The following is a 58,663-nucleotide window of genomic DNA, read 5'->3' as shown; positions in this document are numbered from 1 at the left end:
CGCGGGGATTCGGGTAAGTACTATCCGTTGTTTTGTTTTTTTAACACATGCATCGGGTTTGTCTCGCGCCGAACGGGGAACCTATTGAATAAAAAAAAAACCTGTTTCGGCGCGGTACAACCCCTTTAATGATTCGACCATTTTTTTTTTCAGTTTTGGTTTCTCCTCCCCACTTTCAAAAAATGATAACTCTTTTATCTTCCCATTGATGTAGCTGTCGGAGGGTTTTGCTTTTGTGGGACGAGTTGTATTTTTCAGTGGTATCATTTTTCTGCCGCCATCTTCTGACCGCTATAACTTTTCTTTTTTACTTTTCTGTGGGGCTGTGCTTGATTTTTGTCTACTTTTAATATCCTTTATTTTATTCTCTACACTACACTACTTTTAATTATTTTATTTTTATTAAAGAATTTTTTCAAATAGAAAACCATCAGTAAACATAAAAGGTGTAGGTGTACAGTTCAATTTAGAATTAGCATTACATGACAGAATTCATAGCATGCCCTCACATGTGAATTATTTGCAGACTCTAATAGGGTCACAAACACCCTTCCGTATTTGTGTCCCAGCACCAGAAGCCTCCGGCTGTCCGCATGGCTACCTTCCTCATAAAACTCAGCGTTTGATACGATATAATCTACCCATGTTGCCCACGATGCCATTCAGGAAGGATTCGTAACCAACCTGTTGAAGTAAATTTCTTCCAGGTGAAATGTTAGATTAACTGAGTTTCTGACCTCTGTAATTGAAGGGACCCTCATCGATTTCCAATGTCTAGCAATCGTTAACTGTGATACTTGAATAATATGCGAAGTGAGGACTGAATAGAAAGGGGACAATTTGTTTGTATTTCAGAAAGAGAGAGCCACCGCTGGGTCCAGGGACACAAACTGACGCATTCCAAAAGGAGCGTATAGCTGGGCACAACAACCACATGTGGAGGTAAGTATCTCTCACACCGTGCCCCCTCCAACACAACTCGGGTACAGCTTTATTCATCCTAGCAAGCCTCGCCAGCGTCAGGTAGCTTCCCCCCAAAAAATATCTTCTGCTAGGGTTCCCAATGGACAATCCCATGTGATACTTAGTCCAAGCGAGGACCCACTTCCACTCCTCCAGACTGAATTGTTGCTTAAAGTTCAGTTCACCCATTGACATGTATGGGGACTTATTTTTAGAGTCCGGAGAAAAGGAGGCCTCATAGAATGTGGATATGCCTTTAGCGGTGCCCGTGGGAAGTAAGAAGAAGGTGAAAGCCATTTTAGGAAACGCAGACTTCTGCACATCTAGGGAGTGCAGTGCATCTTAATCTCAAATGGGCAAAACCTAACTTATTAGGTACTTGGAAAACTTGGCTCAACGTGGGAAAATCCATTGTGGCATTGTCCCTAGAGGTCCCTCGAAGAGAGGTAGCTCAGGGGTAGGGATGAGATCGGAACCAACAGTGATGATGTGGAGACCAAATGCTTCCAGGTAGAGACCGATACTTGTAAGTTTGGGAGGGCATGCGATGGCAAAGCGGAGGCCCAGTCCTGAGAAGGGAAATCAAGGGGGCACCTAATGCCACAACCTCTATGGAGACCCATTTTATGTGCGATGAGGCAACCCACCACTGTTGAGTTTGATCTAATATTGCAGCAGCAAAATATCTTTTGGTGTCGGGAGCCCTCATACCTCCCAACCCGTATGGTTTTGCTAGGGTAGAGAACTTGATAATGGAGTGGACTCCTCCCCAGATGAATTTATTAATGATCGATTGGACTTTAGTAAGAAAGGTTCCTAGAACGGAGATCGCTACTGTTCTAAAAATATTAAGGTTTGTGGCAGAATCATCATTTGACTGCAACTGTTCTACCAGCCCAAGATATAAAAAGCCTGGTCATTAAGGCGTAAACAGGCTTGGTCACTAAGGGGTTAAGGCTGCCTGTCCAAGGGCGTTGCGAAATCCCGCGGCGGAGCCACCGCCCGGGAGAATGGGCGGGCGAACAGATCTCCGCAGTAAGCCTATCTGACAGATAGGCTCACCGCAGAGAATCGCGGCAATTCGCTGCATGCTGAGATTTGCTGCCTGCGAGTGGAGAATCGCTATGATTCTCTGCTCATGGACAGGGGGGCTGCGCTTTCCATAGCAACACTATGGAAAGCGTGCACTGCGTTCCTAGTGGCCGGATTATCACCGCGGGGAACGCAATGCTAAAATGCCCGTGGACAGGCAGCCTAATGACCATGAAAATGAATAACAATCACGCTGTCTAAAAGCACACAAACAACAGTTGTTCGTGCGCACCTAAGGGTGTGTTCACACTTTGCTGTTGATTTTGTTGCAGAATTTAGTGCAAATCTGCAGCAGATTTCATTCCGTCAATTTAAATGTAATTAAAAGGGTGAAATTTGCTGCAGATCCGCACTGTGAAAGTATTGAAATGACCAATGTTACACTTGTTATTCAGGGTTTAATACAGTTTGGTCTGAATCTCATAGAGTGGTGTATACTGGACGGAACTGGCTTTGCGAGTGGGAGCTTGATTGCTTCCAGGAGACCATATTAAGTCATTGTATCTGTATTGGTTCCTTAAACTGCTTTAAGACCTGCATTACAGTTCAATAAAACAAATAAAAATGAATCCGTTTTTTTCCCCATCGATTTCAATGAAGTTTCTAAAAAATGAAAAGCAAGGGGAAAGGCTTCAGTTTGTTTCCATTCCGTTAGGCTTCCATTTTTTGAATGGGAAAAAAGCATGGACCAACGCACCAGTCAAAGGAGGTAATGTGTGGTGTAGTGTCTTCTGCTTGGCTTGCCCCAGGGTTCAACAATGCTGTGACCAGGTTTGTGCAGGGATGTATAACTTGTGCTTAGTACAACCCAGGGAAAGTTGCCAAAGTAACTCCTTGCTGTACTCTAGGGCCAAACTTCACGTTCCAGCGACTGCAAATCGACTGCATACAATTGCCTATGATAGCTGTGTGGGAGTTTGTGTTGGCTTGTGAAAAGTGCCAATGCCAAGACTACAGCAAAGAGGTTACTGAGAAATATGATCTGTAGATGTGGTGTACCAGAAGCCATAGAAATTGATAGAAGTACACATTTCTGGCCAAATACTTCAGGAGGTCCTACAGAGGTTAGGAATCACTCAAGCATTTCACACTCCTTATCACCCACAGAGTACCGTAGTGGTAAGGTAGAAAGATTAAATGGCACTTTGAAGTTGAAAATATAGAAAGCCATGGAGGAGGCAGGGAAACTATGGCTAGAGTGTTTTCCACTGACTCTCTACTAAGTAAGAACCATAACTATCAGGAAGACCACGCTGTCCCCATATGAAATTTGTTTGGCACAGCCCCTGTAACAGGCCTATATTTTCCTCAACAGCTCCAGGCTCAGCATAAGGACCTTATCTTCTAAGTGAGTGCTTTCCACCAGAAATTGACTACTACTCATAAACGTATATTTTCCTCAATTCCAAAAACAAAATAAAAAAGGGGTTGCTTTCGAGAGACTGGGTTGTTCTCAAAAGACATGTAAGGAACATTTGGAACCCAGATTTGATGGTCCATACCAGATCCAGCTGACAACTGCCTCTTTAGTCAAATTGGAAGGACACCTGGATACACGCCAGCCATTGGAAAAAGGTTTTGGCTCCAGTGCCTGAGAAATGCTTGGAAGGCTGTTTTTATTGTCATGAACAATCTTCAGTGTAGAAGTACTCAAGAATGCACTAAAGTAATATTGAGACAATAAGTTTGTTAAATATTTTGAGATTATTGTTAAGACTTTAGATAATTCAGAGAAACTTAAAAAATGTATGTGTGCTCTGGGCAACAGCCTCCAGTGAGCCAACCAGCTTGTTGGACAGCTCCCCTGTTGAATCATGTCCCAGTTCCTTGTTCCCGCAACCCAGTTCCTGATTAAAGCCACCCAGTTTCCTAATTGGACTTCCTATTTAAACCTGGCCCTGTACCACTCTCCCTTGTGTGACTATTGTGCTTTCAGCCCTTAGTCAAGCTCTGCTATGGTATCAACTGCTCCTTTCACTACCATTACTGCTCCTATATATTGATCTCTGCCTTCACCTGACTCTGCTACCACCTGTTCCTTTGGCTACCATTACTGCTCCTGTATACTGACCTCTGCCTTCACCTGACTATGCTACCTGTTTGCAGCGGTTGCAACAAGAGTCTCCGAACCGGCACCAGATCGTTACACATAGTCCCATAGCTGCAAAAACCATGCTATATATAGCTGTTCCTCTTAATGCATCAGGATTAAGTATCCAATACCTCACGATATACGGGGGTAAGTAGTCATCTAAGAAGGAACAAGTCTTCACTCCCAGTGGCTGTCTGGTGTCAAAATCCCTGGTTGATTCTTAACCGATTTTTGCTTGATAAGAAAGGTGAAAATAGTCACACACCTTTTAGTTCGCAAGACACGACGTCAGTGACATACTTTCCTATCGCGATAAATCGGACATGTGTCCAGATTAAGTATAGCTTCTTACCGATGCTGGGTCGGAGCCATGGGTGTAGTAACTGTGCAGATCTGGAGACATAATCAGGGACGAGCCAGGAGTCAGCAACGGGTGGTCTCAGTATGCAGTACAAAAGGATGAGGTAGGTAAGGTAGTCAAATGGAAAGTCAAAAGGCAGCAATGGGTGGTCTTGGTATGGAGTACAGAAGGATGAATTGGGAAGCGTTGTCAGGAGGGAGGCCAAGAGTCATTATGGGGAAGTCACTTGTAGTGGAGGAGGATAGGAGCTAAAGCAAGCCTGTGGAGCACAATAATCACATAAGTAGATGGTGGAAGGGCCAGGCTTATATAGGAAGTGCTAATTAGCAGCAGGGCAGGGCCAGAACAGAGAGGCAGGAACCAGCAAGCTGGATATCTCACTGGGGAGAGAAACCGTCTGGAGAACAGGAGGTTCCAGGTTCGTTCCCTGACATTAGGGATGATAATTTAGTCAGCCCACTTTTTACACACATAAAACTTGTTTGAGAAAAGATGAGTCCAAAACTGAGTGCAAAGGGATATCAGCGATAAGTGGAGGGATAGGATTACGTTGTGTTTGTGACACCCTCCAACTGGCCCTCATAGTACCTAAGAAACTTACTATAAAGCAATAGATGCCACCTTGGCTCAGTGGTTAGCTGGTGTCCTCAACCATACTGTCCTTGCTCTTCCTCCAAGTATCTATATTATGTGCAGACATATAAATGGCTTCTGTTTTCATCTGCGACCTTTGTACTCTCACATGGTGGTCACTCATATACGAGTATTCCCAAACACACCCTTTTCAAAAGAGCAGCAGATAATAAACCAAGGCCGAGCAGTAAACCTCATGTGGTTTATGCTGCATTTAGAATCTTAATGGCTTGTATAGCTTATTTGCTTACAACACGTAAGAAACAAATCAAATGAGTTTCCAAAGTTGTGCACCCTAGGGAACACCCACAGAGGAGTTCTCAAATTGGGGAATAGAGTGAAGACAAGTCCTCCTTGGAGGTTAGCTCCAAGGAGGCAAAGCAGCACCAAAGTCTTTTCCATGGAATTAGCCTATTGGATATACCCAGTTTGAGAATAAAAGTAGGGAAGATATGAAAGTATTGATTGGCTGGAATCGGCACACGTGACGGGGCGCAGCTACGCGATGACGTGTAGAAGGGGGCCGCTCGTGCCCGGACCGACCAGAAGGGAGAAGACCCTTCTGCGCAAGTGCGTCTAATTGGGCGATTAGACGCTGAAATTAGACGGCACCATGGAGACGGGGACGCCAGCGCAGGGAAGGTGAGTATATAACTTTTGTATGGCTCATATTTAATGCACGATGTATATTACAAAGTGCATTAATATGGCCATACAGAAGTGTATAACCCCACTTGCTGCCGCGGGACAACCACTTTAAAGCAAGAATGTCTGAAGAAAATCATGATATAATAGGAATAACTGAAACATGGCTTGATGATAAGTGCGATTAGGTGGTGAATTTACAGGGTTTACAGAAGAGACCATAGAAATCAGAAAGGGAGAGGGGTATGTCTGTATGTTAAACCCTACTTAATGCAGAGGCTATGAGAAGATATAGGTGTAGGAGACGATCACGTGGAATCTCTGTGGGTAAAAATACAGTGAGGGAAAAATAACAAAATCCTGATAGGTGTTTTCTATAAGCCACCACAAATACCAGAAGAAACTAAAAACTTATTACTACGACAAATAGAATAGGCTGCAAACCGCAATGAAGTAATTATTATGGGAGACTTTAATTATCCAGATATAATATGAGAAGAGAAAACCTGTGAATCTCACAAGAGTGATAAGTTCTTGAGAACAATTAAAGATAACTACCTTACCCAATTTGTGCGAGAGCCAACTAGAGGGAGGGCCACTCTGGACTTATTATTAACTAACAAACCGGACAGAATCATGGGGGTGCAGGTTGAGGGACACTTGGAAAATAGTGACCACAATATAATTAATTTCCAGCTGTCATTCAATAAGAAGCCCTATCAGGGAGTAAGAAAAAAACTAAACTTTAGTAAAGCTAAATTTGATCAGCTCAGAATTACTCTTGTCAACATTAAATGGGACAATGTCCTCAAATATAACAGTACAGGTGACAAATAGGAGAAGTTTAAAAACATCCTAATTACCTCAGGTGAGCAGTTCATATCCTTTAACAATAAAAGAACTACAAGTAGAAAGAAGCCAATGCGGCTTGACAAGACTGTAAGGGGGGGCAGGAAGTAAAAGAAAGTGTTTACATTATTAAAACAAGAAGACACTGAAGAAGCGCTAGAAACATACAGGCAAAAAACCAAATTATTTAAGGAAAGGATCAAAACTGCCAAGGAGGAGGCAGAGAGACTGATTGCCAAAGAGAGCAAAAATAACCCTAAACTATTTTTCAATACCATGGGCGTAGCTAAAGGCTCATGGGCCTGATTGCAAAAATTTATTTTGGGGCCCCCAACTTCTCTTAACCCCTTAACGCAGAGGCGTAACGTGAGGTTCCTGGGCCCCAATGTAAAACCGATAACAGGGCCCCCAACTATAAAACTTTATTCATAGTACTGGGCTCCCTATATGGAGAAGAGAGGCGTTATGGGCCCCCTAAGGCTCCAGAGCCTGGGTGAAACAGCACCCCCTATAGTTACGCCAGTGCCTTTAACAAATAATGTAGGAGAAATTATAGATGATCATGGGGGGAGGGTGAATCTATTAAATAGTTTCTTCTAAGATACATTCACGAAGGAAAAAGAAATGTCACGAGATGCAAAAAAATAAAAGGAACCCCCACTCCGCTAAATATCATCTACGCAGCGTAGGAGGAGGTGCAGAGTCGGTTAAAAAAAGATTAAAATCGACAAATCGCAGGGCAAAGATGAAATACACCCAAGGGTTCTAAGTGACATTATAGATAGCCTGCTCTTTCTTATATTCTACTGAGACCGGGGTCGTACCACCAGATTGGTGTATTGCCAATGTGGTTCCAATATACAAAAAGGGATCTAAAAGAGAACCTAGTAACTACAGGGTGGTAAGTCTCATTTCAATTGGAAACATATTTGAGGGGTTTCTGAGACTCCATCCTGGAATACCTCAAGGAAAACAACGGCATAACCCCTCATCAGCACGGGTTCGTGAAGAGTCAATTATGTAGGACCAATTTGATTAGCTTCTACAATTAAGCAAGTTCTAGGCTGGACCTGGGTAAGTCTATTGATCTCATGTATCTGGCTTTTTCTAAAGCATTTCACACCGTGCGGCATAATAGGTTGATATATGAAATGAGACAGCTCAGTCTGGGCGAAAATGTGTGTAGCTGGATAAAGAACTGGCTCAGAGATGGAAAACAGAGGGTGGTAATAAATGGTTCATACTCTGATTGGGCCACCATTGCTAGTGGGGTTCAACGGGGTTCAGTATTAGCCCCCATTCTGTTCAATATATTTATTAATGACCTGATAGAGGGACTGCACAGTAAATAGCGATATTTGTAGACAATACAAAATTATACAAGATAATTAATACAACTGAGGATAATACATGGCTGCAAAAGGACATACATTAACTCTCTCTCTCGCTCTACCCCTCCCTGCATTTGCTCGGACAAGTAATCAGTTACTCGAGAAAACCGATGCTCGCTCGAGTATCTGCCTTAAACGAGCGTGCTTGCTCATCTCTAATAGGGACCATGACATTATCCTCCCACTATATAAGGCACTTGTCAGGCCCCACATGGAATACTGCGTACAGTTCTGGACACCGGTGCTCAGGAAAGATGTTACAGTGCTTCAGGGGGTTCAAAGAAGGGCAACGAAACTTATAAACGAAATGAGAGAACTGAAATACCCAGTGAGCCTATCAAAATTGGGATTATTCATTCTGGAAAAAAGACGGTTAAGGGGCGATCAAATAACTATATACAAATACATAAGGGGACGATACAAGAATCTCTCCCATGATCTGTTTATACCCAGGACTGCAACGGTAACAACAGGACATCCTCTACGTCTAGTGGAAGGAAGGTTTCATCACCAACACAGAAGGGGGTTCTTTACTGTAAGAGCAGTGAGACTGTGGAACTCTGTCTGAAGAAGTGATGATGGCAAACTCGATAAGAGGAGTTTAGGAGGGGACTAGATGTCTTTTTAGAGCGCTATGATATTACAGGATATAGACATTAAATAACCAGCGGGGTTGTTGATCCGGATCTTGGAGTCAGGTAAAAACTTTCAAATGTTTATTCAGGGATTATTCTGACTGCCATTATGGAGGAGTCGACAAGGAACTTCCTCCCCCTTTCCCCCCCAAAAAGGGCCAAATTGGCTTCTGCCTCAGTGGGTTTTTTTTTGCCTTCCTCTGGATCAACAAGGGGGTTGGAAGCAGACTGAACTATATGTCTATATACATTGTCTTCTTTCAGCCTAACATATTAGATTTCTTGGAGACCATATTCAGTCATTATATCCGTTTGTCTTACTCTTTATCAATGTAGTACACGATTGGGTGGCATGCGCAGCCAGCACCCTTTTGTCATCGAGTGATTTGCTCTAACATAGTTATGCTTTGTAGTACGCATTTTTTAACTTTTGTAATAAAACCTTTCAGTGGGAGCTACTTGCCCTTCAAAAGAGCTCTAGAACAAGACCTAATTGCTCCATGTTCTGTTCTTCTCCAGTGCAACATACAGACAATTAGGAATACCTGGTTGATGAGGCTTTAATACCCCTTATGTAACACCTAAATTGCGGCACTACTCCAACAGCACCAAAATCTGCAACAAATCAGCGACAAGTGAAGAGAACTTTTAAGGCTGGATTCACACAGAGCAGATTTGCCGCGGAAATTCCGTCCGGAATTTTGCCACGGCTGCTAATCCCGGGATTAGTCAGCCATGTGGACGAGATTTCTCAGAAATCTCGTCCACATGGAACGCCGAATCCGTCGTGGCAAAGCCGGTGCTGCGGCACGGACTTGCCGGCCGCAGCATGTTCATTCTTTTTTTTCCCGTTGTGGCAGTGCTCTCCTCAACGGAAAAGCGTGTGGCCAGGCCGCTTCAAAACCCGTGGCCAAGTGCCACGGGTCTTGAAGCAGCGCTTTCCTGGCGAAAATCTCACGGTCTTCACTGCGGCCAAACCGTGAGATTTCCACCAGGAATACGCCGTGTGGGAACCCAGCCGAAGAGTGCCGTCACACATGCTGTAAATGTTGCAGAATTTCCGCAGATTTTTATATGCAAATTCCACAGCATTTATAGTACAAGCCATATGGACGTGATTTCAAAAATTTCCCCAAAGAATCCAAAGCTTGTACTATGCTGCGGATTCTGAATCTGCAACATGTCTATTTATGCTGCAGATTTCTACCTTAGTAATACATAAAAGTATGGCCAAAGTCACTTACCAAAATAGTAGTAGGACACAGATAGGGAGGCAGATGCATAACCTCCACTAGATGCAGAAAGACCAAATGCTAAACGGAGTAGCTTAAAAAGGTGCAAAGTACTAATGAACATTGGCATTGACACCCCAGCACCAAACCGCTTGTTGCAGACAATAGAATATTGATAAAAACAAGGTCAGGGCTTGTCATGTTTCAGCTTGTTCTATCCTTATGGTAGGTTTTGGATCTGCATTGAGTGGTACATGCTTGGCCTGGCACTCTTTGTATCCTGTATCTATATGTAGGTGTAGCACTGGGTGGCCACTTCCCTCTCTGTAGCTCATGTGAGCGATTGTTCATTTCTATTGGACAAACCATCAGGAGTTTTGGCTTTCAGTATCATCTCTATGCTAATGACACCCAGTTATACACCTCTTCCCGTGACATCACAGCAACATTCCTCCAGAACGGCACCGACTGTCTGTACGCTGTCTCTAATACCATGTCCTCTCTCTTCCTAAAACTGAAGCTGTCAAAACCCGACCTACTGGTGTTTTCGCCCTCTACTAACCAACCTCATCCTGACATCTCCATCTCAGTGTGTGGCACCACAACTCCCAGACAGCACACCCGCTGTCTTGGGTTATATTCGACTCCGATCTCTCCTTTACTCCCTACATCCAATCTCTTGCCCGAACAGGTCACCAGCATCTCAAGAACATCGCAAGAATCCGCCTTTTTTACCATGGACACACTAAAATGCTCACTATTGCCCTCACCCACTCTCGGCTTGATTAAGGCAATTTGCTGATGATCGGCCTTCCCCGCGCCAGACTCTCCCCTCTCCAATCCATCCCGATTAGGGCAGCCAGGCTCATTTTCTTGTCCAGCCGCTACTCAAACACCTCTGCCTTGTGCCAGTCACTGCACTGGCTGCACATCAAATACAGAATTCACTGTCCTAATCCACAAAGCTCTCCACAGCACCGTCCTACATTGCTTCCCTCATCTCAATCCACCACCTAGCCCAGGCCTTCCGCTCACGAAATCAGATTAAGTGCCCCTTTAACTTGAACCCCTCAAATCCTGCCTCCAAGATTTCTCCAGAGCAGCACCAGTCCTTTGGAACGCTCTACTTAAGACTATCCGGGCAATCCCTGACACACAAAACTTCACAAAGCTCTAAAAACGCACCTCTTCAGTGAGGCATACCTCATCTCCTAAACCAAACCCTTCTGTACTCCGCCTGATAACATGCTCCCTGTCCTACCGACTGCAATCCCTGCTAACCGCAATCAACCACCCCCTGCGGTCATACCGATTCAGCCACTATATAGCTAAAGGCCCTTTTAAACACAACGGTTTTCGCTCAAAGTCATCTTTTGAGCGATAATCGTTGTGTCTAACTGCAGTGACATTGTGCAGTTTTCGTTTAGGAATCGCTGATCAGCAATCGGTTATCAGGAATTTACAGCGGTAAACAGCCGATACTATTGTTTCAGCTGTATTCTGCTTCCTGAAGACAGGCGGGGTATAAAGATGAAGCCGTGTTCTTCATCCCCTGCTCGGAGCGCTCTGAACAGAGAACAGCTGGATGGAAAAGACAAGCGGCCCCACTTGTCTTCTGCATCCCCCGCTCGGAGCGCAAAGTGATCGCTCAACATTTGAGCGATCACCTTGCACTGTAAAAGCACACAACGATTATCGCTCAAAAGATTTGTTGAGCGATAATCGTTGTGTCTAAACCTGGCTTTAGGTCTGACTGTTGTCTATGTGTATAGCATCCACACCTCCAGCCTCTTTACCTTCTGTATCACCCCATTATTTGTAGCATGCAAGCTCGTTGGAGCAGGACCCTCACCCCTACAGTTTCCTTCAATTGATTACTACATGTAACTGTGGTTTTGTTTTCGTTTCCCCGTGTTGTAAGCGCTGCGGAATATCTTGGCGCTATATAAAGATTATTATTACTACTTTGCACTTTTTTAGCTATTTAGCATTTGGTCTATCTGGATCTAGTGGGAGGTTATATATCCTGCCTCCCTATCTGTGTCCTACTAATATTTTGGCAAGTGAATTTGGCCACACGTTTCTGTGATTTTGTAAATTTTTCCCTTTTCCTGTGATTTAGTAATACAAAGTTTGAAATCTGCATCACAATCCGCAGCATTTAGGTGAGTATTTAGTCAATGCGGATTTTCTACAATATATAACCCAAACATAGGGTGTGTAAAGGCACCCTCAGGTTATATTGATTTTTTCAGCATGGAATTTACCTGTAAAAAACAGAATTCTCAAGGCAGTTTCTGTGTAAAGTGATATATCACTTTTTTCCTAAAAGAGGATTTGAAATCCACGTGTTGAAAAAACCCACGCCGTATAGAGTACACTGCATATTTCCGTTAAATGCAATAGGATGCAGGTTTTCCATGGAACCTGCGTCAAATATCTGCCATGCTCATGCAGCTCAGGGATCATTACAATGTACCTGCGACGCTCCTGTTCTTCTGCAGGTGACTATGTTTTTAGAATTAACAAAGAGAAGACAATCTCAGATCTCGAGTAGAAGCATGGGCCCCTAGGGGAAATGCAAATCACACAAATGATTTCTAATGTATTCAAAGTTGCTTGTTGTTTATATATCATAAGTGACATCACTGGAAAAGTATATTCCTCCAAAACTAACAAGAATACATGATAGGCTAAAACCAAAATGTTTAACATAAGTTCACACCTTTTAAGGTGTGACTATGGCGGCCTGCAGAGGTGCGGAAATTCCGCAGCGGAATTTCCCGCGGAATTTCCACCCCTGGAAGCTGCCATAGTATTGCGTTAACAAACGCAATCCTATGCAGACAGCCGTGCAAAATCCCGCGCGGCAAACAAATCGTAGCATGCTCTATTTCTGTGCGGGGCGGCACGTGAAAGAGCCGGGGGCCGCGGGAGCAGGTGAGTGTCACGCTGCTCTCTGCAGACGCTCGGGTCAAGTCCCGCTGCAAGAATTCTCGCAGCCGGATCCGACCCGGCCATCTGCAGGCGGCCTATAACAGAAAAAGAAAACGTTATTATTTCTTTAGGAAGGAATGCAAGGGAGGGGGTCTGCAGGACTAGTTTATCTCTGTTCCATACACTCACTGGTATATAGAAATTATATTTAACCCCTTCACTACTTAGCAGGATGCTATATCTTTCTAATGTACAATCTAATAGCAAAAACAATTAACTGATATACTGATCTACAATTTTCTTTACATATGTGACCAAAAGGAAGCAGACACAAGGAAAACTGAGACAAGGTGATGGAAATCACAGAAAATTTACTCAGAAAAACTATTTCTCCCAACAATAAAAAATTTCAGGGTGTAAACATCATCTCTGCAAATCATTCTCCGCTCATTTCCTGCATTTTGGTGCATAATGTTTTCAGACACTGGCGGACATCCTCCAAGCCACGGTAAACGCACTTTAGGCCCCGAGGGATGTTCCGACACGAGGTGAGGTCCACATGTGTAAGTGCTGGACAGCTGGACAGTATGTGCCTGTGCAAAGAACACAGTGTAAGCGCAGGATATGGCGGTACTGTATAAAACACAACAGGACAGTCATCACCTGACGGCAGCGGCTGTGACTTTAGTTCCCGAGAGGTTGAGAGACTGCAACGTGTCATTGGTTCCATTTCTTGAAAGGATTTCTAGGCCTTGGCTCATGTCACTCTCACTGTAGCGCTGCGCAGTCAGGTCCAGCTCCTGCAGGCTGTGCTGCCATCGTCTAGTCAATAAACTGCAGCCATTGGAGGGCAGGGAAACCCCGTAGCAGTGTATACCCAGGTAAAGGCGCTCGAGATCTGCATGGATATAAGAAGAGATGCCATGGTTGGCTGCAGTGAATGTGGAATATACCGCGCCCACTGTCACTAGTGGGTACGTGTGCCTGTATTCAACATAAGCATACAGCTTGTGGAGCAAAAATATTAACCTCAGGCTATGAAGATGAGTGTCATGGGATTGCCACCAACACAGTGCCCATGGGGGTAGTTTGGTGGTGGGTGGCAATGAATGCATTAACTATTTAATAACCAATCAGTTCTAAGGCAGTGTGGGTAATTATTGTAATCTATTCACAGTGCCACTTTACAGTCATCTTGCAGCTTTCCTTCCTGAGACTGTAAGCTCTTTGAGGCAATGGTAAGGCCCATTTACACACACAGATAATCTTTCAAAAGATTGAAAGATCAGAGATCGTTTTGGATAAAGTACTAATAGGCACTAATTGCTATTAGTACTTTATCAGCTTTATTTGCATGCAAATGAGCTTCTGTGAGCTGTTGTAGAACTCAGTAGGAGATCTGAGCTCTGTAATTAGCTCCATTGTTCAGCCAGGGGCTGCTAAGAGAAAACAATGTAATCTCTAGCTCCCCATGGACAATTCAGTACCATAGATAGCAGACACGGGGTGTGGTCCTGCTTATCAGCTGTTCTGCCAAAGGCCGCCTGCACACGGGCGGAAATCCCGCGGGATTTTCGCCACTGAAAGTTTGCATAGGAGTGCATTATAATACGCACTCCTATGCAGACGGCCGCGGTTTGGCCGCGCGACATCTGGGGCGGCAAACAAACCGCGGCATGTCCTATTTTTGTGCGGGGCTCGCACTCAGCCGGCTGCCGGCTCCGGTCTGCGCATGCGCCGGCTGCGCGGTAGCCGGCACATGAAAGAGCCGGGGCCGCCAGGCGCGGGTGAGTACGCGCTCGTCCCTGCAGGCTCTCGGGTCGGGTCCCGCGGCGAGAATTCTCGCTGCCGGATCCGACCCGCTCGTCTGCAGGCGGCCAAAGGATGGTTTTCAAGTAGAACTGAAAACTGTTGTTCGGCAGAAAACTGAAAGATGGTAAACACAACAATTATCGCTCAATAGATTGGTTTTGAGCAAATTTTGAGTGATATCATTGTGTCTAAATGGGCCTTTACTCCGTCCTGACATCTAAGTGTAGTATAATAATGATGGGTATAGAGCAAAGACCCCCGTAGATAATATAGAAGCCCCCCTTACCTGGGCACGGTAAGACACTGATACACTCTGGGGTGACCATGTAGCAGCCACGCAGGTCCAGTATTTTCAGCTGGGTGCAGTCTCTCAACAGCCTCTTACAGTTGCTGTCATCAACATCGGAATCGGTGGAGGTGGCTATACACAGCTCCTGGAGACATCTAAATCCAAGACCACCCGTAGATGAGGAGAACTTGGAGGTCAGAGAGAAGTCGACATTGAGCAGCCGCAACACCTGAGAGCAGAGAGGACACAGAGGTGAGGAGGGGGAAGACTGTTACGATTTGTAGGATACACCCTGTTCTCATTCACCTCCAACTTTGGACATGCCGCCTGGAGACCCTCGACAGGCAGATGCATCTTTGTCCCTCTCTCCTTTATCGAGATATTCACCTCCAGGACCCGCAATTCAGGGCAGGAGCCACCCTGAGAAATTGGAGAAACTTCATCAATGATACAGATGGCCCAGGGGATGAGGATGGGAGTGATGGTTCTCTAGATAACTGGTCTCACCGCAAGCAGGTTTATGATGTTATTGGTCTGCGAGCTGTAAGATAGGTATAAGCATCGAAGACTGGCACCACGCACCCGCAAGAAAAGTGATACAGCGTTACCGCACACCTGTGGAGACAGTCACATGTCACAACCGCTAGGGCAGAGTGCCACACACCCCACAGCACCAACCTGAGAGTCTTGTAGATTGAGGGTGGTCAGTTGTGGGCAGCACTCGCCCACAGACACCAGCGCGTCCGCTGTCACTTTACTACAGTGAGACAGTGTCAGAGAAGTCAGCAACGGGCAGAAGGAGGAGAGACTCTGCAAGAGACAGACAATAAGAGTGAGAGACATGTGGCGGCGGTAAGAGACAGAGTGAGAGATAGAGCACAGGTAAAAGAGTAATAGACAGAAAGAGAGAGAGAGAGACAGGTGATGTGTATAAGGGCTCACTCACACGGGTGTATGTGGCATACATATTTCTTAAGCATGTAGCAAGCAGTATACACAGAAAATATGCATGTAACTTGTGTATCTGCTGCACATGTTAAATCCCCATAGCCAATACTGACGCAGAATATGCACCAAAATAGGACAAGCTGCATTTTTCCCCCCAAGTGCGTGAAAAGAAAATGCAGGTGTGAGTGGCCCAATAGAAATCACTGGGCTTTTAGAAGTGCCTAATATATGGGCCACATACGCCCATGTGAGTGAGCGCTAAGAGACATACAGTAACATATATAGAATTAGTGACGGCATGTGGTGTGCCAGTGATGGGGGCCGCAGTCATTACCTCAAGAACTAGTGGGACGTTATCATTCCAGTGATGCAGGGAGAAGTCCAAGACCTGAGAGAGTCTGAAAGAGGAGAATCATTATCAGGACACAACATATCCTCTGTGCTGCTGTGAGCAAGAGCCATAATGATGAGGTCCTTCTCATTCCAGTATATCATTATTATAGGAAAGCCATACCAATTATATTATGTATTACGCACACATAAGTTGGGACCACTGATATCTATGGTGAGCCCTATTCATCCATATACACCCCATCTGCTGACACCTGGAACATTACAGGATAGCTCTATGTATGGCTATAGGAGAAAGTAAGTGAACCCTTGGAATTTTCTGGATTTCTTTTTTTTTTTAATTAATTTTTATTAGCTTTTATTATTAGTTCCATACATTGAAAAATTGTATAAAATGAGCAAAAAAGACAATGTTGTCTTTACTAACATAAATTCTAGAACATATCAAAGTACGTGACTACAATTTCAGGGGATGTGTTTCTGGATAAGGCTAGAGTTGTCTAAAGATCCCTACAGATAGTCTTACAATTAATGAACTACTTAGAACTATGAGATTCTCTACCTCTAGTAATAATCGCATTCCCACTTAACTTAAGGTACAGCGAGTTGGGTACAGGCATTAACTAACACTTATAACACATGGTATAGAGACAAGGGAGGGGGGGAGTTGGGGGGGGGGGAAATCGCGGGTAAACGAACATGTGGGGGGGGGGGGGGAGGGATTGAGGCAGGAAAGGGCGAGTTAAATTAGAGGCGGTATATCTTATGATACTTGCTCCGCATTTCCCATCCTTTTCACCGATTCACCGCCCGGGGTCTCACCGTGTTGATACCTGTACGAGAATACATTAGCATCTGCTCCCAATCCCCACAGGAGACTCAGACCAAGGCCTTCCAGGGGGTCCACATCTCCACAAACCCATCATGTCTATTGTTTGCCCAGCTCGCTAGTTCCTCTAGATTGCAAATTAGGTCTACTTTTTTTTTCCCACTGATTTAAAGTAGGGGGGATTTTCTGGAGCCAGAGAAGAGGAATCAAGGCTTTTGCTGCATCTATCAGTAGTGCTGTTAGTTTATTTTTAAATGGGTGAAAGTTAGCTGTTGGTCTCCAGAGGAAGATGTCAGCTGTGAGGACAAGGTTAGGTGTAATGTTTTTGAGGACTCTCTCTACTTCTTTCCAGAAGGAGGTGATGACTGGGCATTCCCACCAGATGTGTATATAAGGCGTCGCATCTCCAGCATTTATTGTGGGGTGTCAATTTGTATTCATATAACCATTGGGGGGTCCTGTACCATCTTACTAATAGTTTATAATGGCTTTCCTGAATTAGCACACAGGGGAAGAAGCCGAATGCCGTTTTCATAATAACTCTCGTTTCTTCTGGAGTTAGGGTAATATTCAGCTCTCTTTCCCATGATAGGAGAAAGGCTGTTTTAATGGGGGTGACTGGGGCAATAAAACATTTCTTTATTTTAGCTAACTTCCTCTGATCCGCTTCCTTCTCCCCCAGGGCTCCCTCGAAACTGGTCCTGGGTGTACTTGATTTGAATGTTCTTTGAAATTTCTCTATAGTTTTCGTGAAATGAGCTTTCTGTACAATAGAGAGGGTGCTGGGAGAGGAGAGCCTCCAGTATCTGAGCGTTTTTTATGAGCATGGGCTTGTAGATCCCCCACTATTGTCCCCTTAAATTTTTTCCATACATTGGATGACATCGGATCTGAAGGAGTATTTATTGATTTACATAGTGCGCTCAGGGGCATTGCTGGGAATTTTCTGGAATTCTGCACAGATTATTAATAAAATGTGGTCCGATTGTGTTTGTCTAACTGTCACTTGGATAAAATATAACATACAGATAATTGTACCGTTCATCACCCACAGTGCGGGAATAAAGTGAACCTTTGAACTTATAGGGAACTTGTCATGGTGCTGATAGGGGATGTGACAAGAAGATGGGTGTTTTTTTTTTTTTTATACTAACCCCCAGCTCTCTGGTTCCTGTTATGTTACCTGCCAAATATTGCGTGCCACACGGAAATCTCTTTACGGATGACCGGGCGCATGCTCTCACATAGGCTTGTATGGGAGAGTGCCTGCACAGCAATCTGAAAGGAGTCAGATATCTGCGCTGTGCAGCAAATACAAGAAAGGGTTTGCCAGCAGCACAACCTAGAAGCTGCTTACAGCGAGGCAGCTATAATGTTCAGCCACAACGGTGCATGATTCTTGGCGGGTGACAGCTCAGGACCAGGGACCGGGCAAGTACTTAAAATACATCACCCACCTTCCTGCCACCTCCTCTAACAAAACCATAACTTAGTTTATGGTGCTGTAGGAAAGGGTTAAGGTCAGGACTCTAACTTGGGCATTCCAGAACAAACAAAATCTTTTTCATCACTCCTTAGTGTGATTATTTCTGTGCTTTGGGTGATTGTTTTGTTTCATCACCCAAAGCCTCTTCAGCTTCAGGTCATAGACTTCTCCCTTACATTTACCTGTAAGATGTTCTGATCCACCTTAGAGGTCATTGTTCCCTCAGTGAACACAAGGGGTCCAAGGTCCTAAGGAGCAAAGCAGACCCAAACTTTGATGTCCACTGACTGACCAAAGCTAAAACCCTGATAGCTCCATCACCACGCTTCACAGTTGGATGTGGTTTTGGTCTGCAGTGTTCTCTTTCCTCCAGACACGGTGTTGTGTATTTGTACTATAAACTTCCACTACTGCCTCGTCAGTCCGTAGGACATTTTCCAGAAGCATTGTGTGAAATCCAGGTGGTGTTGGGTAAACCTGATATGAGCCACAACGTTATTTTTGCCAGCAGTGGCTTCTTTCGTGGTGTCTTTCCATAAACACCATTCTTAATCAGTGTTTCTTTAAAAGTGGACACAAAAACAGAGCTTTCTGCAATCTGTATATAGTCTTCTGTAGGTCTTGTGTCATTACCCTCAAGTGCTTTCTTACATTTTTCTGGATTGCCTGTAGTGTTCTTGGAGTGACAACAGTATGCTCCTGAGAAGAGTAGAATAGTCCTAAAAGTTCTCCAGCTGTTGATAACCACCATGGATTGCTGTTCACCCAGCTCTTTAGGTTCTGTAGCCTTTTACAGCTTCATCTATCGCTATAACACGTCTTTTGAAAGTAGCTTACATCAAAGCACGGTTCACACTAATTAGTCATTGAGAAGATCACATCTGTCAATAACCAGGCCTTTATTTAATAGGTAAAATACCTGTGAACTCATACTTCCAATCTCATCTCTTTTAAAGTTTTGGTCATCGGTACTTAAGGACATATCGAAGCTTGAGTGGATTTAAAGACAGGCAACTAATAAATGGAATGGGTGGATTACAATACCCAGAGGGGGTTATCAAAATTTGGGTTAATCAGTTTAGAAAAAAAAAGAAGAAAAGACGGCTGAGTGGTCACCCAATATCTACGTATCTGTAGATCTATTAGGGGACAATACAAAGATCTATCCCAAAGATTATGACTGTAAGAAGGGGGCGTCCTCTACATTTAGAGGAAGGAAGGTTTCCACAACAACATAGAAGGGGGTTCTTTACTGTAAGAGTAGCAAGACTATGGAACTCTGAAGACGTTGTGATGCCGAACTCACTAAAACAGTACAAGAGGGGCCTGGACAGCTTTCTTGAGTGTAACAATATTACATGTTATAGTCACTGATTACTTCAGAGGGGTCGGTGATCCTGGGATTATTCTGATTGTTGGATTTGTAGTCGGAAAGGAATTTTCCCCCTAAAACGAGGAAAATTGGCTTCTATCTCTTTTTTGGCTTCCTCTGGGTCAACATTGTGGGATAATAGGTTTTCTTTTCAGCCTTACACACCATGTTACTAAATTGAAGTACCTTTACCAATTAGCTCTCAGAGAAGTCATTAACACAGCCCTGCACTGTGGCTGATGAAAGGTACAAATATGTGTGTGTTATTACTTACATTGTGTCTGTCTATAATTGTGACTTAACATACAATCAGACACATTTTATTAGTAATCAATGCAGAAATACAGGTAATGCCAGAGGGCTCACTTACTTTTTCTTGTAACTATCTATATACATACCCCATGTACTGTATTGGGACCACTGACCCCTGTGATAACTTTAGAGGATAGCCGTATATAACCCACCTCTCTTGTATTACTGCCTTTATGGTCTTCTTGATCTTGTCTTTGATTTGGGGTGGGCACTTCTTGTTTGGGATCTTCCAGCAGTGGCTCACTGAAACTCGCTGCCACAGGTCCGGGCTAGAGGCCACTTGACGCCAGAGACGACACACCTGTGCCAGCCTGGTAATGATATCGGACAGTAAACTATAGAAGGGATTATTATGGGTTGGAAGGTGATACTAGGAATACGTATAGTGCCGTATGCATGGGGGTTCTACACATGGAAGGGACGCAGCATAATCATCTCATCTTGAGAAGACATACAAAACCAAAAATATAGACAGATTAGGATAGAAATATAATTAGCCTCAGATGAGGTGATGGGATCCTTATAAATGGCCACTCTTTTCTCTAATAGGTGGTAACAGGCTGTTTTTTCAGTATCTCTGTTTGCTGTCAGTGATGGGAACACTCTGCAGGCCAGAAAACTGCTTGGACTGGAACACTGTAGCCATCAGCTGTGAGACTTATTACGTCAGGACTGCTTATTGGCCTGTGTTCTCATTCTCTGACAGAAACCAGAGGCTTTCAGAATACCAAGGACCCTAAAGACCCCCTCCACCATCAACCATGAACTCACCTGCAGAGGGTGGGCACTGCTCCCTCACTATCCACCACCAGCTGGAAGATCTTGTGGATGATCTCGTGTGGCATCGCGCTGCCCCAGCCCCAGTCTGTGGTGTTGGAGGGATGGGTGACCATTGTTTTGCGCACTCGCTTCACCACGGTGTTGGTTTCCTCCGTGTCGGTTTCCTCCGTGTCAGTGACAACGAGGAATAGCATGTCCTTATATCTGTGCTGGATATAATTTTCTCGCCCCCACTGGGAACTGCGCCTCCTACCCGTTTTCTTGGCTCGCTTGCCTGTGCAGCGTCCTCGAGAGCTGCATGATGCCATCTGTGGAGAATAAACATGAGGTGAGAAGAATGGGCACAGACGCCACTTATAAGTGTCCTCTACAGATCACCTGCAGCACGATTACACTGCAAGTTATCAGGCCCCACCTGTAGTGTCAGTACAACCAGCTGCCCCTACAGCAACACAGGAAGTCCTGGAGGAAAGAGCACAAATGGCTCTAGGAGAGGCAGTGGGGGCTCAGTTATATCGTTTTCCTCCATAAAATCCCCACTAGGAGACAGGGCTCACCACAAACTGCTGTCCCCCTTCAGTGCTTCTCCTGATGTATGGACCTGGAAGACCAGCGCCCAAATACCCTGCATTGCTATACAAATCAGAGAGGACATCAACATGAAATAGGAGTTCTGTACATAATACCTTACAATCTATAAAGCTGGAGTGAGGGTCCTGCTACAAGTGAGGGCAGGGTATTGGGGAAGGGGGATAACCTAAAAAGTACAACTTGAAGAAAGAAGAATGTTAACTCCCCTTTTGTGCATGTGATGTAGGAGTCAAGGGCCAGGAGAGAGGAGGGATGTGGATAGAGTGCTCCACGGCCAGGAGAAAGGAGTAATGTTAACAGACTGCTTCGGAATCAGGAGAGAGGAGGGATGTGGACAGAGCGCTCTGGGGGTCAGGAGAGAGGAGGGATGTGGACAGAGCGCTCTGGGGGTCAGGAGAGAGGAGGGATGTGGACGGAGCGCTCTGGGGGTCAGGAGAGAGGAGGGATGTGGACGGAGCGCTCTGGGGGTCAGGAGAGAGGAGGGATGTGGACAGAGCGCTCTGGGGGTCAGGAGAGAGGAGGAATGTGGACAGAGCACTCTGGGGGTCAGGAGAGAGGAGGGATGTGGACAGAGCGCTCTGGGGGTCAGGAGAGAGGAGGGATGTGGACAGAGCGCTCTGGGGGTCAGGAGAGAGGAGGGATGTGGACAAAGCGCTCTGGGGGTCAGGAGAGAGGAGGGATGTGGACAAAGCGCTCTGGGGGGCAGGAGAGAGGAGGGATGTGGACAAAGCGCTCTGGGGGGCAGGAGATAGGAGGGATGTGGACAAAGCGCTCTGGGGGGCAGGAGAGAGGAGGGATGTGGACAAAGCGCTCTGGGGGGCAGGAGAGAGGAGGGATGTGGACAAAGCGCTCCGGGGGGGGGGGGGCAGGAGAGAGGAGGGATGTGGACAAAGCGCTCCGGGGGGTCAGGAGAGAGGAGGGATGTGGACAAAGCGCTCCGGGGGGTCAGGAGAGAGGAGGGATGTGGACAAAGCGCTCCGGGGGGTCAGGAGAGAGGAGGGATGTGGACAAAGCGCTCCGGGGGGTCAGGAGAGAGGAGGGATGTGGACAAAGCGCTCCGGGGGGTCAGGAGAGAGGAGGGATGTGGACAAAGCGCTCCGGGGGGGCAGGAGAGAGGAGGGATGTGGACAAAGCGCTCTGGGGGGCAGGAGAGAGGAGGGATGTGGACAAAGCGCTCTGGGGGTCAGGAGAGAGGAGGAATGTGGAGAGAGTTCTCCTGGGTTGGGAGAGATGGGGGATGTGGATCAAGTGTATCATACACAGGAGAGTGCAGCAGCGCTTTGTCTGGTGGTTAGGAGGGAAGGGGGATGTGGATAGACTGCTTCTGGCGGCAGGAGAGAAAGGCATGTAGATAGAGTGCTCTGAGGAGCAAAAAAGTGGGGAATATGGATAGTGTCTGTAGGCAGGAGATAGAGGAACACAGATTAAACGATTTGTGGGTAGGAGAGAGGAAGAATGTAGACAGCGTTCTGGGGTAAGGGGAGTGCTGCCAGGGCAGGAGAGAAGAGCTGATGTGGATAAATGATGGGTTTGACAGCAGCTGAAATATAGAAAGAAGCAGAGCAGTAGAATGACTGGAAACAGTGAGGGGTACAGAGGATTAATAGTCAGTTAACTGCTCGGATCATTTACATTGAGAGACAAGAGGGATCAGTGGGGATTGCTGGAGAATGCTGAGACTTGTGGTGCTGCTGAGGGTTAGAAAACAGATGATCAGGTGCTCCTGCTGCGAGTTCCCCCCATTGCCTATAAAAGGCTCTCGGAGGCTTCTTGTGTGTAGTGACCTCATCTTCTGCTTGTGTAGAGCTTGTTGACCACTAGACACCTCTACGACGCAGAGAAGAGATGTCACCTGTTACCAGAGTCTGAGGGGGGCGCATTATTGGGATGTAAGAAGCTGGATGGTCGTATCCATGAATTGTTCCCCACCGGCCGTTCTGATCAGACTGGTAGGAGGTGTTGGGACCAGCGCATATGTGAGGGCACACAAGGTGACTGGGCTCGAGACGCCCGACAGTCCACCAGTAGAGAGGACTGTCTGATTGTCTGACAAGCACAGGCAGCTCCAACTGGTGAGTTCTCCGCCATCCAGAGACAGGTGGCGCCATCGTTACAAGCCTCTGTGTCTGTCAGAGCCATTTCCAAGCCTGGCTGTAAGAATATTTGATCTCAGGACTCCCATTACATGTACGGCCTCTGACACCCACCGTCACCTCCGTTTGCAATGATGTTGTGAACGATGAAACCAGACGCTACGGAGTGGATGACAAATCCAGGTTTAGTTTGGGTGCTGACGACGGCAGGGTTTGTGTCCAGAGACCTTGGGGTGATCTCCTCAATCCTGGCTTTGCTGTAGAGCAGCACACTGCCCCCTACTGGTGTGATGGTCTGGGGGCCGGGCCCATCGCATACGACAGTCAGTCACCCCAGTAGTGGTACGAGGGACAATGACAGCTCAGCGATATGTTCAGGACATCCTGCAGCCGCATGTGTTCCTCTCATGGCGGCTTCTAGCAGGATAATGCTCGGCTGTACATACAAGGGGGTCACAGGAAGCCCCCACAACATTGTCATACTTCTGTGGCTGCCTGGTCATCCGATTTACTGTCAATAGAACATGTTTGGGACCATCTGGGACACCAACTTGCACAGCCTACAAGTTTACACGATTTAGAGGCTCAGTTACAGTAAATGTGGACCAATATGTTGCAGGATACCATACAGAACCTGTATGCCTCCAAGCCCGCCAGTATCACATCTTGTATCTAAGCTAGAGGTGGTACAACACGGTACTGGAGCCTCCCTTAAAGTGGTCAGTTCTCCACAATAAATGACCTTTTTGCTCTGATAGTGTAATCACTTACTTATATCAACGTTACAACCACACAAAGAACGTTTCATTCGATTTTGACAACTTCTTCTGAGGCCGGTTTTACATCTGCGTTGTGGACTCAGCCTTTGGGAGGAAGATAAAGGGCTACATGCAGCCTTTCTTTCTGGCATTTTGAGCCGCATCTGCGACTGAACCTCAGAGAGGGATTTTTTGATGGCTTTGAGTTTAGTATCCAGAGGTGATATGATATGTTTATATATAGTATGTAAGTTATGTCTCAGAGCTGGTTCAGTTTGTGTATATGTACTTTTGGATGTATATAGTGTCTCAGAGGGATGTATGGTATAGATTCACTACTGTAAGGCCATTCTCTCTCACACACACCGCTTTTTACAGCATTTAGTGCAGTGTTTTCAACGCCGCGCTAAATGCTGTAAAAGGTCTTCATTGATTTCAATGGGTCTTCTTAGACTAGCCCTCAAACACGGCGTTTCTAATGTTACTATTTTCAAGTGCTGTCCGCTCTATTTTAGTGTGTTTCAGCGCTTTGTAACGCACATCATGACCCATTATAATGATGGGGTGCATACAAAATACTGTCAAACACATTTGAAAACACCGTTCGAAAATACTTTAAAACACAGCGTTTCAACAGACTTCTGCGAGAGAGCAGCCTAAATACATAGTACTTCTGAGGTGGTAGTGTGTGTATATATATCTTCAGAGGTGCTATAGTTTATATGTACTTATGTATACATACCACTGTATGTAGATAGTGTCCATCGGAGGTGGTACTGTGTGTATATAGAACCTCAGAGATGGTATGATGTGTGTGTAGATGCATTTTATGTATATCAGACATTCATAACAGGATTGTCACAACACCAGAAACATCCCCACAGAGGCACAAGCAGGGGGCCGCCATCACCTTTGCCGTGTATGCAGTCCTTAAACAGCCATGCGAGGGTGCATACTGTTGTACGAGATGTGAGTGTGCTGCATATTTGGAAGCCCAGATCCTGGATCTACATTAGCAGCTTGCAACACTGAGATCCACTGGCACCATGGAAAGGAGTTTGCTTCTCATTAAGCGGGCATTTGCTGGGGTAGATGTTAGTTTGGGAGAGCAGGATGAGCAGGCAGCTAGCTGGGTGACAGGAGGAGGGGTAGAGGGAGGAGATGCAGGGAGGCTAGTCCTGAACTGGCACACCTCAACAACTGTGTAAAGTTGGCAGATGAGGGGGGTGCCATTACATGGTTAGCACTGCTTCACTACGACGTGCCCTCTGACCGCCAGGGAAATGACTGCTCCAGTAAGAAGGGGAATAGGAGCGCAGGGCAGGCTAGACGGGTACTGGGAGACAGAGTTCCTGGCGCTCGAGTTCAACACATCACGGATCGGGTTGACATATTACTGGGAGGACCCAGCGCTGCCTGTGATTGGCTGAGCACTCAGCTAATCTAATACAGCCGTTCCAGCAGGCAGGGATTTAAAATTCCCGCCTCCTAAAAGAACTTCACTACACTGCCGGAGGACCAAGCGCTGGACGTGCCTGCGCCCCGACAGCGGTGGAGAGGTGAGTATTTTTTTTTACACATTAGGGGTGATTTTTAAGGAAAGGGCTTATATTTAAAGCCTTTCCCCAAAAATCACTGCACACAGCCCATTGCAGGAGTGGTGGCCCCATTGAAAGCAATGGTGCACGGACCTCACTCAAGTATAAACCAACCCTAGGCTTATACTCAAGTCAACAAGGTTTACCAGTTTTTGGGGGGTAAAACTTGGTGCCTTGGCTTATACTCCAGTATATACGGTACCTTACCCAACTTGCACAGGACCCGACTAGGCGGACGGCCATTTTGGTCTTAAAGGGGTTGTCCCGCAAAAGCAAGTAAAGTTAAACACTTCTGTATGGCCATATAAATGCACTTTGTAATATACATCGTGTATTAAATATCGGCCATACAGAAGTTATATACTTACACACACACCCCCCCCCCCCCCCCCCCCCCGGTGTCGGCGTCCCCGTCTCCATGGCGTCGACCGAAGCCTTCTTCTGCCTCGATTAGACGCGCTTGCGCAGTCTGCCTCTTCTGTCCCGTTGAATGGGGTCGCTCCGGCGTGCTCGCGCCGCACAGCTGGTCTGCCCATGCCCAACACTCATCCATGTGTGTACTCGCTGCCATGCTGCTGCACAGGAGCAAGTATCGCTGGCTCGCTCACAGAGCGGCCAGCAGGGGGCCGAGGTGGCTGGAGATTTCACTCCTCACTCTCCCCCGCCCCTCTGCATTCACTTTAGCAGTGGCTGTTCAATACTAAACTGCTGCTGTTTACACTGAACGATCATCGTTCAGCATTTTAAGCTGCAGAAAATGGCTGTACATCTCCGTATCAGCAGGGGTTTATGAAAGATAGCGCCTATTAAATAAATCTGATCAGCTTCTACGAGGAGGTAAGTTCTAGACTGGACCTGGAAGAGTCACTGGATCTTGTTTATCTGGACTTTTCCAAAGCATTTGATACTGTGCCACCTAAAAATATGGTATATAAAATGAGAATACTTGGTCTGGGTGAGAATGTGTGTGAGTGGGTAAGTAACTGGTCACTGACAGAAAGCAGAGGGTGGTTATAAATGGTACATACTCTGATTGGGTACTAGTGGGGTATCACAGGGGGCAGTACTGGGCCCTATTCTAATATATTTATTAATGACCTGGTAGAAGGATTGGTGCATCTTGTCTCCACCAAAACAATAGGTGGAGACCTAGGATTATGGGAAGGTATAGGGTACACCCGCAGCTGCCGATTGGCTGGGCTCCTGTTTCGGCTGGCCGCTGTCCTCCTTTCTCCGCTGTCATAATCCTGGCATGCAAGCTCCCCAATGCCCTCCTTTTTCAGCTGCAAGCGGCGTGCTTGGTAGCGGCGCTGTCTGCCTTCTGCCATGTAAGCTCCCCGCGGGGCTCCTTTAGCCGCTGCTAGCCACGTTGTTGCTAGCGTTGCAGTCATAGAAGGCACGCCAGGCTGCCATCCGGTATTACTGAGTTTAGAAAAAAAGCCGACTGAGGGGCGACCTAATAGCTATGTATAATATATCAGGGGACAATGCAGAGATCTCTCCCATCATCTATTCATACCCAGGACTGCAACAAGGGGCGCTCTCTACATCTATAGGAAAGAAGGTTTCTACACCAACATAGAAGGGGTTCTTTACTGTAAAAGCAGTGAGAACACTCTGCCTAAGTAGGAGGTGATGGCAAATTCAATGAAAGCCTTGAAGAGGGGCCTGGACATCTTTCTTGAGCGATGCAATATTACATGGTATAACACTGATTACTTCATAGGGGTCGGTGATCCGGCGAATATTCTGATTGCCAGATTAGAGTCTGAAAGGATTTGTTTTCCTAAAATGAGGAAAACTGGCTTCTATCTCATTGGAGTTTTTTGCCTTCCCCTGGATCAACACTGGGGGGTAATAGGCTGAACTGGATGGACATATGGCTTTTTTCAGAACATACTATATTAAAGGGGTCTACCCGCCTCTGCTAATGATGTGATAACAATACTCCGCTGTAGGAAGCGACTGTGAAACAGGCAGACTGCATTCTTCCGCAGCTTCCATATCCTCCCCGCTGTTATACGTGGAGTATAGAGCAGTCAGATCTCGGCTGGTCGGATTCCTGTCCCCTGCCGGCGACCCTGGTACATCCTATGCTGCGGACACTCGCCGTCGGTCATGTGCGGTACAGATTGTTTTTTACATCTTTTTTTCCCCGCAGAAGGGCCGCGGGTGGGGCGGCTAATATCCGCACTAAAAAAAACACGCTACAACTTTATTTGTGCGAGCAGAAGTCACATTCGCTGTCCGTTGGTGTGAGGGTTCTATTGTTTCAATGTGTGCGGAACCCCGCCGACCATCCATGTGAGTGATAATAGCGGGTTCCACAATTCAAACCTGGTTGCATGAGGCCGGCTACAGTGTGGGACTTGGGGACACAACCTGAAATACAGGACAGTGAGGAGGATAACAATCACATTACAGCCTCCGGGCTGGGACAGGGCACCGGATCCACGGGCGTAACTACAGGGGAGGCGGGTGCACCCGGGCCCAGGAGCCTTAGGGGGCCCAGAAGGCCTCTCTTCTCCATATGGGAAGCCCAGTGCTATGAATAAAGCAGTATAGTTGGGGCCCCGTCACAGGTTGTGCATTGGGGCCCAGGAGCTTCAAGTTATGTCTCTGAGTGGATCCCCTATGCCGCCGCGGGGACGGGGCATTGTATCCTCCGGGCCGCCGCGGGGACGGGGCATTGTATCCTCCGGGCCGCCGCGGGGACGGGGCATTGTATCCTCCGGGCCGCCGCGGGGACGGGGCATTGTATCCTCCGGGCCGCCGCGGGGACGGGGCATTGTATCCTCCGGGCCGCCGCGGGGACGGGGCATTGTATCCTCCGGGCCGCCGCGGGGACGGGGCATTGTATCCTCCGGGCCGCCGCGGGGACGGGGCATTGTATCCTCCGGGCCGCCGCGGGGACGGGGCATTGTATCCTCCGGGCCGCCGCGGGGACGGGGCATTGTATCCTCCGGGCCGCCGCGGGGACGGGGCATTGTATCCTCCGGGCCGCCGCGGGGACGGGGCATTGTATCCTCCGGGCCGCCGCGGGGACGGGGCATTGTATCCTCCGGGCCGCCGCGGGGACGGGGCATTGTATCCTCCGGGCCGCCGCGGGGACGGGGCATTGTATCCTCTGGGCTGCCGCGGGGACGGCGCATTGTATCCTCCGGGCTGCCGCGGGGACGGGGCATTGTATCCTCTGGGCTGCTGTGAGGACGCTGTGGTCAGGCTATAACTTCCTCAGGTATCCCCGCGTATCGCAGCTCCCGTAGGGCTCCACACTCACCGCCCTTCGTGCAGTCGACGAAACCTGCGGGAATTACCTCACAGTCAGGACACGGCACCATCAGGGGCGGGATCAGCCAATCACAGCGCGCGCTGTCGGCCACGTGATACCGGAAGCATGTGTAGAGCTTGGAGAGGTGAGGTGACTGGAGCGTGCAGCGAGCTCGTCTGTCCCCGTTAGTGTCCCGTGTATATCCGTACGGCACAATATCCCGTATCCTCCTCTGCCCCCTGTATATCTGTGCTGTACTTGTCCCATCTCCTCCTATGTCCCTAGTGTATCAGTACTATACATATCCCGTATCCTCCTCTGCCCCCTGTATAGCTATACTGTCCGTGTCCCGTCTCCTCCTCTGTCCCGGGTGTATCTGTACTGTATGTGTCCCGTCTCCTCCTCTGTCCCGGGTGTATCTGTACTGTATGTGTCCCGTCTCCTCCTCTGTCCCGGGTGTATCTGTACTGTCCGTGTCCCGTCTCCTCCTCTGTCCCGGGTGTATCTGTACTGTATGTGTCCCGTCTCCTCCTCTGTCCCGGGTGTATCTGTACTGTATGTGTCCCGTCTCCTCCTCTGTCCCGGGTGTATCTGTACTGTCCGTGTCCCGTCTCCTCCTCTGTCCCGGGTGTATCTGTGTACTGTCCGTATCCCGTCTCCTCCTCTGTCCCGGGTGTATCTGTGTACTGTCCGTATCCCGTCTCCTCCTCTGTCCCGGGTGTATCTGTGTACTGTACGTGTCCCGTCTTCTCCTCTGTCCTGGGTGTATCTGTGTACTGTACGTGTCCCGTCTCCTCCTCTGTCCTGGGTGTATCTGTGTACTGTACGTGTCCCGTCTCCTCCTCTGTCCCGGGTGTATCTGTACTGTCCGTGTCCCGTCTCCTCCTCTGTCCCGGGTGTATCTGTACTGTACGTGTCCCGTCTCCTCCTCTGTCCCGGGTGTATCTGTACTGTACGTGTCCCGTCTTCTCCTCTGTCCTGGGTGTATCTGTGTACTGTACGTGTCCCGTCTCCTCCTCTGTCCTGGGTGTATCTGTACTGTCCGTGTCCCGTCTCCTCCTCTGTCCCGGGTGTATCTGTACTGTACGTGTCCCGTCTCCTCCTCTGTCCTGGGTGTATCTGTACTGTACGTGTCCCGTCTCCTCCTCTGTCCCGGGTGTATCTGTACTGTACATGTCCCGTCTCCTCCTCTGTCCCGGGTGTATCTGTACTGTCCGTGTCCCGTCTCCTCCTCTGTTCCGGGTGTATCTGTACTGTCCGTGTCCCGTCTCCTCCTCTGTCCCGGGTGTATCTGTACTGTCCGTGTCCCGTCTCCTCCTCTGTCCTGGGTGTATCTGTACTGTCCGTGTCCCGTCGCCTCCTCTGTCCCGGGTGTATCTGTGTACTGTACGTGTCCCGTCTCCTCCTCTGTCCTGGGTGTATCTGTACTGTACGTGTCCCGTCTCCTCCTCTGTCCCGGGTGTATCTGTACTGTACGTGTCCCGTCTCCTCCTCTGTTCCGGGTGTATCTGTACTGTCCGTGTCCCGTCTCCTCCTCTGTCCCGGGTGTATCTGTACTGTTCGTGTCCTGTCTCCTCCTCTGTCCTGGGTGTATCTGTGTACTGTCCGTGTCCCGTCTTCTCTGTCCCGCGTGTATCTGTACTGTACGTGTCCCGTCTCCTCCTCTGTCCCGGGTGTATCTGTACTGTACGTGTCCCGTCTCCTCCTCTGTCCCGGTTGTATCTGTACTGTACGTGTCCCGTCTCCTCCTCTGTCCCGGGTGTATCTGTACTGTCCGTGTCCCGTCTCCTCCTCTGTCCCGGGTGTATCTGTGTACTGTCCGTGTCCCGTCTCCTCCTCTGTCCCGGGTGTATCTGTGTACTGTCCGTATCCCGTCTCCTCCTCTGTCCCGGGTGTATCTGTACTGTATGTGTCCCGTCTCCTCCTCTGTCCCGGGTGTATCTGTGCACTGTCCGTTTCCCGTCTCCTCCTCTGTTCCGGGTGTATCTGTACTGTACGTGTCCCGTCTCCTCCTCTGTCCCGGGTGTATCTGTACTGTACGTGTCCCGTCTCCTCCTCTGTCCTGGGCGTATCTGTACTGTACATGTCCCGTCTCCTCCTCTGTCCCGGGTGTATCTGTACTGTCCGTATCCCGTCTCCTCCTCTGTCCCGGGTGTATCTGTGTACTGTCCGTATCCCGTCTCCTCCTCTGTCCCGGGTGTATCTGTGTACTGTCCGTATACCGTCTCCTCCTCTGTCCCGGGTGTATCTGTGTACTGTCCGTATCCCGTCTCCTCCTCTGTCCCGGGTGTACCTGTACTGTACGTGTCCCGTCTCCCCCTCTGTCCTGGGCGTATCTGTACTGTACGTGTCCCGTCTCCTCTGTCCCGGGTGTATCTGTACTGTACGTGTCCTGTCGCCTCCTCTGTCCCGGGTGTATCTGTACTGTCCGTTTCCCGTTTCCTCCTCTGTTCCGGGTGTATCTGTACTGTACGTGTCCCGTCTCCTCCTCTGTCCCGGGTGTATCTGTACTGTACGTGTCCCGTCTCCTCCTCTGTTCCGGGTGTATCTGTACTGTCCGTTTCCCGTCTCCTCCTCTGTTCCGGGTGTATCTGTACTGTACGTGTCCCGTCTCCTCCTCTGTCCCGGGTGTATCTGTACTGTACGTGTCCCGTCTCCTCCTCTGTCCCGGTTGTATCTGTACTGTACGTGTCCCGTCTCCTCCTCTGTTCCGGGTGTATCTGTACTGTCCGTGTCCCGTCTCCTCCTCTGTCCCGGGTGTATCTGTACTGTCCGTGTCCCGTCGCCTCCTCTGTCCCGGGTGTATCTGTACTGTACGTGTCCTGTCGCCTCCTCTGTCCCGGGTGTATCTATACTGTACGCGTCCAGTCTCCTCTGTGCCGGGTGTATCTGTACTGTACGTGTCCTGTCACCTCCTCTGTCCCGGGTGTATCTGTACTGTACTTGTGCTGTATCCTCCTCTGTCTGGGGAGTATCTATCTTGTATCCTCCGCCTGTTCAGTATGTATCTGTGTACTGTACGTGTTCCGTCTCCTCCTCTGTCCAGTATGTATCTGTGTACTGTACGTGTTCCGTCTCCTCCTCTGTCCAGTATGTATCTGTGTATTGTACACGTCCCGTCTCCTCCTCTGCCCTCTGGTTCCGTCTTGCTCTCTCAGGGTTTCCCTCCTCCTCCCTGACCTCAGTGCATCACTTACCGGCTCTACTTCTCCTCTTGCTGTTGGGGTTTCTCGGTTCGGTCTTCTCCTGTGTTCTCTCTACACAGCTCTTATTGGTGAAAGTAAACTAAATACGCAGTATACTTGGGAACACAAATACACACAGGAGCTGTCAAAAACGCATGCATAAGCAACAATATGGAGCGTATTTGCATGACCGAAATGCGCTTACACCTCTGTAAACCTGTATAGAGTGATCTCTGCAGTATATAATATCCCTATATAGCATATCTTTTTATATAATAAAACTAGATATAACATCAATTTATATAACATCGATATCTCTATATAATATCTTTGTATATTATATCCTATATATAATAGCCAGATGTATACTAAACCTAAATATAACATAATTATATTACACACACACTATCCTTATAGTTCCCAACATGTAACATCTTTATATGTATTATCCATATATATCTATATAATGTCCCATATAAATAACCCTATATGTAATATCCTGATATAAAATGCACATATATCAATCAATTTATCCATTTAGTCGTGTCTGAGTCTCGGTGACTGTATAGGCGAACATGAATTTGTGTATATTTATTAAAAGCACCAAAATTAGGAACATTTTGAAAAAATTGTCATTTTGTTCACTTTTTCAACTGCAATATCTCGAACATGTGCAAGCATACTGTACACATTTTTGAGGAGATATATATTTCCATTTGTTTACTTGATTCTGGACGCAGATTGGAAAAACCATTTGAGAGACGTACAAATTTACCATTTATTAACATTTTGAGGAACATTTTGCTTTCCTACACCAAGCCAAGATTGCAAAGGCTCATAGGTGTCAGAATGATAGATACCCCCACTAATGACCCCATTTTAAAGTATTCACTGAGGAGTGTCATTAGTATTTTGACCCCACAGTTTCTTTTCAGGAATTAATGCAATTTAGAGGAGAAAAAAAAAAATCAAATTTAATTTGAAAGACAGGATTTCTAGTTGAACAATTATTGGGGGTCTTTACTGCTGGGCCAAATTATTAGGGGTCACTATTACTGCTGGGGTAAATGTTTGGGATCATTATTACTGCTGGAGTAACTATTAGGGGTCACTATTACCGCTGGGGCAACTATTGGGAGTCACTATTACCGCTGGGGCAACTATTGGGGGTCATTATTACTGCTAGAGCAAATACTTGGGGTTACTGAGTGCTGGTGCAGTTATTGAGGGTCTCTATGACTGCTGGTGTAAGTGTGGGGGGTCACTGTTACTGCTGGGGCAACTGTGGGAGGTCACTATTACAGCTGAGACAACTATTGGGGGTCACTATTACCGCTGGGGCAACTATTGGGGGTCAGTATTACCGCTGGGGCAACTGTCGGAGGTCACTATAACTGTTGGCGGGCATTATTACTGCTGGGGAAATTATTGGGGGGGGTCTCTGAGTGCTGGGGCAATTATTGGGGGTAACTGTGGAGGATCACTATTACTGCTGGGGCAAATATTAGGGATGATTAATGCTGGGTTAATTATTGGAGGTCACTAATACTGCTGGGGCAACTGTAGTAGGTCACAATTACTGCTGGGGCAACTATTGGGGGTCATTATTACTGCTGGGGCAGTTACTGGGGGGTCACATTTACCGCAGTAGCAATTATTGGTGGTCACTATTAGTGCTGGGGCAATTATTGTGGGTCACTATTACTACTGGGGCAACTGTGGGGGATCACTATTACTGCTAGAGCAACTATTAGGGGTGATTAATGCTGGGGTAATTATTGGGGGTCACTATTACTGCTGGGGTAATTATTGGAGGTCACAATTACTGCTGGGGCAACTATTAAGGGTCATGACTGCTGGGGCAATTATTGGGGGTCACTGTTACTTTTGGGGCAACTGTGGGAGGTCACTATTACTGCTAGGGCAATTATTAGGGGTCACTATTAGTGCTGCAGCAGCTACTGGGGGTCACTATTAGTGCTGGGGCAATTATTGGGAGTCATTAGTGCTGGGGCAATTATTGAGGGCCACTATAAGTGCTATTTGTGCTGGAACAACTATTGTGGGTCATTACTGCTGGGGCAATTTTTAGGGGTCACTATTATTACTAGGGCAACTTTTGGGGGTCATTACTGCTGGGGCAATTATTGGGGTTCACTATTTGTGCTGGGGCAATTATTGGGGGTCACTATTACTGCTTGGGGAAACTGCGGGGGTCAGTATTACAACTGGGGCAACTATTAAGGGTCATTACTGCTGGGGCAATTATTAGGGGTCACTATTACCGCTGCAGCAATTATTGAGGTTCACTATTAGTTCTGGGGCAATTATTTGGGGCCACTATTAGTGCTGGGGCAACTATTGAGGGCCACTATTAGTGCTGGGGCAATTATTGAGGGCCACTATTTTTGCAAGGGCAATTATTGGGGGTCACCATTAATGCTGGGGTAATTATTGGGGGTCATTATTACCACTGGGGCAACTGTGGGAGGTCACAATTACTGCTGGGGCAACTTTTGGGGGTCATTATTACTGCTAGAGCAATTATTGGGGGTCACAATTACTATTGGGGGCCACTATTACTCCTGGAGCAATTATTAAGGTTACTATTACTACTGGGGCAACTGTGGGAGTCACTATTACTACTGGGGCAACTATTAAGGGTCATTACTGCTGGGGCAATTATTGGGGGCCACTATTATCTCTGGGGAAACTGTGGGAGGTCACTAATACTGCTAGGGCAAATATTAGGGGTCACTACTACCGCTGCGGCAATTATTGGGGGTCACTAATACCTCTGGGGCAACTGTGGGAGGTCACTATTTGTGCTGGGGCAATTATTGGGGCTCACTGTTAGTGCTGGGGCAATTATTGGGGCTCACTATTAGTGCTGGGGCAATTATTGGGGCTCACTATTAGTGCTGGGCCTTTTATTGGGGGTCACTATTAGTGCTGGGCCTATTATTGGGGGTCACTATTTGTGCAAGGACAATTATTGGGGGTCTATTTGTGTTGGGGCAACTATTAGGGGTCACTATTATTGCTGGGCAACTTTTGGGGGTCCTAATTACTGGTGGGGCAACTATTGGGGACACCGTTACTAGTGGGGCAACTATTGGGGTCACTATAACTGGTGAGGCAACTATTGGGGTCCCTATTACTGGTGAGGCAACTATTGGGGTCCCTATTACTGGTGGGGCAACTATTGGGGGTCACTTTTACTGCTGGGACAACTATTGGGGGTCACTATTACTGCTGGGACAACTATTGGGGGTCACTATTACTGCTGGGGCAACTATTGGGGGTCTTTATTACTGCTGGGGCAACTATTGGGGGTCTTTATTACTGCTGGGGCAACTATTGGCGGTCACTATTACTGCTGGGGCAACTATTGGGGGTCACTATTACTGCTGGGGCAACTATTGGGGATCACTAAAACTGCTGGGGAAAGTATTGGGGGTCACTGTTACTCCTGGGAAAAGTATTGGGGGGTCACTATTACTGCTGGGGCAACTATGGGAGATCACTATTACTGCTGGGGTAACTATGGAAGGTCATTATTACTGGTGGGGCAACTATTGTGGGTCACTATCTCTGCTGGGGCAATTATTGGGGGTCATTATTTCTGGGGCAACTCTGGGGGGTGACTATTTCTGTTGGGGCAACTATTGGAGGTCAGTATTACTGGGAGTGTCAGTATTACTGCTCGAGGCAACTATTGGGGGTCTATTACTGCTGGGGCAACTATTGGGAGGGTCTGTATTACTACTGGGGCAACTATTGGGGGGTCTGTATTACTACTAGGGCAACTATTGGGGAGGGTCTATTACTACTGGCGCAACCATTGGGGGGGGCTGTATTACTACTGGGGCAACTATCATGTTTGATACTGTCTGCTGAGCTGCTCTATCTAAGCCGATTCTATTGGATGCAGCAGCTCAGTAGATGTATCACACACGATCGACTTAGATACGTCTACTGAGCTGCTGTATCTAAGCAGTTCCTCTGTGATACGTCTGCTCTAGTGACTGGGATGAGTGTGATAGACCAGTATTGTATCCTTTTGCTCTTGTGGTTGGTCTTTATTTGGGTGTTGCGATGATCCCTGATAAAGCTCGACCGTTTAGTGACACCTTGTTTTCCATCTTGCTTTTTGCCAGGGTCACATCTGTTTTCCAGCCGTTACATTCATGTTTGTCCTCGCTGGGTCAGCTCGTAACCATTATAGTCCCTTCCCTCCACCATTGTAAATCCGCACAACTCCTCTATCTCTGGCCTTTGTAGAAAAGGGGATCTCAGTGTGCTGTATCATTATGGCCCCCGCCTTCTGTACCCAGTAATATGGGGAATCCTCTGCATATTTTACTGTCTCCCTGATACTTTGTGATGATTGTCTGCTGCATCCCGGAGGCCTCCGTACTCCCTCTGTGCGGTCCCGGAGGCCTCCGTACTCCCTCTGTGCGGTCCCGGAGGCCTCCGTACTCCCTCTGTGCGGTCCCGGAGGCCTCCGTACTCCCTCTGTGCGGTCCCGGAGGCCTCCGTACTCCCTCTGTGCGGTCCCGGAGGCCTCCGTACTCCCTCTGTGCGGTCCCGGAGGCCTCCGTACTCCCTCTGTGCGGTCCCGGAGGCCTCCGTACTCCCTCTGTGCGGTCCCGGAGGCCTCCGTACTCCCTCTGTGCGGTCCCGGAGGCCTCCGTACTCCCTCTGTGCGGTCCCGGAGGCCTCCGTACTCCCTCTGTGCGGTCCCGGAGGCCTCCGTACTCCCTCTGTGCGGTCCCGGAGGCCTCCGTACTCCCTCTGTGCGGTCCCGGAGGCCTCCGTACTCCCTCTGTGCGGTCCCGGAGGCCTCCGTACTCCCTCTGTGCGGTCCCGGAGGCCTCCGTACTCCCTCTGTGCGGTCCCGGAGGCCTCCGTACTCCCTCTGTGCGGTCCCGGAGGCCTCCGTACTCCCTCTGTGCGGTCCCGGAGGTCACTTAGTCCAGCATCAATGGGGTTAAAACGTCTTCTTTTCCTAATGACTTTATGGTCACGATAGGGATGACCTTTGTGCTTTATTTCTACAGATCGCATCGGGACAGAGGATGATGGGAGTGAGCTGCATCTCCGCACAGCAGTCTCTCCTGGAGTAGTGAGGAGGGTAAGTGCCACCCTGTAGTAGGGGGAAACCATCCTTGTAACTTAGTCCTTCTATCCCTGTGACTCTGTAGTCAGAGGAGCCACACTTGTATATTAGTTGTTCTATGTGTTTCCCAGTAGTGGGAGGCGCCATATTTAACACCTTAATCATTCGCCCATTTTTTTTTTCACTTTTGGTTTCTCCTCCCCACTTTCAAAAAATGATAACTCTGCATTAAACCAAACTCTTGACCCGTTTTGATATTAACATATTTGGTCTGTTGACCTTCATGCTGGAAGGTCCTGCCACGGCACGACCAATGTTTCACCCTACACAGGTATATCCCCCACCGCCATTCGTTCCTGGAACCAATAGGTGTGGTGAAAGCAATTTTTTAGTTTTTCTTTTACTCTCTGTGGCATTAGTTGGATGAAGCTTCGTCTAGCAATTGTTAACCATGATACTAGAATAATATGGGAAGTGAGGACTGAATAGAAAGGGGACAATTTGTATTTAAGAAAGAGAGAGCCAACGCTGGGTCCAGGGACACAAACTGACGCTTTTCAGAATTGATGAGGTTGAAACCCGCATTCCAAAAGGAGTGTATAGCTGGGCGCGATGACCACATGTAGAGGTACGTATCTCTCACACCGTAACCCCTCGAACACAACTCGGGTACAGCTTCATCCTAGCAAGCCTCGCCAGCGTCAGGTACCTTCCCAGAAATATCTTCTGCTAGGGTTCCTAATGGGCAATCCCATGTGATACTTAGTCCAAGCGAGGACCCGGTTCCACTCCTCCAGACTGAATTGCTGCTTAAAGTTCAGTTCCCACATTGACATGTATGGGGACTTATTTTTAGAGTCCGGAGAAAAGGAGTCATAAAATGTGGATATGCCTTTAGCGGTGCCCGTGGGAAGTAAGAAGAAGGTGAAAGCCGCCTTGGGAAACGCAGACTTCTGCACATCTAGGGAGTGCAGTGCATTTTAATCTCAAATGGGCAAAACATAACTTACTAGGTAATTGGAAAACTTGGCTCAATGTGGGAAAATCCATTGTGGCATTGTCCCTATAGAGGTCTCCAATTTTTTTAAAACCTGAGGACTCCAGTACCCCAAAATCAAGGTCCATTGGGGTCGAAGAGCGGAAGTTCAGGGGTAGTCACGAGATCGGAACCAACACGGATGACGTGGAGGCCAAATGCTTCCAGGTAGAAATCGATACTTGTAGCTTGGGAGGGCATGCGATGGCAAGGCGGAGGCCCAGTCCTGAGAAGGGAAATCAAGGGGTCACCTAATGCCACAACCTCTATGGAGACCCATTTTTTGTGCGACGAGGCAACCCACCACTGTTGTGTTTGATATAATATTGCAGCAGCAAAATATCTTTTGGTGTCGGGAGCCCTCATACCTCACAACCCGTATGGTTTTGCTAGGGTAGAGAACTTGATATTGGAGTGGGCTCCTCCCCAGATGACTTTATTAATGATCGATTGGACTTTAGTAAGAAAGGTTGCTAGAATGGGGATCGCTACTGTTCTAAAAATGTTAAGATTCGTGGGAGATTCATCATTTGACTGCAACTGTTCTACCAGCCCAAGATATAAAAGGTTTACGGAAGTTGTTTAGGATTTCCAGGATATAGTTAAGAAGTGGTGATTAATTTGTTTGCAAAAGTACAAGAGCTAGAACATGTTAAGTTGATGCCTAAGTAGGGTATGGAGAATTCATTCCAAGCATATGGAAATGTGTCTGTCATGTTTTGCTTGGTCTTTGTATCTATTCCAAGATTTAGCAGCTGTGATTTTGTGGTGTTCACTTTATAGTATGAAAGTTTACTGAACTGGGCTAGAGTAGATTGGGCCTGAGCAAGAGAGTTGATGGGGTTGATTGCCAGAATGACATCATCTGCGTAAAGGCCTATCCTGTGTTCTTGAGAAAGCTTTTATTTCCCTGAATGTTTCTGTTACATCTGATCAGCTCTGCTAACGGTTCCTTCAGAAGAGCGAATAAGGGCGAGAGGGGGCAACCCATTCTAGTTCCGTTGGAAATGACAAATGTGGGGGATATGCAACCTGAAGAAAAGACTCTTGCAGAAGGTGAAGCATACATAGAAAGAAAGAATGGCCAATTTGATGGGCCCCGAAAAGCCACATTTCTCGAGGGTGGTCTCTAAGTATCCCCAATGTATTCGGTCAAAAGTTTTCTCTGCATCCAACGCCAGGAACAAAGCGGGAATCTCGTCTCTCTCAGCTATCCTAACTAAATCCAGGAACCTGCCGTTGGGAGCTTGCCTCTATGGGTAAATCCCACCTGGTCTGACGAAACCAGAGTAGAGAGAACGGAGAATAGTCATTTACTCAGTAGATTCGCGTAGACTTTGACGTCTGTATTCAACAGAGAGATGCGATGGAAATTGGCTGGAGTGGTATTCTCCTTTCCAAGTTTAGGTCTAGTGACGATTAATGCCTCCAGCATCTCTGCAGGGAAAGAACCATTGCCCACCGTCCCATTGAACACCAACGCTAGATAGGGGGGTGAACAGGGAAGCGTATCTCCTATAATAGCCTTTGGAGAAGCCGTCCGGGCCCGCGGATTTGTGGAGTTTCAGCATTTTAATAGTGTCTAGGATTTCAAGAGAAGTAATTCGCGTTGAAAGAGCGGCTACCTGATCGGAGGATAGACAGAGAAGGTTAACGGTTTGCAAGAAGCTGAGGATCTCTTCCTCTCGGGGGTGTTGTATATTTGTATCATTCTTTAGGTTGTAAAGTGAAGAATAATCTGTTGCAAATGCGTTAACAATTTTTGGGGAATGTATGATTTTTTTTTTTTCTGGTCATCTAAGTTTAGGAGGAGTTCTCTGACACATCTCTTTGGTATGTCCACTGGGAATAGTATTAGTAGAAGGATAAGAGAAATATGAAATTTGTGTATAAATTGATGGTGTTAAAAATAAGCAGGGAAGTTTCCAATGATTAGGTCTCCAAGTCTCCGTCTGTTCAGAGGAGAGGCAAGTCAAAAAGAGGCTTCAGCTCTGCTCGGAGGGGGATTACCACTGATTTCAGCTTTGCGCAGATGGGTGCAGCTGAAGCATGCAGAGTTTTGCTCAAATCTTGTCTGTTTCTATCCGTAGATGGATGTTTGGCTACGTGGGTGAATTGGTGGAGGAGTGGAGGTGATAGGCTTTATGCAGCTATTCTGTGAACTGATGTAGGACTTAAAATCACTTTCACGCCTTCTCTGCCCTCCCCTTTTCTCTTGCCTGTCTGGTTCTGGGACAAAGTCAGTCTTCTGACCTCCTCAGTTCACCTCCTTTCCCAGCAAAACTCGTCCCCAGGGGGAGTGACGGCAGACTCTGCAGCAGGGCAAGTCCCTATGGGGCTCTCACGATCACTTGCGCGGGGACGGACCACAAACATAGTTCCTGGTTTCGCAGGCCTTGCTAGGCCGCAAAGGCCCTGATGTCTCGGGTCGGCTAGGCCTGTCTCCCGGCCATATAGGCCGCCACTGCTGGAGGCTGGGGTGCCTCGGCGGTTGTCCTGTATAAGGCAGGGGCCTTTAGAACCGGTCAGCGGGTCCCCACTGTGGCATGAAGTCAGCATTCGGCGCAACGCGGCTAACAGTGCCTGGTAGGCCGGGAGGATCCCCGAATGCTCTGGGGGTGTCCTATGGAGTGCGATGTGGGACCAAGTAGGGATACCTGTGGGCCACCTTGCTACCGTGCGCCGCCGGTAAATGTGAGCGGATAGGGGAAGGGAGGTGCAGCTGGGCTCTACGGAGGGCTGTGGGCTCATACCTGTCTGACAAGGATGGTGTTCGCAGCTACTGTCTCCTCGATCTCCTCCATGAGCAGGCTTCTCGCACTGATGGCTGGGAATAGGCTCGTAACTCAAGGCCGCAAGAGAAAGGTTTTGGAAGGCCTAACCTGGCCACGGACTCGACCTGCTTCACTGCAAGGCCTCCAGCTGTTTGGCTTTAGAAAAGGATGTTGTGTTGTAACATATGTGTGCTCTGTAGCACACAGTGAGATGTCCTGAGTTGTTATAGTTTGGGATTTCAGGGATTTTTGCTGGCTGCTTGAGATAGCTTAGAGCAGTGCTCCCCAACTCCAGTTCTCAGGGACCGCCAACAGGTCATGTTTTCAGGATCTCCTCAGTATTGCACAGGTGATGTAATTATGTTCAGTGCCTCAGACATTGCCACAGGTGTTCTTACTATAGGATATCCTGAAAACATGACCTGTTGGTGGTCCCTGAGGACTGGAGTTGGGGACCCCTGGGTTAGAGGAGCACCAAGCTGCACGTCCTCTAGCCAGTAGGCCAAGCCACGCCCTCTAAAATATTTCACTTTTACTCTCTTTTTATTCCTCTTGGAGGACTCCTTGGCTGTGTTTGATGGAGGAAAAGGGAGAAGCGATTTTTAACTGGGGCTTTTATTTGGGGCTTCTATAGATGTCCCAACTACAGTGAAAAAGTGTGAAATAAAAAAAGACAATGTGAATGACCCCCAGAGGTCTTATATGATTTCATTGGGGACATAGATGTTAAAAGAAATATTACAGCATAAAATAAAAAAAGAAAAAATATATATACCGTATATACCGGCGTATAAGGCGACGGGGCGTATAAGACGACCCCCCAACTTTCACCTTATACGCCGGTAATACAGTGGAGAAAAAAAAAATCATTACTCACCTCCCCCGGCGTTCTGTCGCGCTCCGGCAGGCTGTCGCTCCCTCCTGGTCCCGGCAGAGCATTGCTTTCTGAATGCGGGGCTTGAAATCCCCGCCTCCAGAAAGCTAATACACACGCCGTCAGCCAGTTACAGCCATTCAATGGCATCATTGAATGGCTGTGATTGGCTAAAACACACGTGGCTTCAGCCAATCACGCTATTCAATGACATCATTGAATGGGTGTGATTGCTAACACACGTGCGCCTTCAGCCAATCACAGCCATTCAATGATGTCATTGAATGGCTGTAACTGGCTGACGGCGTGTGTATTAGCTTTCTGGAGGCGGGGATTTCAAGCCCCGCATTCAGAAAGCAATGCTCTGCCGGAGACCAGGAGGGAGCGACAACCTGCCGGAGCGCGACAGAACGCCGGGGGAGGTGAGTACTGATTTTTTATTTTTGACACTTTTTTTTTTTATTACCGGCGTATAAGACGACCCCCGACTTCAGAGCAGATTTTTCGGGGTTCAAAAGTCGTCTTGTACGCCGGTATATACGGTATATATATATATATTATATTAAAAAAGATGACCAGTACAAAAAACTAAGATCGCCATATCCGCTCTGTAATCCGAGACTATACAAACTGTATATCAAAATATCCGAAGCAAAATGAGGAACCCATTCCTGTACTTTATTTTAACATAAATATACTAATTTTAAAAATAAACAACTATAAATAAATATATCATTTTTTCCCTCTACCAAAACTAAAAAACGGGGAAAAAAAAGTCAGTGGCAAATAAATAAACAGCCCTATATATCACAGGAAAAGAAACGCAGCAAAAATAATTCTGGTAGCTGAAGAAAAAAATAGTGCAGTAAGTCCATCACATGGGTAAAATCCCTAAAAAGTATCTGGTTGTTTAGGACCAAAACACCCTGGTCCTTAAAGGGTTAATACAGCAGACTAGCTCCCTTTTGCGCTCCCCTCCCTCCCATCTTGCCTCCAGGTTTTCAACTGTGCTTATATCCAGAGGAGATGCACACAGCGGCCGGCAGCACCATTTTCAGCTGCCAAGGGGCCTGTTGCAAGTGTAACGTTTCTCTTTTGGTTAAAACCGTCCTGGAGACACCGGGAATTTGTAAAGTAGAAAGTGCAGTAACTACAGCTTCCAAAAACATATTGAAATTCTCCTTCACCCTCTCAAGACAGACCAATTACTCCTTGCTCGCAGATTCATTTGACAGACTCCATTATGTACACAATACTTGCATTCTTCCACATACATTCTGCCTCTTGTCATGACTTGTACTCCTTGTGATCCGTGACTCATTTTTGCTAAAGCTACATACAAACTATACCAATATGTGCAAGATGCAAGAAAAAGTAAACGCTGCACCCGCTACACAGCATTATGTAAGGTACAGACGAGGAGTAGATGGTGTTATATGGTACGGAGTGCAGACGCCGTTTCTACATACCACCAGGTACATTTTGTGTTTCTACTTTTCTTCTGAAGTACTTGATGTAGAGTTTTGGATTCCTTCCTTAGGGCATTGGTTTAAGGCCGCCTGCACACGGCAGGGCCGGAATCCAGCCTTGCGAGCAGCGTCGTCCGCGTGTGCCTGTTACTTTCATTTTTCATCTGTACTGCGGATGGTCTGCACGGCGAGCTGTCGGACATGCACAGTACAGGTTGTTTTTTTTTAACTCCTGATTTTCCTGCATCATCACCTAGTGATGATGCAGAATCTACGACCTTCCCATAATGTGATTGCAGAAGGGCCGCGGATCAGACTGCTTTCTTTGACTTCAATGGAAGCAGTGAGTGCGGAATCTGCACAAAAAATGGAGCATGCTGTTTGTAGACTGCTATTAAGTCTCCTCTCAGCCTTCTCTTCTGCAGGCTAAACATTCCCAGATCCTTTAACCCCTTCATGACATGACCTATTTTGGGCTCAAGGACGCAACAATTTTTGGTGGATTTTCTTCTCCGTTTATCAAAAGCCATAACTTTTTTATTTTTCCATCGACGCGGCCGCATAAGGGCTTGTTTTTTGCGTGGCGAACTGTAGTTTTTATCAGCATCATTCTTGGGTACATTAACTATATTGTAAAACTTATTTTTATTATGATAGCAGGGAGAGAAAATGCATCAATTCTGACATAGATTTAATTTTTTTTTTTTTTACAGCGTTAGTCATGCAGCATAAATGAGACATTCCATTTTTTCTGCGGACCGGTACGGTTACAACGACCCCAAAATTCTTACATTTTTTTAGGTTTTTCCACTTTTCTGCAATAAAAACACTTTTTTTTGGAAATCTTTTTTTTTCTAAATCGCTGCATTCAAAGTCCTGTAACTTTTTTATTTTTTGATGTACGGAGCTTTGTGAGGGCTTATTTTTTGCGAGACGAGCTGTAGTTTTTACGGGTACCATTTTGGAGTACATATGGCTTTTTTGATCACTTTTATTGCGTTTTTAGTGAGGCAAAATGCTAAAAATTAGCATTCTGCCTCAGTGTTTTAGCGTTTTTTTTTTTGCGTTTTTTATCCGTACACAGTCAAAAGCATGTGCAACTTATTGTACGCGTTGTTACGGATGCGACAATATCAAATATGTGGGGTTTTATTTTTTTTTACCTTTTTTTATGCTAATCTGAGAAAAAGCATGAAAAAATGGTTTTTTCCCTTTTTTTTTTTCATTTTTTTAATCTTTTTTTTTTTTTTTTACAACATTTGTGTCCCCCTGGGGGACTTTGACCACTGCCCTGATGATTGCTGTCATAAGGCATGGCAGAGCTACTGCTCTGCCATGCCTTATCGCTTATACAGCGATCTCAGGCACTGGTAACACAGGACGCCAGTGTATGGCATCCTGTTACCATGGCGACAGGCTGGGCTCTCGCTCCCTCTGTGAACTCTTTCCCTGCCGCAATCTACTTAGATCGCGGCAGGGAAGGGGTTAACAGCGGGGGGCGCATCTCCAATGCCCCCCCTCTGTTGCAGCGGGACGCCGGCTATGACTGACAGCCGGCTCCCGCTGCAGGATAGCGCGGGATCCTATGTGATGCCGCGCTATCCCCAGGACGTAAGTTTACGCCCTGTTGCGGGAAGTACCCCGGTGCCAGGACGTAAACTTACGCCCTGCAGCGGGAATGGGTTAGGACATTATTTGCAGACCGCTCACCATCTTGGTAACTCTTCTCTGAACTTGCTCCAGTTTATCAATGTCTTTTTTAAAGTGGGGTGCCCAGAACTGGACACAGTATTCCAGATGAGGTCTGACTAAGGAAGAGTAGAGGGGGTTCACCTCAGATGATCTAGACTCTATGCTTCTCTTAATGCTTCCCAGAATTGTGTTTGCCTTTTTGGCTGCTACATCACACTGTTGACTCATGTTCAGTCTATGATCTAGTTGTATACCCAAGTCTTTTTCACATGTGCTGCTGCTTAGCCCAGTTCTTCCCATTCTGTATGTGCCTTTTTCATTTTTCTTGCCCAGATATAGGACTTTGCATTTTTCCGTTTTAAATACCATTCTGTTAGTTGCCGCCCACTGTGCAAGCTTTTCTAGATCTTTTTAAATGCTCTCTCTCTCTTCCCTAGTGTTAGTTATCTCTCCTAGCTTTGTGCTGTTGGCAAATTTGTTCAGTTTCCCATCAGTTCCCTCCTCCAGATTATTTATAAAAATGTTCAACAACACTGGGCCTAGGACAGAGCCTTGTGGTACCCCAGTTGATACATTCTTCCACTTGGATGTGCCGCCATTTATGACCACTCTTTGAGTACGATCACTCAGCTAGTTGTGAATCCACCTAACAGCTGCCTTGTCAATCCCATATTTGGTAATTTTTTTCAATAAGGATGGTATGAGATACTTTGTCAAATGCTTTACTAAACGCAAGATATACTATATCCACCGCATTTCCCTGATCAACCCAGTCGGTGATTCTGTCATAGAAGGAAATTAGATTCATCTGGCATGACTCGTTTGTTACAAACTCATGCTGGCTCTGGTTAATTACTCCATTTTTATCAAAGTACTTGCATACATGCTGTTTAATAATTTGTTCACAGGCCTGTAGTTTCCTGGTTCCACCTTCTTCCCTTTTTTGAAGATAGGGACAACATTTGCCCTTTTCCAATCTTCTGGGGCTTCTCTTGTTCTCCAGGAATTTTCGAAGATTATGGCGAGTGGCTCAGCAATTACCTCCGTTGCGTCCTTTAGTATCCCAGGATGTAATTCACCTGGACCTTGAGACTTGAATTCATTTAAGTTAGCTTAGTGTTCCCTCACCATCTCTCTGCTTATAGATGGCCTGCATTCTTTTATTTCCCCAATAGCACAGGGAAGATCACTTGATGTTCCATCTACTTTCTGAGAAAAAACAGATACAAAATAGGATTTTAAAAGTTCGTCCTTCTCAACATCATTCTTAACCAATTCACCATTTTCATCCTGTAAACATCCAATAGCATCTTTGACTTTTCTTTTGCTTTTGACATACCCCCAAAATCCTTTTTATTGCTTTTGGCCTCTGTTGAAAGCCTCAAGCCATTATTAGCTTTTCTGACACTTGCCATACAGTTTCCGCAGACCGTATTATATTCTTCTTTAGATATACCCCCCCTTTCCATTTGATAAACCTATTTTTCTTCGTTTTTAACATGTGTGCCTCCTCCATCTGTTCAGATATGTTATGTTTACATTTTCAGGTGGCAGCTTCACTTGACCAAAATTTTAGTGAAAGCTCTTGATTGTTTTTTGTCATTTTCCCTGAAAGTCGTGTCTGTCTGATCTTAGGCAGTGATGCCTCCGTCTGTCAGATCTCGGGCAATGTTATCTCGGTCCGTACTTGCAGTAACCCAGGGATGTGAAATCTTACCAACAACCTGCAGACTACAGAACTGTGGACAGGAGGAGCAGCTGCTGCTTCAGTGTCTGGAGAAGGATAGATTTGGGCATCCCCCTTGCCTGTGCCCCTTTGTAGATGATCAGCAGTTGCCAGGATATTATGGCATTATTCTTACTATTTTCACTTTTCTTCTGCAGAGGACTTCTGAAAGATTCCTGTGCTGATATCATCATTAAAGCTGGAGGAAATCTGGAAGGACGCACGCGTTCCTCTCATTCCTAGAGATCACAGAGCAGGTAATACACATTCAGGATGTGCGCCTGGGACCTTATTTCCTGTGGAGGGAGGGGGCCAGGACAATGTGGAGGGCCGGGAGGAGCAAGACAGTTGCAGAGATTAGGTAGGTAGGGAAGGATCTGTGGAGATAAATGTGGGTGGACAGGACTGAGGAAGCTTTGGGAAGGGGGCTCCTTACAGGTCAGTGTGGACTGAAAGGGGCAAGAAGGCTTTAGGGTTAGGGCACAGCTAATGATGGGAAAGCCAGGGCTCTGTAGAGGTAAAGTCATGGGCACAGCTTACATTGGTGGGGCTCTGCGGAGGTAAGGAGTTGGGGGCACAGCTTACACTGGAGGGCTCTGTAGGTAAGGCATGAGGACACAGCATACATTGGAAAGGCTCTGTGGAAGTAAGAAGAGGGGGCACAAATTACATTAGGGGGCTCTGTAGAGTTAATATCGTGGGCACAAATTACATTGGAGGGCTCTGGAGTTAAGGCGTGGGGGCACAGCGTACATTGAAAAGGCTCTGTGGAAGTAAGGAGAGGGGGCACAAATTACGTTAGGGGGCTCTGTAGAGGTAATATCATGGGCACAGCTTACATTGGGGGCTCTGTGGAGGTAAGGAGTTGGGAGGCTCTGTAGAGGTGAGGACTGGGGACACCTCACATTATTTGAGCTCAGCAGCTGCTATTTTCTCTTCCTTAGCTGAGAACATGGAGTTGACCGTCCACTCGCTTCTCATGCACGCTCTCGTCGCCCTCTTTGGGATGGGCTCCTGGGTGTCTGTAAACTCCTTGTGGGTAGAGCTTCCTGTTATTGTGAAGGAGCTTCCAGAAGGTGAGCAGAAAGTAGTCCTCCATTGTATGGACCACAATGTAGGTGATGTTGGTGGGGAGATCATCTCTGAGTGTCCGGATTCCAAGGGAGTCAGCCTTACAGATCCACTATATTGTTATGGCAATAGAAAAGAGCACGGTCCCCCATGTTTCAGCTTCCCTTGTCGCTGTAACATGGCTGGTACTGGATAATTGGGGGTTACCTTGGTCATGGCTGATTTTCCAGGCCTTAGAAACTTTCAGTCGCTGCACAACTAATATAAGAAGGCTGCAGTACTGGCTGTGGCCACTAGATGGTGACACATCTTTACTGGTCACGGATGGGAGGTGTAGTATGTACAGTATTCCATAAGAATTATCCACATTACATCATGGTGAGTACAGCGCCTCCAATACAGAATGGAGGAAATGTTGTTCCCCCTGCCTGCTGTCACCCTCCAGCCTTTTTCTGACTATTCCAGCACTGACCTGCTGGTTTTCATGATATTGCATTAGTTCTTCAGAAGCTGCACACCTAAGTCTATGTCTTATACTCCAGTCACATCCAGAGCTGCAGTAGTGACAATTCTACTGTAACATGTCTAATACTCTAGTCACATCCAGAGCTGCAGTAACATCATGCTTTAAGCTCCAGTCACATTCAGAGCTGCAGTCACAGTTCACCTGACTTCTTTTTATCAGGGTGAAGTGCATTGTAGGAGGGTTGGGAAGTCTGTAAGCTGGATGCTCCATTGATCTGTAAAGCAGAGTTGCTGCCGCACTCAGTAATGTATGTGACCCCTCATTATCATTGTTTAGTTATTAGCGTTCGGTAAAACCACTGTAATGGCTGAAGATCCTGAGCCAATGTCTGAGCTGCGCCCGTTGTGGCTTCGTCAATGTTGGGGCTGTCTGGGGTCCTCGAGGTACAGACAGTTGTCTCTCCCTATGCATGGATTCTAACACTGCTTTTTTTCCTGCAGGATGGAACCTCCCTGCATACCTGACCATGATCATTGCCTTTGGGAACATTGGCCCCCTGGCTGTCACTCTCAGTCACCGCTTCTGTCCTGGTTGTATCTCAGAACCGTGGCTGATTCGCTCCATCCATGCAATTAGCCTACTGTCTTCGGGCTTCCTGGCCCTGTTCTGGGACCGGCGTGCTATGGTGGCCGGCGAGGAGCACTCTGTGCCTTTCCTGCTGCTCGCGTATCTGCTGGCTCTGGGCTGCTGCACCTCCAATGTCACCTTCCTGCCCTTCATGTACAGCTTCCCGCAGGAGTACATACGCAGCTTTTTCATTGGCCAGGGGCTCAGCGCCCTCTTCCCCTGCATGCTGGCTCTGGGTCAGGGTGTGGGGCGACTGGAGTGCAGAAATAACACATTTAATAATGGCACTGTACCCCATTACATGCAGGAGAACTTTTCTGCCTTTTCCTACTTTTGGGGCGTCTTTTCCCTGCTTGTAATCTCCGCTCTCTCATTCGCCATCCTGATATTCTGGAGTACAAGAACCAAGAAGCAGCTGGAGCAGGAAATCGGGGCATCGAGTGCTCAAAACGGTGGTAACAGCTCCGAGGACTCGTACCCCCTGAGGACACCAGAGCAGGAGAAGTATGAGGACGTAGCCATCGTTATGGGGCAAACGTTCTGGACCTCCAGGAACATCTACCTGTTGGTCCTGCTGGGACTGTCCAATGCTCTGACCAATGGTGTCCTCCCCTCCGTACAGACGTACAGCTGCCTGCCCTATGGAGCAGACGCCTATCACCTATCTGTAGTCCTCAGCAACATTGCCAATCCGGCTGCTTGTTTCATCGCCATGTGTGTTCTGTGCAGGTGAGATGTTACTGTTAATATAAGGTGTGTGGATCTTATGTGTGATCACAACGTAACAGTGGTGTCAGTAACGGGGTAGGGCTGTGACAACCTCTCAGACATGATATAGAGGCCAGTTGTCCTCAGTAGTAGATGAATAGCAGTTACTGTAGGGTAAGGTGTCATGTCTGTTCGGATCCTTCTCCCTGAATTCTATCTGTCTTAAAGGGGTTGTCCCGCGCCGAAACGGGTTTTTTTTTTTTCAACCCCCCCCCCCCCCCGTTCGGCGCGAGACAACCCCGATGCAGGGGTTAAAAAAGAACACCGGACAGCGCTTACCTGAATCCCCGCGCTCCGGTGACTTCTTACTTACCCGGTGAAGATGGCCGCCGGTATCTTCTCCCTCCGTGGACCGCAGGGCTTCTGTGCGGTCCATTGCCGATTCCAGCCTCCTGATTGGCTGGAATCGGCACGTGACGGGGCGGAGCTACACGGAGCCCCATTGAGAAGATAAGAAGACCCGGACTGCGCAAGCGCGTCTAATTTGGCCATTAGACGGCGAAAATTAGACGGCAACCATGGAGACGAGGACGCCAGCAACGGAGCAGGTAAGTGAAAAACTTTTTATGACTTCTGTATGGCTCATAATTAATGCACAATGTACATTACAAAGTGCATTAATATGGCCATACAGAAGTGTATAGACCCACTTGCTGCCGCGGGACAACCCCTTTAAGCCTTTCTTACAGGCATTTTTTACAGCGTTTGACAGGCTTCTTTAAGGCCCGCTAAAAACTTTCAGTGGCGCTTCTCAGATGAGCGGTTTAGCTCAGCGTTTATAACGCATGCTAAAACGAATACTGTATGTTCAATGTTCGGGCGTTAAGTACGTTTTTGACGCCCTGCATCGCCCACTGAAATGAATGGGGTGCATTAAAAATGCTGTAAAACGCTGTGTACTGCGTTTTGCAGCGTTTTTAACGTTGCTCACTAAGCTACCGGGAAGGAAGGGGGGGGGAATTACATCAGCAGTTTGCTTTCCTGCGTTGTTACGGCACAAAATATGCAGTAAAAACAGGCAAACACTCACAAAAGTGCTGTTTTCAACGCTGTAAATTGTTGTGTTGAAAAATGCAGTGTTTTTACAAACGCTTGTGTGAGAGTGGCCTTATGCATAGCACACGTACAGGAGAGGAGATCCTGCTCCCCTTTCTCGATCTCTCCCATACCCTGCACATACAGAGAAGAGGAGATCCTGCTTCTCTATCTTTCCTATACGCTGCACACACAGAGGAGGTCCTACTCCTCTATCTCTTCTATATGCTGCACACACAGAGGAGGTCCTACTCCTCTATCTCTCCTATACGCTGCACACACAGAGGAGGTCCTACTCCTCTATCTCTTCTATACGCTGCACACACAGAGGAGGTCCTACTCCTCTATCTCTCCTATACGCTGCACACACAGAGGAGGTCCTACTCCTCTATCTCTTCTATATGCTGCACACACAGAGGAGGTCCTACTCCTCTATCTCTCCTATACGCTGCACACACAGAGGAGGTCCTACTCCTCTATCTCTTCTATATGCTGCACACACAGAGGAGGTCCTACTCCTCTATCTCTTCTATACGCTGCACACACAGAGGAGGTCCTATTCCTCTATCTCTTCTATACGCTGCACACACAGAGGAGGTCCTATTCCTCTATCTCTTCTATACGCTGCACACACAGAGGAGGTCCTACTCCTCTATCTCTTCTATACGCTGCACACACAGAGGAGGTCCTACTCCTCTATCTCTTCTATACGCTGCACACACAGAGGAGGTCCTACTCCTCTATCTCTTCTATACGCTGCACACACAGAGGAGGTCCTACTCCTCTATCTCTTCTATACGCTGCACACACAGAGGAGGTCCTACTCCTCTATCTCTTCTATATGCTGCACACACAGAGGAGGTCCTACTCCTCTATCTCTTCTATACGCTGCACACACAGAGGAGGTCCTACTCCTCTATCTCTTCTATACGCTGCACACACAGAGGAGGTCCTACTCCTCTATCTCTTCTATATGCTGCACACACAGAGGAGGTCCTACTCCTCTATCTCTTCTATACGCTGCACACACAGAGGAGGTCCTACTCCTCTATCTCTTCTATACGCTGCACACACAGAGGAGGTCCTACTCCTCTATCTCTTCTATATGCTGCACACACAGAGGAGGTCCTACTCCTCTATCTCTTCTATATGCTGCACACACAGAGGAGGTCCTACTCCTCTATCTCTTCTTTACGCTGCACACACAGAGGAGGTCCTACTCTATCTCTTCTATACGCTGCACACACAGAGGAGGTCCTACTCCTCTATCTCTTCTATACGCTGCACACACAGAGGAGGTCCTACTCCTCTATCTCTTCTATACGCTGCACACACAGATACAGTTTATCTCCCTGTATTGCTAAGTTGAAAGGCAACAAGTTTGGATACGGCTTTAAAGAAGGACAAGGGGGTTGATGCAATGCAATTTTATTAATGAGATGATAATTGAACAAATAAAATAGATGATAGTTAAACTAAGTTACATGAAATAGGTGATATTGCATACTTTTACAATATTTCTTAGGCAAAGGTTAAAATACTGATATCACCAAGGGATATACATGAACACATTTACATTACACATGAATATACTTACATTACATAACATCTGTTCAGCTGGATGAACACTGGCTCTAGACACAGTCTCATCACCTAGAAGCCTATAGTCATCATCTGTCCAATTTACAATCAACTGGAGAAGTGGCAGCCAAAGACAGAGAACCTTTGGGAACTACATGGTGGGGGAGTGTCCTCCTGCTAACAGGTCCATGGTTTTTAGCTATCTATCTTGTGCTCCATCTTATATACATGAAAAGATATACTTATATGTTCAGTTACTGATAAATTGAAACCTGCACACCCAGGGGGGTATTCACGAGGTGATTCACAGCCTTATATTGCCCTTGCAGTCCTTTATAAAACCCCTGGATGTAAGGCGTTTTCACAAGTAAACCGCCTTGCATCACTTCGAGGGTTCTCTTAAATTTCTGCTGCAGCTGTCACAGCTGCGGCAGGAGATCATGATGTTCCAGCTCTTCTCATAGAATCATAGAATGGTAGAGTTGGAAGGGACCTCCAGGGTCATTGGGTCCAACCGCCTGCTCAGTGCAGGATTCACTAAATCATCTCAGACAGATGTCTGTCCAGCCTTTGTTTGAACATTTTCCATTGAAGGAGAACTCTCCACCTCCCGTGGTAACCTGTTCCACTCATTGATCACCCTCACTGTCAGAATGGTTTTTCTAATATCTAATTTGTGTCTCCTCCCTTTTAGTTTCATCCAATTGCTTCCAGTCTTTCCTTGTGTAAATGAGAATAGGGCTGATCCCTCTGCACTGTGACAGCCCTTCAGATAGTTGTAGACCGGTATTAGTCTCCTCTCAGCCTTCTTTTTTGCAAGCTAAACACCCCTAGATCCTTTAACCGTTCCTCATAGGACATGATTTGCAGACCGCTCACTATCTTGGTAACTCTTCTCTGAACTTGCTCTAGTTTGTCGATGACTTTTTTTTAAAGTGGGGTGCCCAAAACTGGACCCAGTATTCCAGATGAGGTCTGACTAAGGAAGAGTAGATGGGGGCAATGACCTCACGTGATCTAGACTCTATGCTTCTCTTAATACATCCCAGAATTGTGTTTGGCTTTTTGGCTGCTGCCTCACATTATCTATCTCTCCCATACACAGCACACACAGAGGAGATCCTGCTCTTCTATCGCTCCCATATACAGCACACACAGAGGAGATCCTGCTCTTCTCTCTCTCCCATATACAGCACACACAGAGGAGATTCGGCTTTCCTTTATCTCTCCCATACACTGCACACTTACAGAAGCGGAGATCCTGCTTTTCTATTTCTTTCCCTCCTGAAGACACGAGAACCTCTTGCAAACCCCTCTTTCCCTCCCCTAGCCTTTATTTATTCGGTCCCGCTCCTCCAACACCCTTCTTTCCCAACATCTGCTGTTGGGGAAAGAGTCTGGACTTCACTGTATACATTAGAAATTGGTTGGTTCAGATAACATTCATGTAATATGTATGACCACCATATGAATTACATAGAGGAAGGAGCAGAGTTCCCATCCAGCACAGAGTATTTCAGAAGTGCACCGACCTCTTACTTTTTATTCTGTAAACCTGCAGGTTTCTTGTATATTTGCTGAGTTTCTTGTGTTTCACTGCCCCCCCCCCCCCCATGATTGAGAGATTAATGGCCGATGCATGAATTAAAGTGTGATTTATTAACAAAGACGCCTTATCCCCTGATCCTGAGCTAGCTCCCCATGTGACCCTGTTTTTATGCATTCCAGAGTAAACCTTGTGACCATCACATCCATCCTGTGCTCTCTGATGTCTATCCGCAGTTCTAAGTGATAGTTGCAGTGTATTAACCTGTGTGCGCCCGGAGTGTTTGACATTTCCCTTACATGTGTCTAGTGGTGTCATAACCCCCCAAGATGCTTGTCTAATTCATCACCTGCCACCAGTGATTATGGCATGTGACAGCGCACTCCTAGCCTCAATACTCTGTATGTTACAAGACGCTCTATATTATATGATAAAAGAATGGAAGAATGACCGGAGGAGTATACCGCTGCATGTGCCGATAGATTAAGGGCCTCGTCCTCCTCGCGTGGTGAGAATGATCTGTAAGGAGCCATCAGTAGTAATGGATTCACCTGTCCAATGTCATCATTCCTTCCAGGTCGTCTCTAGGCCTCGGGATAATCATGGCTGCAGGAGTCGTGTTTGGAGGGTATCTAATGGCCCTTGCTGCTCTCAGTCCTTGCCCTCCCTTGTTGGGGAGCACAGCGGGTGTCGTCTTGGTGGTAAGTATTGCTGTGGTGTTGTCCACTCCCTGATGGCCGTAGCTGCTCACCACTGATACATTTCATTTGTGCACACATTATCTTGTGCCCCCATAAAATCATCACTTCAATCATCCCTGAGCCCAGGAGCTTATGATCTAATCTTCCTATGTCACATAAAGTATCACTCCCATCATCTCAAACCCCAGGAGTTTACAATCTAATCTATCACATCTTGTGCCTAGTTTGCACTCTCCTGCTGTAACATGATGTTGTCTTTCTGCAGATTGTGTCTTGGTCCCTCTTCATGGGTCTTTTGTCGTACCTGAAGGTTGTGATTGGCAGCCTGCTCCATGAAGCTGGGCACAGTGCCCTCCTGTGGTGTGGTGCTGTAATCCAGGCGGGCTCACTCCTGGGTGCACTAGTGATGTTCCCCATGCTCAGTGTCTATCACCTGTTCCACAGCAGCCAAGACTGTGAAGACAACTGCCCCTTGTGAGAGTTTGTACTGTGCTCGCCCACCTTATACCCGCCTTATACCCCAGGATCTTTTTATAGAAGTAAAATCCAACTTTTCCACAAAGTGTCTTCTGTGTCATTCATTGTGTGGAGATGGGGATGAACCCCCTGCAGCTGATCACTGGGTGTTCACATGACTGCAAAATCTCATCAATAGAAGAATTGATTGTGTGTAGTTTTGTGTATTATGGTTGTACTAGTGGTGTGTGGTTTTGCATATTATGGCACTAGCTGGTGTTGTGTGTAGTTGTGTCAGTGTTGTGGTGTGTTCCGATTGTGCTGGTGATGCTACAATTGCAGCTGCTGTTATTGTGTGTAGTTGGTTGGTGTATGTATACTGAAAATACTGGAGTGTATTATGGTTGTAGATGGTGTTGTATGTAGCTTTTTGTTCATTTGGTGTATTAGGGCTTTACTGTTGTTGCTGTGATGTGTTACAGTTGTAGTTGCGGTGATTGTGTAGTTTTGTCAGCGGCACGGTATATTTTGGCTGTAGCTGGGGAGTGTTCGTGTGTGTAGTGGTTTCGGTGCTGTGGTGTATTATGGTTGTAGCTGAGGTGTGTAGTAGTTTCGGTGCTGTGGTGTGTTTTGTCTGTAGCTGGTGTGGTGGTTAGAGATGAGCGAGCATACTCGGAAAAGCACTACTCGCTCGAGTAATTTGCTTTATCCGAGTATCGCTGTGCTCGTCCCTGAAGATTCGGGTGCCGGCACGGAGCGGGGAGCTGCAGGGGAGAGCGGGGAGGAACGCTCTCCCCTGCTCCGCGCTGCGACTCACCTGTCAGCCGCAGCGGCACCCGAATCTTCAGGGACGAGCACAGCGATACTCGGATAAAGCAAATTACTCGAGCGAGTAGTGCTTTTCCGAGTACGCTCGCTCATCTCTAGTGGTGGTGTATTATAGCTGGAGTTGTGTGGTTCTGTTGGTGCTGCGGTGTATTATGGCTGTAGGTGGTGTGTGTAGTGGTTTGGGTGCTGCAGTGTATTATGGCTGTAGTTGGTGTGTGTAGTGGTTTGGGTGCTGCAGTGTATTATGGCTGTAGTTGGTGTGTGTAGTGGTTTGGGTGCTGTGGTGTATTATGGCTGTAGCTGTGGTGTGTTTTGTCTCTAGTTGGTGTATTCTATCTGGAGTTGTGTGGTGCTGCGGTGTATTATGGCTGTAGCTGGTGTATGTAGTGGTTTGGGTGCTGCAGTGTATTATGGCTGTAGTTGGTGTGTGTAGTGGTTTCAGTGCTGTGGTGTATTATGGCTGTAGCTGGTGTATAGTGGTTTGGGTGCTGCAGTGTATTATGGCTGTAGTTGGTGTGTGTAGTGGTTTCAGTGCTGTGGTGTATTATGGCTGTAGCTGGTGTATGTAGTGGTTTGGGTGCTGCGGTGTATTATGGCTGTAGTTGGTGTGTGTAGTGGTTTCAGTGCTGTGGTGTATTATGGCTGTAGCTGGTGTATGTAGTGGTTTGGGTGCTGCAGTGTATTATGGCTGTAGTTGGTGTGTGTAGTGGTTTCAGTACTGTGGTGTATTATGGCTGTAGCTGTGGTGATTCTGTATAGTTGTGTCAGTGCTGTGGGTGTGTAACTGTCAGCGTGGTTAGTCCCGGTTCTGTATTTGGACGTATCAGTCATATGTAAGGTGTGATATATAAGCTCAGTGTTCCAGAAGTACAACAGAATGAGAGTTCCTTGTGTAAGCAGCTTATCCATGTGTGTAACTAGAACTGCAGGTGTGAGGAGCTGGTAGTGTCTGGTGGTGGTTGTGCCTCATGTTCTGGAGGAATAGGAATTTAGAAGCGCTCTATAAAGCACAGTATACAGCAATGACATATATATGATAGGCGGCTCAGCGCTCCCAGGTTTGTATCTTTAATCCCTATAGTTTTTAATTTAATTCAATAAAAGTTAGATTTTAATGAGAATATTCTCATTAATGGGTGTTTCTTGCTCTTTGGACAATATGGTGTTAATTATTGTTAATACGGTCGGTGTACGCCCTGAGGCACTTTTTGTATACTTCATGTTCTGGGGGAAGTCTCATAAGTTGCAATTCGTCTTCCCTTCAGTCACACCTCCCTCGGCTGAGACATAAGAGATCTCATGTTCACAGATCAGAGACTAATGCTGCTGCCAGTGCCAAAGGTAACACGGGCTGAATGGTGGGATGGATGGACAAATCCTGTAATTGTCTACTGCCCAGTGATGTTATAGCTGGAGAGTAGTGATGTCACCTCCTGTATAACATATCTGGAGAGCTGTGATGTCACTTGCTGTATAATATAGCTTATAGATGGAGAGCTGTGATGTCACTTGCTGTATAATATAGCTTATATATGGAGAGCTGTATTGTCAGTCCATGTATAATGTAACATATGGAAATCCGTATATCACCTCCTGTATAATATACCATATCTGGAGAACAATGTTGTCACTTCTTGTATAACTGATACTGCATTTGAAGAGTGATGGTGTCACTGCTGTATAATATAACTTAAATTTGGAAAGCGATGATGTCACCTCTTGTATAATGTACCTAAAAATCTGAAGAGCGTTGATGTCACCTCCTGCATAAAATATCTGGAGAGCTGTGATGTGAACCTCTGTATAAGTTTTATACCTGGAAAACCTGTGATATCTTATAGCTGAGATTGGTGAAGTTACTGATGTATAATATATCTGGAGAGTCGTGTTGTCACCGCCTGTAAAACAAAAATTACATTTGGACATCAGTGATGTCACCTCATGCATAATAATATACCTTATCTGGAGATTGATGATGTCACCTCCTGAATAATATATCTGGAAAATGATGTCACCTCCTGATTAATATAACTGATATTTGTAGAATACTATGTCACTGCTGTATAATATAACATGTGAAGAGTGATGATATCACCTCCTGTATAATATGTCTGGACAGCAGTGAAGTAACTTATATGCTTATATGTTGTCTTCTTAAAAGAAACACCTTTTGCCAATTAGCTGTTGGAGAAGTGGGTAACACAGGGGTTCACTTACTTTTCTCCCTGCACTGTGATTGATAAATGTACAGCTCTCTGTGTGTTATAGTTTACATTGTGTCGGTTTATAATTTTGACTTAAATACAATCAGATCACATTTTATTAGTAAACCATGCAGAAAGCCAGAGAATTCTAAACGGTTCACTTAACCCTTTGCAATCCAATT

General features: G+C 46.9%; 3 protein-coding genes across 6 annotated transcripts in view; 2 read left to right on the top strand and 1 right to left on the bottom strand.

The window, feature by feature from the left end:
• Nucleotides 1–13,181: 13,181 nt before the first annotated feature.
• FBXL6 (F-box and leucine rich repeat protein 6) lies at nucleotides 13,182–29,700 on the bottom strand. Of its 2 annotated transcripts, none has more exons than XM_066578136.1 (10): nucleotides 29,367–29,700; nucleotides 21,001–21,317; nucleotides 20,382–20,540; nucleotides 16,214–16,277; nucleotides 15,610–15,741; nucleotides 15,439–15,546; nucleotides 15,238–15,351; nucleotides 14,929–15,160; nucleotides 13,494–13,728; nucleotides 13,182–13,423 (listed from the first exon to the last, which is right to left on the bottom strand). In XM_066578136.1, the coding sequence occupies exons 1-10, from the start codon at nucleotides 29,388–29,390 to the stop codon at nucleotides 13,267–13,269; spliced, it is 1,542 nt and encodes a 513-aa protein (XP_066434233.1). In that variant the 5' UTR covers nucleotides 29,391–29,700; the 3' UTR covers nucleotides 13,182–13,266. The 2 variants fall into 2 exon arrangements, with proteins under 2 accessions (XP_066434233.1, XP_066434234.1); XM_066578137.1 differs by having other exon boundaries at nucleotides 29,330–29,698.
• SLC52A2 (solute carrier family 52 member 2) lies at nucleotides 29,429–55,555 on the top strand. 3 transcript variants are annotated; one of them, XM_066578138.1, is made up of 7 exons: nucleotides 29,429–29,465; nucleotides 37,569–37,642; nucleotides 47,357–47,455; nucleotides 48,143–48,274; nucleotides 49,236–50,091; nucleotides 54,870–54,993; nucleotides 55,259–55,555. In XM_066578138.1, exons 4-7 carry the CDS (start codon nucleotides 48,151–48,153, stop codon nucleotides 55,469–55,471), a joined length of 1,317 nt encoding a protein of 438 aa, XP_066434235.1. In that variant the 5' UTR covers nucleotides 29,429–29,465; nucleotides 37,569–37,642; nucleotides 47,357–47,455; nucleotides 48,143–48,150; the 3' UTR covers nucleotides 55,472–55,555. The 3 variants fall into 3 exon arrangements, with proteins under 3 accessions (XP_066434235.1, XP_066434236.1, XP_066434237.1); XM_066578139.1 differs by having other exon boundaries at nucleotides 29,463–29,504; XM_066578140.1 differs by lacking the exons at nucleotides 29,429–29,465; nucleotides 37,569–37,642 and adding an exon at nucleotides 43,649–43,786.
• Nucleotides 55,556–57,526: 1,971 nt separating this feature from the next.
• The window catches only part of LOC136578253 (solute carrier family 52, riboflavin transporter, member 3-B-like), a 12,226-nt gene continuing 11,089 nt past the window's right edge, over nucleotides 57,527–58,663 (top strand). The window contains exon 1 of the mRNA XM_066578133.1: nucleotides 57,527–57,618. The gene's annotated coding sequence lies outside the window, so the exon portion shown is untranslated. The remainder of the gene's footprint in view (nucleotides 57,619–58,663) is intronic.

This window comes from Eleutherodactylus coqui, chromosome 9, assembly GCF_035609145.1.
Source record: "Eleutherodactylus coqui strain aEleCoq1 chromosome 9, aEleCoq1.hap1, whole genome shotgun sequence".
Lineage (NCBI taxonomy): Eukaryota > Metazoa > Chordata > Amphibia > Anura > Eleutherodactylidae > Eleutherodactylus > Eleutherodactylus coqui.
The sequence above is the reverse complement of the archived record's forward strand: the minus strand, read 5'-3'. Positions and strand labels throughout refer to the sequence as shown.

Excerpts from the sequence above, each read along its gene's own strand:
- SLC52A2 (XM_066578138.1), top strand. The coding sequence starts at position 48,151 with ATGGAGTTGACCGTCCACTCGCTTCTCATGCACGCTCTCGTCGCCCTC. Across the intron at positions 48,275-49,235 it reads TGTGAAGGAGCTTCCAGAAG|GATGGAACCTCCCTGCATAC; the intron begins GTGAGCAGAAAG and ends TTTTTCCTGCAG. Across the intron at positions 54,994-55,258 it reads CAGCGGGTGTCGTCTTGGTG|ATTGTGTCTTGGTCCCTCTT; the intron begins GTAAGTATTGCT and ends GTCTTTCTGCAG.
- FBXL6 (XM_066578136.1), bottom strand. The coding sequence starts at position 29,390 with ATGGTGCCGTGTCCTGACTGTGAG. Across the intron at positions 16,278-20,381 it reads AAGGCAGTAATACAAGAGAG|ACTCTCTCAGGTCTTGGACT; the intron begins GTGGGTTATATA and ends CTCCTCTTTCAG. Across the intron at positions 15,742-16,213 it reads ACGTCCCACTAGTTCTTGAG|AGTCTCTCCTCCTTCTGCCC; the intron begins GTAATGACTGCG and ends TGTCTCTTGCAG.